The sequence below is a fragment of the Phyllostomus discolor genome, chromosome 15 (assembly GCF_004126475.2).
Source record: "Phyllostomus discolor isolate MPI-MPIP mPhyDis1 chromosome 15, mPhyDis1.pri.v3, whole genome shotgun sequence".
Classification (NCBI taxonomy): domain Eukaryota; kingdom Metazoa; phylum Chordata; class Mammalia; order Chiroptera; family Phyllostomidae; genus Phyllostomus; species Phyllostomus discolor.
In genome coordinates, this window is record NC_040917.2 from 14,871,468 (window position 1) to 14,927,386 (window position 55,919).

At 53.1% G+C, this 55,919-nt stretch overlaps 1 protein-coding gene across 2 annotated transcripts; it reads left to right on the plus strand.

The window, feature by feature from the left end:
* The first annotated feature begins 19,901 nt into the window (after positions 1-19,901).
* On the plus strand, positions 19,902-50,910 carry PARP1 (poly(ADP-ribose) polymerase 1). Of its 2 annotated transcripts, none has more exons than XM_028531210.2 (23): positions 19,902-20,213; positions 24,138-24,303; positions 25,040-25,155; positions 27,078-27,292; positions 28,830-28,929; positions 30,194-30,310; positions 30,965-31,141; positions 31,823-31,970; positions 33,016-33,156; positions 33,850-34,092; positions 34,291-34,359; positions 34,588-34,720; positions 36,785-36,980; positions 41,595-41,723; positions 43,004-43,087; positions 44,447-44,569; positions 45,177-45,305; positions 46,629-46,727; positions 47,241-47,393; positions 48,446-48,573; positions 49,318-49,379; positions 49,944-50,058; positions 50,353-50,910. In XM_028531210.2, the coding sequence occupies exons 1-23, from the start codon at positions 20,094-20,096 to the stop codon at positions 50,432-50,434; spliced, it is 3,045 nt and encodes a 1,014-aa protein (XP_028387011.1). In that variant the 5' UTR covers positions 19,902-20,093; the 3' UTR covers positions 50,435-50,910. The 2 variants fall into 2 exon arrangements, with proteins under 2 accessions (XP_028387011.1, XP_035872089.1); XM_036016196.1 differs by having other exon boundaries at positions 19,945-20,213; positions 34,288-34,359.
* The last annotated feature ends 5,009 nt before the right edge of the window (positions 50,911-55,919 follow it).

The window sequence follows — 55,919 nt, forward strand, 5'->3', positions numbered from 1 at the left end:
GCGCCAGCGGGGGCTGGTATAAAGTCCTCCTAAAAAACTTACAGTCAAAAAAAAAAAAAACCCACAGTCCACTTATGAAAATTGCTGGATTTTGGACCAGAGTGGTTCATTTACATTCACTTAGAAGAAGAATTCAAAAGCCGTTGAACCCTGGCCTGGGAACTAGGAATCAGCACAATGCGACTCAAACTCAAGGTGAAGGCCAAAGTGGTGACACGGCATTCTGAAGTCTCGCCACCTTGTCCAGTGAGGACCACCAGCGCCCCTGCAGCTGGTCGGCCAGGGTCTGCAAAGATGCCATTGCTGCCGAGGTTCTGCCCCCACCCAGGCCGTTGACCCCACTGTGCCGAAGCCGGTGGTCTCCACGAGGTGCCCACACTCACCCCACCACTCAAGTGGGCGGCTCCCGGGGTCCTGCCCATCTGCTGAGGGAAAGCTGCCTTGGAGGAGAGAGGGGATTCTTTCTGGAGAAGAGCGGGATGCGGGTTGGGAGCTGGACCGAGGTTTGCGGTGGTCCATCGTATGTGTCAACTTGGCTGGACCACGGTGCCCAGATGTGTGGTCAAACGTTATTCTGAATGTTTTTCTGAGGGTGTTTTTGGATGATACTGACTTTGAATCAGTAGCTTGGGGCAACAAGGCTTGCCCCCCGTAATGTGAGTGGGCCTCATCCAATCAGCTGACTGAGTAGAACAAAATACTAACCTTCCCTGAGCCAAAGGAAACTCAGCCAGGGGGTGGCCTGCAGACTTGAGCCGCAACGTTGGTGCTGCTTCCTGGGCCTCCAGCTGGACAGCTCGCCCCGCCAGCGCTGGACCTGCCAGCCTCCATAGTCCTTCCCACAAGCCAGCTCCTCAAAATGCATCTTTCTTGATATACACACATCCGGTTGGCTCTGTTTCTCTGAAGAACCCCATTAATGCACAGTTGGGGTTGTGAATGCGTTAAGGATTAGGGGTTACGTTAGGGCTGGGATTGGGGTTCAAACTAGAGGAAGGGCACAAGTTAGGGTTGGAACTGAGGTTTGGGTCGGTATTGATGTTGAAGTAGAGACAGCAGACAGAGCTAGGGTTTGAGTGCATTTGGAGTCTGGGAAAGAATTAGGGTTGGGTTGAAGTTCAGGTTCATGTTCCAGTTAGAGTTAGGATTAGGATTAACTTTAGAATAGGGATCAAGGAGACATAAGGTTAGGTTCAGGGTTAGTGTTAAAGCGAGGATTGGTGTTAGGGTTAGTAGTGTTAGGGAGGGGCCAGGTGCAGGGGTGTTCTGACCGTGGCCTGGGGCTGGTGGGGGGAAAACAACTTCTCAGGGGGAGTTCAGGAGCTGAAAAGCCTTACTTGCCCCTTCTCCCCCTCCCCAATTATCTCCTAGACCTAACTTTTTTGGCTTACAGCTTTAGACTTCACGATTCCTCTGTAAAATCACAGGGTTTAGCAGTGGAAACTTTACACTCCTTGAAAAACTTACCCAATTCCTTGTGGCAAGTCCCGCTACCCTAACATCCATTCTCCCCTTCTTCACGGTAACGAAACCCTGATTTTATTTTGGGGGGGTTCTGGCCATGCTCCCGGCTGAATGCTCCATCGCCAGAGCCTCTCACAGCTGGGTGTGGCCTGTAACCACATCCTGGTGCTCGACAAGTGAGGACAGTGGTGGGTGAGACTTCCAGCACACACACCCCTCAAGGGAGCCCACGCACCTCTCTCCATCCCCTTCTTTTCCCTGACGCCTTGGACCAGAGTCTAACCACTGCACGGTGCATCCTGCCCCCCTGGGCTGCCTCACCGAGGCCTGCTTTCGCAATAAGAGAAAAATAAACTCTGTTGAGCCCCTGTAATTTGGGGCATTACAGTTTTACACGGTCAAACCAGACCTCAGTTACCATGGCCCCTGATGTGGACGGTACCTGAGATCCCCACATCCAATCAAGAAAGAAAAATCTATGTGTAAGCGGACCCATGCGGTTCAAACCCACGTTGTTCAAGGGTCAGCGGTAGTTCCCTGGGTGGAGCAATCCAAAAACAAGACCAAACCACGTACTGTGTAGGACACCTATTTGGCAAAACCAAACATCCAGGAGAATGGCTACTTCTAGGGCAGGAAGGACAGAGAGGTGGTCACAGAGGAGAAGAGAACCCTCCAACAGTGTTGGGGATTATTCTGCACCGTAAGCAGGGTGGCGGGTCCTGGGCATTCCACAGCCCGGCCCTCAGGACAGTCTTAAAATTGCCATCAGCGATGATGATGTCGTTGTCATTGCCTGAAAAGTGCCTTCACCGATTTTTGCATTTAGCTTTTCCTTCCGACGCAGGCACAGAAGGACACGTGACACAGACCTAAGTCTGAAAGGCCTCTTTCGACGAGTGTAAAATAGGAAAGTCGAAGTGACAGGAAGGATACCGAAGAGAGGGCAGGAGAGGGGCGCCGAGCTGGTGGGGCGAGTGGGCGCAGGTCTGACCAGGGGTGAGGAGCTGGGTCTGGGGAGAATGCTGGGACGGAACTAGGGAGCCAAGGAGGAGGAGGCGCTAGGGGTACGGCAGGAAAGTACACATCGGATCTGCCCTTTGAGAGATTTGAGTGCAGGGTGCAACTGCTCTTCAATTATTTACTCCCTGTTTTTGTGAGTGCTTCTCCAGATGCGACCTAGCCTCAGGTCAGAGCTGTGGGGGTCGAGGCTTCTACAGGGTTGCCTTGGGTGAGTGGCTTTTATTTAGTATTAATGAATTTACGTCTGCCTTTTTGAAGAAAAAAAATAATAACCTGAGGTGAGGCAAATCCTAATCTCTCTGAATCTCATTTTCTTCCTCTGACAAATTGGGCTCCTGAGGTCAAGTGGCCAGGTGGCCAGGCGACCAGGTGAGAGGCAGGGGAGATGAAACGGGAACCCAAGTGGAGTGTCAGCACAGAGCCTGGGCCCAGCAGGGCTCCGGAACACGGGTTCCCTTCCCCCATCTACATGCGCTGTTGTTTGGTGGGGTTCTGTGACTGTTTAAGATGAGATAACAGGCAGAGAAGTGCCCTAAAAGCAAACACCCTCTGTAAATGCAAGTGATTATCACCGTCTTTATTATTACTTTGATGGGCTCTGCAGACATGTAGTTCACAAAGGAAATAACTTGTAATAACAGCTTTCCAAGAAATCTCAGGTACTTTACACCTTTTCCAAAGCTCTAATGGCTGCAGGGGGGGAAGAAAAGTGGGCAGGGAGGCATTTGGAGTCCCTGTCCCTTCAAGACATTGGCAGGGAGAGGAAGGAAGGACTCAATGTTCTCCACCTCCACCTGAGCCGCCCAGGCACGGAGGCGGGGGACCGGCTGGGTTCCCTGGCTCAGAAGTGACGAGCTGGGCCATCCATCGGCCCACATGTTGGGTTCCTGAGCGAGTGCTTTCTGCTCCGTGCAGCGTGGCCTGACAGTGAGGACACCGGAGCTGTAGCTACCAGGCTGCACTGTTAATAATAATAAAACATCCTACGGCCAGGTCTGCCGGCGTCCTGCCTCGCCACCCGCGGGGACTGCTCTGTCAAAGGGGGAACCAGAACAGAACCTGGATAGGGCTCCCGCTGACCCAGCCGTGGAGCCTTCTGGGAAACCTCCGTCCAGCTGACAGTCCCGTGGCAGCTCCTAGAGCCGGTTGCCGGAACCTCTAGAGGCCCCTGGAAAGCCACAGAGGCACACCACCCCCTAACTGCCCCGTCTCCCCTGGGTCAAAGACACATGTGAAGTGAGGTCTCAAGCTCACCTGCACCTGATTTGCATAGGACTGGCAAATTTCTGCGCAGCCTTTGAGAGTCACTTGTATTTCTCCCCACCCACCCTGGAATCTTGTTCTTCCTCCAGCCCAGGAAAAGCCTGCCTCGTCCCACGTGCCTGACAGCTCCTTTTGTGATTCCTGAGCACGAATCCCAACTGTCACCTGGGGCCGTGCAGCCTGAGTTGAACCTGTCACTATTTCCTGCTCAGTCGCCTCCCTAGCCACCTACACTCACCTGCTTCTAAAACTGGGCTGAAAGAATTCCCAGTTTATTTCCATCGATTCGCTCTACTCCTTTCAACTGAACTTATTTGACTTTTCCTTAGGAGCCTGATGGGCCCGGAGTCAGGGCCCGGCCCAGGCCTTCTTCGTGAATATTCCACTTGGCGCTCCTCTGCCCACCAGCGTCCACACGTTGCCCATGTCCACAGTAGACAGGGGTGGCCGGTGGGCAGCCCTGCCCTGACCCCTCTCTTTCCCATCAGCCGGGGATTCCCGTCCGAGACACTGGCCCAGTGGGCACCGCACAGCCATCCTCACGTGCGAACGGGCATGCCACCACCCGGAACGGATAACATCCAACGGTACAGGAGGCAGAAACCGTCCAACCCTCCCCCTGAAGGAGGTCCGGGAGTCAGAAGAAAGACGCCTCTTAGCTCATTAAGGGGCCGTCAGTCAGCCAGAAGGGTCTGCTCAGGCTGGAGATGAGAGTTCCAGGGAAGGTCCTGCCTTCTGCCAACTCCGCATCTCCCCCCCACCCCGCCCCACCCAACCCCCAGGTTCCTGGGCCTCAAAGTGCCGCAGAAATGCTGGCTCTGATCCCAGAGAGGCCCCTGAGAGGGTTACCAGGACTGGTGAAATGAGATGATGGATGGAGGCTGCCAAAAAGCAAAGCACCGGCACAGGCAAGCTGCTGGCACTGGGTTGAGACACTTATTACTGTTATTAAGGTAAAGGGCTCTGCAGGCCCAAAAGCTAACAAGGGAGAAGTAAAAACAGCCAATCCAATACGTGTGCCTTCCTCTTCCTGAAATCCTGGTACTCTGAGAAACAGAGAAGGTGAGTCTACAGAGCTGGAATCTATACATTTCCCTCTGCAATTTGCAATTCATTGTCTGTAAGGGCGTGTGAACTCAGGGCCTCTCTTGCAGGGAGGGGCTCTAATGGGCTCAGGCAACACCCTCGCCCCAGGGCCTGTGCTGAGAGCAAGACAGGGCCAAGGCCAGGAGGCTCCTTTCTGCTTTTCTGGACGGACCTTTCCTCGACTCCTGAGATCCTTCTGCAGAAGGCTGCTCGCTGCAGATGGAACTTCTCTCTCCCTGCTTGTCGGAGCCTTAGAGGGCTCAGTGCTCCCACTGAGCCACTGCCTGCAGGCCTGATGGGGGACCACGGCCCAGACCCCACCCTCAGTGCCTCCAATCTGACATGACAGCCCTTCCCCCCTCCTCTAAGACCTAGGACAGGGGTCTAAGTGCCACCAGCTCTCCTCAGCAACATCTGCAAAAAGTCATTTAAAAATCAGTTGGGTTTATAGCTTGTCCTCAGCCAGTTCTGCGGAAGCAGGTGTGGGAGTCGGAGCTCTGCCCTCAGCCCTGCAGGGAAACTGGAGGAGGTGACCCTGGTCTTCATGCCGCTGTGCCTCCTAGGAGGGGAGCAGGGGCGGGAGTGCCGCTCAAATTCAAAGATCCTCCCTTCACCCCCTCACTCAGCCAAGTGGGCATGAGGTGGGGCCCCCAATCAGTCAAAGCAGGGTGGGCCTGGTGGAGGGTCAACCGCCAGGAACTCTAGTCACCCACCTTGGTATAACTCGTGGAAACCAACCAGTGGCAGCCTTTTCAAATTACTTATCATTGCTACAAGATCATTCAACTCAGAAAAGATTATCCAGGACTAAATAATCTAAACAAACTCTTTTTATTTAAAATACATACATTCCTTTGGACTCAGAGTAAAAGGCCACTGGTGCCTCACTTAAGCTCTAGGTGGGTGTCTGGGACGGCTCCTTAGTCACCTTGCAAAACAGATATCCCCTCCTCCAGGCAGCAGCCCAAGCCAGCCTGCATGTTGGATTCAGTGTGGAGACTTTCTTAGGGACTATGGATTTTAGGCGAAATAGCAACCTCAGCTACGGTGATCCTAGATTTGATAGCCAGAGGACGTGCTGGCTCTGTCACTCTCGCCCATCTGGTGGTAGGTGCTCGGACATGCAAATGAGCCAGCCAACTATGTTAATGCACGTAGGATGAGGTGGCGTTCATTAGGATGCAGGCAGCCCTCATGGCTTGGTTTTGAGGCATAATTCATACCTTCCACACGAATGTACCTCGGTCTCCGTCAGAACAGAATCAAAATTCCAGGGGCAGTTCTGTTTCTCCCAGTCCTTCCCAAACTGCCCCTTCCCAACGAGCCCCTTAGTGAGCGGGCAGGGAAACCAGACCCTGACCAGTTTCCCCAGCCTGAGACAGAGCTTATAAATGCCGGGCGTACGGGGGCCATGTCTATCTGACCCTTGCACCCCTAGCACGACACCCCCTGCAAACAACCACACAGGGATGCCAAACGGTCCTGGACGGGAGTGGAATCCCATGTCTGCAGCCCGAATCCCATACGGTCTGGGTAAAGTGGGCCTCCTGGAACGGTCCCATCATTGTGCCTTGTCCTCCTGCCATTGGGATTTACAGAGGAACGTGTGACCGAACTGTGGCCAAACATAGGCTTCCCTGAGATTAACTGGGGTGGCCCAGGCAAGAGGGTGGGAGCCAGGGCCATCAGCAGCCCTAGGGCCTGCGTGCGAATAGCACAAGCGGGGGTGAGCGAGGCCACAGGGGCAAAGAGAGAGACCCTGAGAACCTTGTGTGAGCAGTTGGATCTGGTTTGCCTAAGGCGACAGCAACCCTGTTGTGTAAGCAAATAGGATTTGTATTTGCAAGACAGTTTGGTTTCCAGAAGCTCTGATGATATGGTCGTGTATTCGAGCTTTTATTTTCCTATCTCCTTATGGTGTTCACAGAGCCAGTGATTAATACGTGTGTGTTGACTCACTAATGAAGGATGCTATACAGTAGCTACAGTTCTAGTCTTCGTCGTCTGCAGGTTACCACAGCTCCAACCCCACCTTTGAAGTGCGTGCCCAGAAAATGTCCAGCTATCTCCTGGACAGTCTCAGTACCTGTTCACTTATCAATTGCCACCTTGACCACCCACCACGGCGTAGTCAGGTTGAAAATAAGGAAATGGTTTGTAGGATGGGTCTGCCCAGGTTGTTATCACTCTGCCGCTGTCTTCTAGAACCTAACACCAGCGGTCACAACCATGACATACTAACAGTACACATTTGTACTCCTCGAGGTATTTTACCACGTGGCCTGGTTACTTAGTCCAGCAGGTCCAAACATCCTGAACTCACCAGGGGTGATCAGGCCTTGGCCAGCTGATTTCCCTGAAATCCCAAAGAAACGACTCAAGAAACCAGAATGACTATTTATATACATTAACTTAGAATGAGAACTATGGCGCTTAACATTTAATTGACAGGAAGAACGGAGAACTTACATCGTCCGCTCTGAACATGGCCTTCCTGGTAAGAAAATCTACTTGAGAAATTGAATTGAGAAAGTCACTGGGTAGCTGCGAAGCCCAGAGAATGGTCTTAGATAGCCACATTCTTTATTTCCATTCACTTAGAGTAATCAGATGACTCACGCTTGTCCAGGGGTCAGAGGGCCATTTCCGCAGGTCAAAGCACCGGCTCCAGCAGGCAGCCACAGGCTTCTTAAGAAATCCCTGCACATTCACATACCAGTTCCCTTCTCACCTCCTTCGCGAACTGAAGTTGTTCTCATCATTCAAGGCCAATTTCAACAAAAGCCTCGGAAGTGGGTAACCAAGAATAAGCAGGGGGTGGAACCCATCTCCGGTGAACACTCCTAGCTGTCTACCCAACATCCATTTCTCCTCCCTCCTGACAGAGCTCCAGTTTAGTTCAGGTATCGTGTGCTTCAGAGGAAGTCAGGTTCCTACCAGCATTAGGAGTACGTCTGGGTAGTCTCAGGTAACTCTCACATCCTTTGAAGTGATTGGTTCCAAAAAGGGCACGTGACCTCATTTACACCAATGAGATGCATGGCTCCTGGAAATTCGCCTGACATTCTTCCTGTAAACATTCTCCTACTTGACCATGAAGCTAAATTTGGGCTTCCAACCTCTGCCAGCCCGAAGATGAAGCCAGCACCCAGAGGAGGGGCTGAGTGAGAGAAACAGCCAGAGGCTCTGGATGACGTCCACCCATCCGGGGACCTGAGTATGCAGGACCGTAGCTGTCTTTATGGTTTCAGGGAGTCGAGCTGTGTTTCTTATTCCTTGCAGCCACAGGCAGCCGGGCTGAAGTGCTCCCTCCTTTGAGGAATATTGGGAGAGACAGGCATGTTTGTTTGGTATCCGGGGGCAGAGCATAATATGTTCATCTCCTTTAGCAGAGTTATTTGATTAGACTCCGAACCAGTGCAGGTGGAACCAGGACCCTCGCTACCAAATTCTAATTATCTAACTCACACACTTCATTTCCTCCCCTTATTAAGCCAAGAGAAAGAGAAAATGGGGGGAAAGGTGAGATAATAAGGCTAGTGCCGGGGAGAGTTGGAGAGTTTTACATAAGAGAGCTTGGCCATGTGGGTGGGACTGTCACACCAGCCCACCAGCAGCTCCCCAAGTGGCAGGTTCGGAGCTGGTGGGGTGGGTGGGCGTCTCCAGGCCTGGGCTGGGCTGCTGCTGCTCCGTGTGGAGTGGGATAGGGCGGCAGGGGGAGTGGGGAGGAGAGGGAGTAAGAGTTATAGCCTTCTTAAAAACTGGCCAAAGCCGAAGCCCTGGCTGGCATAGCTTAGTGGATTGAGCACGGGCTGGGAACCAAAGTGTCCCAGGTTCAATTCCCAGCCAGGGTACATTCCCGGGTTGCAGGCCATAACCCCCAGCAACCGCACATTGGCACATTGATGTTTCTCTCTCTCTCTCTCTCTCTCTCCCTCTCTCTCTCTCTCCCTTCCCTCCCTAAAAATAAATAAATAAAATCTTTAAAAAAGAAAAAAAAAACTGGCCAAAGCCAGCCCCCAAAGCGCCAAGAGCCTCATCTCTCCGTCTCCTGGATTCCTGCCTCAGACTTCCCAGAGAAGACCGCTTCAGCCTTCCTCTCTTTGAAGCACAAAATCATAAGCTACTAATATCCCCCCAAATATCTTTAAAATGCTGTCATATAGACTAAATTGGGAAACAGGGAAAAACAAAAGTAGCTCAACCATGTACACAAGCCATTTCTGGGAAGGAACTTCTGTTTCATTTCTTACAGAATTAAATGAGACACTATCCATGAACTTCAGCCAGAGAGCTTCCCCTGATTCCACCACAGCATCTGGCCTGGAAAGGAGAAGACAGAGAGAGAGGTCACAGGTGAACGGTGGCCTTGGGGACTAGTAGTTGACTTGCCGTGCAGCCCTAGGGGGCAGGACTAAGGACTAACTCCAGGAGTTAGTCCCCCTGAGCTTTCTTCTCTCTGCCTCCTGCCATCTCCGCCCCCGGACCACCAACTAACACTCTGGCTGGAAAAACAGCATCTTTGTGACGGGCGCTCAGCAGGCAAAGTTACTGGTTCGCACGTGATGCACAGACAGCAAAGATGGCTTCCAGAGCAAGTCGGATGTGGGCCCTTACCTGTACCTCTCCACAGGGAAGGGAGAGGAGTTTGGCTGGGCAGAGAGGAGGTTCTTAGAAAAAGAGAAAGAAAGGTCATCTGGGCCAACACATGAGAGAAGGAAGCCTGGTAGACTGCCTTTGGAATCTTGGATGAGTAAGTGTCTTCTAACAAAATCCAGAAGTCATGGAAGAAAATATTGGCAAATTCAAACACACCAGTGAGGGGAAGTCATTGCAATTCCTATCTCAGACAGAGGGTTAATCTCCCTAATGTACACAGACCTCCTAGAAATCAAAAAACAAAGATACAACTCAAAAGAAAAGTAGGCAAATATTAATAGACATTTCACAGAAAAAGGCAGTACAAAAGGCTCTTAAGCAGGTGAAAGATGCCCAACATCACACATCACAAAAGAATGCAAATTCAACCCTGGCTGGTGTGGCTCAGTGGACTGAGTGCCAGCCTGAGGACCAAAGGATCGCCGGTTCGATTCCCAGTCAGGGCACATGCCTGGGTTGCGGGCTAGGCACCTAGTAGGGGGTGCTCAAGAGGCAACAACACATTGATGTTTCTCTCCCTCTCTTCCTCCTCCCCTGCCCTCTCTCTAAAAATAAATAAATAACATTTTTTAAAAAAGAATGCAAATTAAATCCTCATGGAGAAACATATAAAGAACTCTTGCCCGGCTGGCATAGCTCAGTGGATTGAGCGCAGGCTGGGAACCAAAGTGTCCCAGGTTCGATTCCCAGCCAGGGTACATTCCTGGGTTGCAGGCCATAACCCCCAGCAACCGCACATTGATGTTTCTCTTTCTCTCTCTCTCTCTCTCTCTCTCTCACTCCCTCCCTTCCCTCCCTAAAAATAAATAAATACATTCTTAAAAAAAAAAAAAAAAGAACTCTTGCAACTCAATATGAAGAAGAAAAATAACTCCATAAAAAATAGGAAACAGATTTGAAAGGACACTTTACAAAAGTTTACAAATAGCCAAACATATAAAAAGATGCTCAACATCATTAATCATCAGGGAAATGCAAATTAAATCTATATTAGATATCACTATATAGTCACTAGAATGGCTAAAACTTAAAAGACAGTCCAAAGTGTTGGCAAAAATATAAAGCCTTTAGCACTCTTACACTTTGTTGATGACGGGAGTGTGAAATGATACAGCTACTTTGGAAAGCAACTGGATAGTCTCTCATCAAGTTAAACATTCATGATTTGTGTAGCTCAGAAATTCCACTTCTTGGTATTTACTGAAGAGAAATGAAAACATATGAACACAAAGAGATTTATTTGTGTGTGAATGTTTTTTAAGATTGCACTTATTAATTTTAGAGAGAGGGAAAAGGAGGGAGAAGGAGATGGAGAGAAACACCAATGTGCAAGAGAAACATCAGTGGGTTGCGTCTCATAAGCCCCCAACCAGGAACTTGGCCCGCAACCCAGGCATGTGCCCTGACTGGGAATCGAACCAGTGACCTTTTAGTGTGCAGGACAACACCCAGTTCACTGAGCCACGCCAGTCAAGGCTGTCCATGAATGTTTATAGCTGCTTTATTCAGTGAAAATTCAATGGCACTGGGAGGGAAAGGTGTGTTCATTTAAGTCAAGGAGCTAGAACCTCCTGGAGGTCAGGAAGTCAGCTCTGGAAAAGATGAGACAGCCACCTCTGGTTCTCACAAGTCAACTGCCACAACCCCCAGCAGAGGGGTGAGCCTGGGACAGACTGGTACCCAGGGGGTGGGAGTGGGTAAGAGGCTGGGCACCGCCATCCTGCAGCTTCCTGACACCAAGGGGCACTGCCATCCTGCTGAGGCAACAGCTACCGCCATGCCCTGCCCCAATCCCCTGGGGGACACCTGCCAGATCCTAACTGTCCCCACCTCCGCCCAGACCTGTGCAGGGAAGGCTGGCAGCAGAGGTCCCGGGGCAGGGCGGGGTCTTCCAGGCTGAGACCCCGCCCTTGAGGAGAGGCAGGCACCAGACCCCACACCTGCTCCATTGTCCCTTTACTCTTCCTTATGAAAGCACAAATCCGTAAAATGACTAAGAAGGGCCCCGTCCCAGACCTCCATAATCAGAATTATGGGAGTGAGACCCAGGAACCTCTTCTTTTCCACCTCATCCTCCAGATTCTTCTAGAACCTAAAGACTGGGAACCCCTGCCATCAGGCACTGAGCGCAGAAACACGGGGCATGGTGCTGCAACCGTCCTCCCGCGCCCCCACGCTGCTGTGGACTTCCCCTGGCAGCACCCTGGCCCGTCTGTGGTCGGCTGTGGCGGCCATCCAGATCACCAAGCCAGGACCACACGGGACTGTGTCCCAGCTCCTCTCGGGACTTTCATGCCGAGCCAGTGGGGCCTGGTCCCGCAGGCCACCCCATCCTGCAATGCGGCCCAAGTCCTCAGCCCTTCAGCCGCGAGGCTCCCCTGAAGGAGTGTGAATTCCATGCTCCCCTTCCTCCCGGTCTCCTTGTCTAGAGCTGGACACGCTCACCAAATAGGGTTCTTCATGGCCTCGGGGCCCATCTCCCTCTGCTAAGTGTCCAGCCTGTCAAGGCCGCTACTGACCTCCATCTTCCTGAGGATCCGGGCAACAAGGCAAAGGGCACATCCTGACCCTCAGGCAGCCTGGGGTTAGCCCCGAGGGCGAACTGTGACTCCACCCACACTTCAGAACCCTCTGGGCAGCCAAAGGAGAGGAAGGAGGGACGAACAAGTGTGGGGACTCCCCAGAGGACACTTTTCCCCCATTAAGTTATTTTTTCCTTCTACGACGTCTCCTGGAGCTTTATGCCAGCCTGTCTACAGCTGAGGGCATAGGGCAGATCAGTCAGGAAGGCCGGCACTCACTCCCCAGGGGCTTTGCCTCGGAAAAAGGAAGAAGGGCGTGTGGGCTGCTCCCCAGGACTCCCTGGCAACTGCCCAGGAGCATGCGGTAGCATCTGATGCCGTGACAAGAGAGATGGGTGTTCCCAGCCCCTCCTCCTTTCTCAGTTCTGTCTACAAAGCCAGGGCCTGAGGCTTGGTAAGACTTCCACCAAGGAGTCTGGGCCACGTCCATCACTCTGAAGGGCCAGCCATTCCCAGCTCCCACCCTGCCCCTCGCCCCGCCCCCCACCCCATCTCCAGGAGAGTGGACAGTACAGCCCCCTGCCCAGTGCCCTCCCAGGCTCTCGGACCCCAGTGTTTCTCTCTGCTCCAAGCCCAAAAAGACAGAACCCCCTCCCCCCACCTTCTCTGATCTCAGCTCCTGTTTGTCCTTCTGGAAGGAAGACTCAGAGCCATGAGGCTCAGCTCCAGGAGTAAAACACTCTCGCATCCCCAGTGCCCCGGCCAAGAGGAACGCCTGGCCCTGCCAGAAGTAAGCCAACGAGTCCCTCCCGGGGATAACCTAATTTGACTCGCTTTCTGGTTCGGCGCTGTCTCCAGCAGGGACGGTGCCTCCATTAATATGGTGGAGTCTGGAGCCCGCCACTGCCTGCCAAGCCTCCGGCTAATTGGAAATTGATGCTGGCCTCTGGGTAAGGGATAAATAAGCTTCTCTAGCAGCCCGAGGGCCCCGGGTCCTCACCCCAGGCCATGCTCCCCGGTCCTGCAACCTGCCCTGACAGACAGCGTGTTCATCCTTCCAGCCACCCTTCCGGTGGACACGTGGGTACTCCCTTGGGGGTGCAGGTGCCCCAACAGGGAGCAGCCCAGCTCTCACCCCAGGCCCCACCGTCCCCTGCACAGTCCCAGGGTGCTCAAGGCAGCGTCAAATTCTTAACAAGGCCCCCTGCACAGCCCCTTTCCTCATTATAGGTGGATTTATGTTTTACCCATTTAAACATCGACAACAACACAAAAAACCTTTCAACTATGGTCCAATCAGAGGAGTGACTCCGTTTAACAGTGAGCCAATCCAGACTTCGGCGTGTGAGCTGTAAAACTTTAAGCGTGTCAAGCAAGGGCCATCTAACCAAGCAGTTATTCTACTAGGGGCATCACGTAGGTCCCCCCACCAAGAGGCGGTTCTGGTTCGTGTTGGGATAACCTCTGCCCTCTCAGAGCCACCCGGAACCAGAACTGGGGACCTCAAAAGGGGGCACCCCGGGGAATTAGGATGATGCTCCTGGCTTGGGGCTCTGTGTTCGTGTATCAGACTGTCTGGGAAGTGGGAACAGGCTGCCTGAGGCCCCGGCCCGGGCCCAGACGATGAACTGGAACCCTAGGCTCCATCCGTGGTGGCAGAAGAGAACGGAGCACACCCTAGGCATCGGTCCCCAGGCCTGGCTCACTGTCACCGCCCCTAACCAGCTCTTCCGCCACACTACCTGCGAGACCCCACGGACAGGATGGCCTCGTGGGAGGAGTCTGTGGTCCTATCTGCTGTCCCCACTGGCAGATCCTGGACAAAGGCCCAGATACCTGCTGATGGAGAGTTAGCTTTCAAGATGGGTCCCAATGACAGTGAACACTCCCTGCTCTCCCCTGGCCCTGCAGGGACCCCCGTTCCTCTGACATGAGCTGTGACCCCACAAGAGTCAAGACAGAAGTGTCGAGCCCCCAGCCAGGGACTGCAGCTCAGGCCCCAGGCTGAGGGGCCAAAGCCTCCCCACCAGGTCCCATCCTCCACCCAAAGCCAGGGCTACTGTTGGGGGCACACTCAGGCTGTGCACAAAAGCAGAAGGGCGGAAGGCTCCCAGGAGCCCCTGCCTGCAGAGGTCCCTGTTGTCTGTGTCCTCAAGGCTGCGATTTCTAATCCTCAGGACAGAAAATTCTAGCCCTGACTGATGTAACTCAGTTGGTTGGGCATCGTCCCACAGAGCAAAAGGGCAGAAAATTCTGCCTCAGGCCCTGAAGGGCAGACACCAGAGGGCGCACCCAAACACCCCACTTTTATCTAAGGGCACACTGCCCACCAGAGAGGTCTCTACACCCATCAGCCCAACCTCCAAGCGGTAACCTGCAGGGCCTACCTGCCTGTGGCCTCCCCACCCACCTCTAGCCTCCACACCAGGTGTCTTCTGTCCCAGCCTTCCAAGGAGGGGAAGGAGGGTGGCTCTCTTCGCTTGCTGTTGCACATGCGCCCTGTACACTTCCTTCCTCTCTTTCTCTGCCCCAGAGACGTCTCTTACAGAGCCAGCCCTTGCAAGCCTGTGCGGCCCTCTCGCTCTCTAGGTTTCTGCACCTCTCCCTCACCTCACCCTGTGCTCCCTCACTCACACCTCCCCAAACACTACCCCCATCACCCTCCACCGCCATCTTTTCTCCAGGGCCTGAGAGTCTCTGCCTCAGCTCTCGGGCGAATGATTGAACGCTCTCATTTATTTGCCAGGAGCTGTCTGTGCAGCTCTGGCCTCAGTAACTCACGCGCCAGCGGTCTACTGGGATGTGTATAATTCAGTGTTGAGAGGGCTCTGGGATGTGCTGTTTGAGATTAAAAGGAAAAAATGCCATGAAGGAGGCTTAGGGCAGATCAAAGCAGGCTGGGGGGAGGCCAGGCGAGAGGCAGGGCCCTGCCCGTGCTGCTGTGCCTTAGAACCACCAGGGGAGTCTTCAAGCCGAATGCTCCCCGAGGCCCGGCCCAACCCAATTAAACAAAGCGTCAGGACTTTTTAAAAAGCGTCCTTGATGATTCTAAAGTTCACCCAGAGATGAAGAGTTCGCCCAGGGAGCGGGGAGGGAGAGAAAAGTTGGGTACACCCTGAGCCAAAGGGGTGTCAGGCCCACCCCTCACCTCCCCTTTAAGGCCATGCAAATGTTCGGTGCCAGAGGACAAGGGGACAGTTAATGCACCTGGCTCTAAAGGTGGCCCTGCCCAGTTTGGTGGTTCTGGAGGTAGAGTGGGGGCTCCCACTGCTCAGACACCCCAGAGGGGCACCAAAGCAGCCTGGGCCTCTTGATTTTGTCTCCCTTCTTCCTGATCACCTCCCCTCCCCTGAGCCTGCACCACCATCCTCACCGTCTAAATCTTCCCAGCTCAGATGACACCTCCTACCCACTTAACAAGCGAATGCATCGCACCTGCTGTGCACCTGGCCCAGGTTTCTGGAGCAGGAAGTGGAGACACGCTTCCTGCCTGAAGCTGCTCACAACAGAGGGACCCTGGGAATCACCGACAGTGCGGGACGTGCCATGGGGTCCCAGGAGCCCCGAGGCAGGGCTGTGAAATCAACCAAGGTCTGCCCAAGGGGGCTTGCGGTTTTCTGGTGGGATGGGACACGTGAGCCAAGCTTAGTGCCCCTTAAGGGGGCACTAGGATTCCCTGGATGCTTTCTCAGTCCCTCACGGCCTCAATTAACAACCCCTTTTTCCCTGTGCCCACGGCATGCTGCCCCCTTTCTCTACCAGGTGACAGTGTGTACACGGCTGCATCTGCAAACAGAAGGGAGGCCCTTGGGTTCAAGGAGGGTGTCTCACTCACCTGGGTAACCCCAGGCCCAGCACGGCACCTGGTGCACAGTAGGTACTCAATGAATGATTGTTGAACTAAATACAATTATGGGTCTCACTTTCTCTGGGTAGGAAGCAGCAAAGCCAGGGCCTTCCACATGGCCACACACTTAGGCCTCTGTGGGCCCAGGCCCTGCATCTCCCTGCTGTCAGGACCCGTGTTCACTCCAAGCACCGGTGGGGAGAAGGCGGGGCAGCTGAGGAGGTTTCTGAAACTGGGGCCTTGAAGAAAGCCAACAGCAAGAAGGAATGAGGAGGGCTTCGAGGCTTACAGGGAGGGTGAGGGGCCATGCAGATGCCCACCCGGCAAGGAGGACCGGGAACCAGGAGCCTGCAAGGACAGACTCTCTGGAGGGCACCTAGTGGACAGGACTGCTCCCACAAGGGGACCAGGCAGACCCCACAGATGTGCTCCAGGCCTGCGCACAATTCACAGAAGGGATAAAGGAGAAGGAGAGGGACTGAGCAGGGCCTGGGGGTGTTCTTGAAGAAGAAAGGGGGTTAGAAGAAAAGACAGCTCACTGGCGTGTGACCAGTGCACATGATCAGAAGGTCAGTGTGGAAGAGAAACATGGCCGGAGGCCACGGGGAAACACTGAATGGCCAGCATGGGGCCAGGTGCCCCTCACAGGACAAGCTCACTTAGGCCTCAATGCTTATCCCACCGGGGCGGGAGGTGGTCAAGGATCTGCCTGCGTGTTTTGTTTTGTTTTGTTTTGTCTTCAGAATACAGTGGCTCAGGCCCCTCTGTCCCAGAGATTTTGATCTGGGCAGGAAGGGACCGTGAAATGTATGGTTTTGGGTGTTTTTTTTGTAGGGGGAGTTGGAAATAAAGGAAACTAATATATGTAAAGTGCTTAGAAGGGCTCACATAAGCATTCAATAAATGTTAACTCCTTATTTATTATTATCCAAAAAGTGCATATTGAATATCTACTCTGTGCAGCACTGGAATAATCAACGCTGATAAGCCAACACCACCACCCTCTCGGAGTTGACAGCTTGTAGAGGGAGAGGTTGAAACGAGTGGGTTCAAAGAGTGCTACATCCCATCCACCATCAAGGCCTGTCTTTCCTGCCCCCTAAATCCACCCACTTCTCTCCATCCTCACTGCCCGCAACCCTGGTCCACACCAGCCTCCCTTCTTACCAGGATGGTTCCCTGGTTTTCTCTGCCTGCAGTCTTGCAACAGGATTACAGGGGGGTTGTCTAAAGGCACCTCTTCCTCCTCCTCTCCTGCCAGTTCCCAAATCGCTCCTAGAGCATGCTGCCAGGGGACGAAACAAGACAACCAAATGGGATGGACCAGATCTGGTGGCTTTCTTTCACGGACATCACGCCTAGCGTGGTACGGTTCCCGCGATGCGTGTGCAGGGTGTGTGTATTGGACGCCATCTAGTGGACAGTGGGGCAACTTTTTTTCCAGGCTATGAATAAACTCCCCAAACTGGAGGCCGGCTTCCCAATATTCCAGGGTTAGTACAGAGCAAGATTTAAAAATTAAAGATTACTCTTGACCCCACAATTAGGTCGATGTGGCAAAGGAGATTTACAGCCTACAGGCACCCTGCCTATCACTGTGCTAAGTAGAGGCTTTCAACAATGAACCAGATGGCCTTTGACCTCAAGTATACCCAGGTTAAACTCATAAACCAGCTATGGGAGTAGATTATTATAATATAGGATTCGGCATACAGCTGAGGAGAGTCCATGAGGTTAAACTAGTCTCTGGGCAGCTTTGAGAGGAGGTTTCTTAGGTTATGACCCCAGGGTTCAGTCCCTGGTTGTGGAGAGGGCGCTGCCCTCCATGCCCCACCCGAGGTTAATCCAGGAGACCAAAATCTGGCTCCCTGAGTCTGAATCATCACAGACCTGCTCACCGCCACTTCCCTACACCCCTGCCCATGCCTTCATCTCCCAATGAGAGAATGCCTCTTTCCAGAACAGTAGCCCTGAACTCACATAAAGTAATTGTGCTCCTAAAGGGACAGTGTGGGGAGCACATGGACGAGGCCAGCTGCGCTCTGTCCCACTCTGCCACTCGGCAGCTGGGTGACCTTTGGAAAATCTCATTACCTCAGGCCTCAGCTGTAAACCCAGGACACGGCTCCAAGACCTCTTCCCCTTTAAAAAGTCTGGAGTTTTTGCTGCATGTTATTATATTCCAGGGAATTAAATCCAACTCCATTATTTCTCAATAAGTCAAATAACAAATCACCGCATAATAGGGTTCTACTGTCATTCAAAAAATCAAATCTGAAAATAAATCGTGTGTATTTAGTCATAACAAAATGTCCTGCCCTCTAAAATTGTAGAGAAGACAGAAGCACAGAAAGTTGATGCTATTTAAAAAAAAAAAAAAGCAAAGAATTTTTGAAAACTAAATCATAACAGTTGAAAAGTTCCTCTGTGGGAATATGGTTAGTAAATCTGCAATCTGATTAGAATTATGTAACAATTTACAAAGCCGCTCTGTGTCACTAACACCAAGATGCTCAGCTGGATCATCATGGCACTGTGGGTGGGTGATGCAATTTCCCTCTTTTTTTTTAAAGATTTTATTTATTTATTTTTACAGAGGGAAGGGAAGGAGAAAGAGAGAAACATCAATGTGCGGTTGCTGGGGGCCATGGTCTGCAACCCAGGCATATGCCCTGACTGGGAATTGAACCTGGGACACTTTGGTTCACAGCCCGCGCTCAATCCACTGAGCTATGCCAGCCAGGGCTGCAATTTCCCTCTTGAACTGGCGAGCTATCTGTAGCTTTATTTTCTTCCCTTTCTTCCTTTATATGTTGGAAAGGAAAAGGGGAGAGGGGAGGGAAGGGGAGAAAAAGGACTAAAATAAGATCAGCCAAGTCGCTAAGAGTAGTACCTGGAGCCAACACACAGTCACCGCCAGACATAGGAGCAAGTACGCTGGCCACAGATGGAGCTTGCCAATCAGCCTGTGGAACAAACAGACATGGGTTTTATCTGCAACTTTTGGACAGAGTATACAGGAGCCACAACGTTATCACCAAGAGGGCATTTAAGGATGACATAGTTGGCAACCCAGAGGCCAAATGATCATGCCTGATTTGGTTACTCTCCGAGTAAATTCTCTTATTTGTTCCATGACGTAATCCACTTATTCTCTTTACCTTCAACGTATTTAACACATACAAATTTCGGATTCTTGCCCACGTCTCATAATCTGCTTGCCTATTCAACATCCACGTCTCTTAAGTGACTAGCCTTCTTCCTCTCTGTGCTTTAGCAAGGTTTATGAGTTCCATTCACCCTAGTTACTTTTCTCGTCCTCTATAGCAGAGTTGAATATTCTCAAACACAGCATACACTGTTATAATAGTGTTTTCAACAAACAGGATAAAATGCACAGGATTGAAAAAGAAACGTTATAAAAATAGAGTTCTACATTAAATAGCAAGATCTAGTAGCAGCAGGTCTTTTAACTACTGCAACTTCCAAGTAGTGATAAGCTTGACAACAAATACTGAGTTGTCTTCCACACCTGTGAAGTTATATGAAAACATCTGGGATGACCGGCTGCCAAAGTCACAGGTCTATACATACTCCTGGGGTTTGTATTCATGCACTTAAATTCACTATTAAGGCGATGTTAGATTTCAGTATTTGGTCCCGACGGTCTGCAGACTGCAGTTAGCACCCCACCGAGGGTCAGCCGGAGTTGACCTCCCTTGGGCAGAACAACCACATTCCGGAGCAGGCCCAGCGCCTTCCAAATCTGGCGCCCTCAGGGGACAGAGGACACGCTTGTGAAAAGGGAGCGCGGGCAGAATTAATTGGGAGAGCAAGGAAACCTTCCAGGGAACAGAAAGGTTAAAGGGGTGGTGCCGAACCCTCCTCGGAGCTACAGGCTCGGAGCAAGCCCAGGCTCTGCGAGCAGCAGTAAGGACAACCCGCCTAACCCACGCAGCCGCAGGCGCCGCCGAAGCACCACCCACCGCCGCCGGCCTCCGGCGCGCGCGCCGAAGGCCCCGCCCCTTGAACGCGTGCGCCGGGGGCGTTCCCGCCGCCAGGCCTCAACAATCTATCCGGGAGCGGCGGGTGGTCGACGCTACGTGCTCGGGCTCCGGAGGGGGGCGGGCTGACGGCCGACGCACGCACGCGAGGGGCGGTGAGGCGGTGGCAGCGTGTGTTCAGGTGGTGGCGTCGGCTCGCAGAGCTGCAGCTGCTCGAGTAGGAGGATGGCGGAGTCCTCGGACAAGCTCTACCGGGTCGAGTACGCGAAGAGCGGGCGCGCCTCTTGCAAGAAATGCAGCGAGAGCATCCCCAAGGACTCGCTCCGGATGGCCATCATGGTGCAGGTGCGAGCGAGAGGGCCGCTTTGTGCGCGGCGTAGCTTCGTGTCCGGGAAGCGTGGGGGGAGGGCTCGCCCGGAGGAGCGGGACGAGCCGGCCCGGCCGAGCCCACTCGGGGCCTGTGGGCGCTGCTGCTCCGGACCTTCTGGAAGACGTTACTGATCTTGAACGGAAAGCCCAGGAAATAGAGTTGGGAGCTGGGGGTGCTTTTTGCTTTGTAAGAATGAGGAACCGTTTCTGTTAACATTCGCCCCGGGGGAGGGGGGCGCGGCGCAGCTCGGAATGTGTGCGTGGTCTTTTGAGCCTCGTCTTATTTTTGCCTACTTTGTTCTAGAAGACTTTTTTGTTCTCCATTGATGGTGACGTCTGGCATGAGAGGATTCTGTTTTAAACCTATTTTTGGTTATTATTTCAACACCCGCTCACTTTCGGCTTTTTTAATTATGCAAAACTGCGCGTCAGTGTCATTTTTGTACTGTGCATTCCCTTTTGGCCTGATTTGTGGTTTAAAATAACATTTCCCCAAACTTTTCGGGTTCCTACTCGAGTTCTCTTGATGCAATTTGCTGCTCTCGGGTTTAAGTAAGAGTGACTTTGGGGGTTCCTCACAGGGACTTGTTGACAGATTGGGGATCCCCCTTCTGCGTTCTCTTAGGCTTCGGAGAAGCCCGCGGCTGTTGGAGTGGCCTGTGGGGTGCTGTGTCTGAAGGCCCCTGCCAAGGGGGTTCCTGCCTCCTCCAGCTTCATTTTGCTCCTGTGTGCCCGTGCAGTCCGGATTCTCACCTGCCCTGTCTCCCCACCTCCAACGTAAAGCCATCTATTATCCAACCTTAGTGCTCGTGGTCAGGGTAACTTGATTTTCCCTCCGTGCAGGGAGGCAGTGATGTGTTTTAGAAATGACCGGAGAGCCCTTACTGGGGTTTCAGTAGTCCTGGGGCAGAGGGGAGTGGGTGTGAGTACTTGGGTCATCTCATTCCTGACCCAGCAGGGACTTGGGGCTGTTATCTGGGTATCCTCAGGGCTCACCTAGCTCAGTACCTGACACAGTATTTACTCATCCAGTACACACTCGTTGAGCACCTAGGCCCTGTGTTGGCTGCTAGGGGCACAAAGAGAGACTCAGCCCTTGGAAGCTGCACTTTGGTTAAAAGGCTGGTCAACATTGCTGCCTAGGGGTGGATGCCACCTGCTGGAGCTGTGCCTTAGGCACTATGTGTAGGACGGGAGCTTGGTTAGGAGTCCTTGCTCACAGAAGTGGCAGGAAGTTGAGGGTGAGGGTGGATTGGCAGATCTGCCCCCACCCCACCCCCGTCTTGGAACCTACCAGGAATGCATGGGCAGGCTGCTCTTACAAAGCTCTCTCCTCCTACAGGGGCTCTGAACCTGGGGTCTGTGGGGTATGGGTAGCAGGTCCCTGAGTGGAGGTGAGAACTAACCTCCAGATGGAAGTCACTTCCTTCCGTTGCAAGCATAAGCCCCAAAGGCGTATTAGCAGTACTTGCGGTTTTGTGTCACCATCAGTAATTATAGGTATTTTCATATCACCTTACATTTGTTGGGAATTTTCCTACATGTTCATTTACGCTCATCACTGCTTCAAGATTACTGTGGGTAGCTCATGGGTTACTATAGTCCAGTAAGCTTTTTTAAGTGTTTTGTTAACTGTCAGTGTAGTTGGTTCCCTTTGTGAGCCTTTGTTTTTTGTCCTGCACTTTTCAATGTAATGCAGACAAGGGGACGCTCTTCTGTTGAGGACAGACAGAAAAACTAAGTGTAGCCGGTGCGATGAGCAAGGACACTGAGGACAAAGAGGAAGGGGGGTCTGTCGGGGGAGTGTGGGATGGCTCCACTGAGGAACCAACTCCTGGACCTACTAAATTCTAATGTTCTGGGCCCTCTTTTGGCAGACTTGATAGTGAAGGAGATTCTTTGTTATTAAAAGTAAGTTTGGTTGTCAGTCATTGTCATTAGGGAGTGGAGTTTTAATTCAGAATATAAAGTTGGACTTGTAGACTGCTGGGGTGGAGGCTGCCAAAAAGAGGCCATTCTTCTCTCACTTGGATCTTAAAACCTCCTTTTACATTTGTTTGGGAGGCCTGTGCTGGGAGTATCAGATCCCTGAAACCTAAGCTGATCCACCCTGGAGCAGCCTTGAGGGGATGAACCGGGCGGAGGCTGTGGCTGGTGAGCCAGCGCCCTCCCGGCTTGAGAGGGTTAGGGTTAGGGCACACGGAGTCCTCAGAGAGGGTGTGATGAGGGTCCATCCCCTTCCTGGGGTGGGCGGGCAGTGGAGCAGCTGGGTGGGGACCCTGGTGTGGGGTAGGTGCTCTGCACACGAAGATTCTGCCGCTACCAGAGCCATGTGTCTGCCCAGCGATGGCCATAGTCTTTCGACCTTGGCCCAGTTCTCTTCGTGTCACATCGTCCTCGGTCCTAAGGTCCACGGCAAAGCTTTGCTTTGGTCCAAGGTTCTTCCTCTTGAGGCGGCTGGGGCCCCCAGTCCCCCATGCATGGAAGCACTGCACCCAGACCGAGGTTGAGGGCAGGTGTGAGGCCCTGATGGAGCCGAGAAGATACGACACAGCCACGAGTTGCGGTGTGGGGGCAAAGCCACTGAGCCGTGTGTCCTCCGCATGAGCGTGGCCAGCACTGGGCAGAGGAGGGCTAGACAGGCACCGAGGCGGGAAGAGCCGGGCGAAGGCCGCGGCAGGTGTTGTCCAAGATGGCCTGGTGCTTGAGGATGCGTCTGCTGCCCTGCGGAGAGCGTGAGGACCAGAACGCAAGTGGCCCCGTCCCCACAACTCCGCCCTGAAAGTTCTGTGCTGTTTATTTTTAACAGTGTTGTAATATTTTTGTTTCATGTGTGTAACATTTGACTTTCTGTTATGTAAAAGCAGGTGTTTGAGGCCTCCCTTGCTTCCGCCAGAACCATTTGTGTATTTTTAAGTAGCTCTTCCTGCCCAGCAGTGTAGTGGAAAGAACTGAGGTGTCGGTCCCTACCCCCCCCCCAGAAGCAGCCGTGGGTGCCAAGGACCAAGTAAATGTCACTGTTCATCCCACTTTGCCAGTCACTGTCACCTCCACTCTGTAAAGCCTGGGAGTGCCCGGCACTGTGACAGTGAAAGGCCTGTTACTGTCCAGTCGGTAACAACCCAGACGCAAAGGACAGAAAGGCTGCCGTGAGAGGTGACCGCTTTGCCACGTGGCCCGACTGCCCAGGACCTGCAGCAGGAAGTGGCAGGCTGGCGACTGGCTGCAGAATCCTGTCGTCTGCCCTGGCTGGCCTGCTTTCCTGACCCGTTCCCTTCCCCGCTCCCTCCCTCCCTCCCTTCCTCTCTCTCCCTCTCTCACAGAAGTAAACTCATCCCATCCGCATCCATGTGTCTGCTGCGTGCCTGCCATGTGTCTGACACACTTTCTCGGCCTTGCTCGTTATCTGGGACTAGCTCCTCATTATCCTAACTGCAGAGGCACTTCCGGGGCCGTGCAGGCCCTCTGAGTCTGGGCCTGCCTCTCCTGGGCAGACACGGTGGAATTGGGACACAGGACAGGCATCCCGTGTGCGGGTACTGTGCTCAGAGGGAAAGCCTGTCACTGAAACGAAGTGGCATGTGCTTAGAAAGGAGCACGGACAGAGTCCTGTTCAAAAATGCCACCGTCCCCAGGGTGTCCTGTGTCCTGAGAGTGTGGGCTTTAGCAGGCAGCAGCTTTCTTAGCTGTTAGGGAAGACCCTGGAGAGAAACGTGGAGCGGGGGCTGCTGTTTCCCATCCGTCTGCAGCTTGTCCCGGGCCATGTGGGCACTCGGGCGAGCCGCCCCCGTGTCACAGAGAAGAAAACCAGGGCTGTTTTGCTGTTGTGGGCTGGGCTCGAGGCTGCATTGGAGATGAACTCAGTGTTCATTTACCTCCCTCTGATCCTCATCCTTCTAGTCTCCCATGTTCGATGGCAAAGTGCCACACTGGTACCACTTCTCCTGCTTCTGGAAGGTCGGCCACACCATCTGGCAGCCTGATGTCGAGGTGGATGGCTTCTCTGAGCTCCGCTGGGATGACCAGCAGAAAGTTAAAAAGACTGCGGAGGCCGGAGGAGTGACAGGTGCGTACACACCAGGGAGGCAGCAGGTGTCACCGCCAACCCCAGAGCTTACGGGAAAGCTTTTCCGAGAGAGCAGAGAGACAGTTCTCCAGCTTGCCCGTCCCTGTTTCACACGTGTGCGTGCAGAGAAGAAAGGGTCTGTGTTACTTCAGCCCCACCTCATCGATCCAGCTCCGTCCTAGTGCAGGATATTTTATTTTTCCAGATGCCTGAAATGTGGCCTTTAAAGTTGTTTATTATTAATAGACTACTTTTTTAGAGCAGTTTTGGGTTCACAGCAAAATCACACAGAAAGTGGAGAGAAGTCCCTAATGCCCCCGGCCCCCCCAGAAGCACAGCCTTCCTCGCCATCACTGTCCTTCACCGGAGTGCAGCGTTTGTCCTACTCCTGGCGGAGGAGGGGCAGTCAGCCTTGGAGCTTATCTGAGTACTTTCTGCAGTGAGGGAGGGGCTCCGGAGGAAGAGGAGGGGGTGGAAAGGGAGACCTCCGGACATTGTGTTGTGTCAAAGAGCCCGTCTGAGAAAGGTTTTTTTATTTTATGGCCAGAAAAGAAGCTCTGTCAACCAACCACAGGGTTAGAAATGGCGTAGATAAGAGGGACCGACGGGATGGCTCAGAACACACGGTGCCCTGGCAGTAAAGGATCCCTGGGGAGGCGGAAGCGGGGGCGGACAGGGGCACTGGCGCTGCACTGACGCCGTTGAGACGAGCGTCGCGATGTGTCTGCTTCTTCAGGCAAAGGCCAAGACGGAGTTGGGAGCAAGACGGAGAAGACGCTGGGCGACTTCGCAGTGGAGTACGCCAAGTCCAACAGGAGCACGTGCAAGGGCTGCCTGGAGAAGATAGAGAAGGTGAGGGCCCGGCGCGCAGACCTGCTCTGGGTGTCTCACATCGGTGTCACCGGTATCTCGAGAGAAAGGAGGAACGGGTTTAAGTGCAAGCTCAGCACTAGTGGTCAGAAGTAAGGGGAATATCTTAGTCGAGGCGGGAGGTGACCGTGGCTTTTCTTTCAGCCAGATCTGGCCCTAATTACTCGTGGTCCAGTCCTCGTGGCTTTCAGCTGCATCTGCTGTTAGGAGACGGGGCTGGGGAGGTGGGATTGGAAAGCGATTGCATGAAGGTCTCTTCTGGGCTTGGCAGCGGCTGAGAGAAGGCTGGTGGTCTGTGTTTTACAGCCGGGTGAAGTGTAAGGGCTGAGTTTCTTCCCCGGAGGAAGCCTCCGGGTTTCTTCTCCTTCACCAGAGGAATGTCCTTAGCCACTGTTTCCTACCAGTTGTCATCCCTGAAGGGTGACGGCCAGCGGGGTGGAATGGGTGCTGTCTGAGTAGCAGGGGGACGAGGGTGGCAGGGCAGGCCTGTGTCCTCCAGCCTCGTCACTCTCCTCCGATCTCATTAGTCTGAGGTTCCTGCCTCCTTGGAGTATGGTGCCAGAAATTGGGGGTGGGGGGGCGTCAGTGGGATTTAGAAAGGAAAGTCATGACATCGCTGGATCTTCTTCCTCTGCCTTCAGCCACTGCAAATTTGAGGCAAAGGTTTAGGTTCCCAGGGGAGTGTCGGAAGCTGTGTGCTGCTGCTGGGCTGGAAACGGAGTTCTGCAGAGCGCCGGCACCCTTTGTGTGCAGTTGTCCGGATCTAGGGCTCACAGGCGTGGAGCTCTCCTGGGGAGCTCTCCTAGGGACGACTGGCCTGGAACTGTGGGCCTGGGCAGGGTGGCAGGACGGGGTTGGATAGAACAGGGTGGGGGTGGAGCAGAAAAATCCCTGCTGGGAGGAGGGGCCTCCTCTTGGCCTCTGGGCCTGCAGTGTAGCGTCCCAGTGCAGTTCAAGGGCACGGCTCTGCCCCAGCCTACTATGTTAGTGTTCTTAGGCCTGTTCCAGGTCAGCAGGACATCCTCAGGAAATCCTTATGCTAACCAGTAGTCATTGGCACCAACTCCACACCAGTAGGAATCCCAATTTGGGGTGCAGTGAAGAAGGGAACTTTATTCAGTGCAAACAGCTCAATGGTGATACAGCACGGCCGTGAAAATAGCACCACAGAGCTGGGGACATGCATTCCATCTTCAGTGGTCTCCCAGCCAGAGGGGGCTTTTATGGACAGAAATCCCTGCCCCTGCTCTGTGATTATTCCATCCTCACGCAAATAAAGACTCCATATTCTCACAGTTTGGTCCAAAAGGCACTGCCCTGATTGGTCAGAATAGAGCCACTCTGATTGGCAGAGCTATGCAGCTCTGATTGAATGGGGAAAGCCTCATTTCTGTTGGTTGAAATAGACCTGCAGGAATTCTTGTAGAAGGGCTGACTCAGGTGGCAGAAACAGTGCACCAGGCAGTTCAGTGCCACTTGTCTCTGAAGTTCCTGCGTGCGGGCACTCCACGAATTTGCATGAGAGGCCCCTCCGGAGAAACAGCTGCAAGACTCTGGGCTGTGTGTGTGTGTGTGTGTGTGTGTTGTTTTGAGTCCAGTTAGCCACCAGGAGCCTTTCTTAGTAGGCATCTTCCTTCTCAGGGTTCACAGTTACCACTTCTTTGACTTGACCAGACAGGAAGGTAGGTAGCTAGTTGAATCTGAGCCCATTTACAAGGCGGATGCTGGGCCTGGAAGGTAGCACACAGTTCTGCACACAGTTCCTGGTGACATCAAAGAGCCGAAGTCTCCCAGCAGCCCTTGCATGGCCCGTGGGGTGGACCCGAGGTCTTTCTCTAGACAGGTTGTCTTGGTCACCCCTGGGTGTTCATGTGTCACCATCCTTTCTTGTCTCTCTCCTGCAGGGCCAGGTGCGCGTCTCCAAGAAGATGCTGGACCCCGAGAAGCCCCAGCTGGGCATGATCGATCGCTGGTACCACCCACGCTGCTTTGTTGAGAACAGGGAGGAGCTGAACTTCCGGCCCGAGTACAGTGCGAGCCAGCTCAAGGGCTTCGGCCTGCTTGCTGCCGAGGATAAGGAAGACCTGAAGAAGCAGCTCCCGGCAGTCAAGAGCGAAGGGTGGGTGGAGGGCTGTGTGGGTTGCGAGGGCAGTTCAGCGAGGGGCTGGATGGAGGCCCAGAGACCTCACAGACTGCATACACCTGCTGTGCTTCCTCCTCGCCAACCTTGAGAGAGCCAGGGATGCAGACGGGGGCCAGTGCAAGCTGAGCACTCTGCCCTTTCCTGGCCGCGGTAGCAGAGGACTGCGGGATGCTCCTAGTGGTCTGACCCTGTGACCCCTGCACGACCCACCTCCCCATCCCCACGGCCTCCTCCTTTGTGGGTGCATTCCTTTGTGATTGGATATCTCTGAGAAACGGTGCTTGGGAAGATCATGACAGTTTTAAAATGGGGTAGGGGAGCAGTCGATGAGACAGCCCCTAGTTTAGAGTTCAGACTGATACGGATTTCATACGGTTCAGGACGGGAAGCCCTACCAGTGACTTATCTGGAGTCCGGGAGCCCTTCTTACTCGTTCCGGTTTTTCTTCTGGTGCAGACAGGCACATTCAGGGAGATGTGGCAGGGCCGTGCTGTGCGCCGTGCCCCTGGGACAGTGACTGCACCGTGTTAGGATCAGGGTGACCCTGACGTCCCCAAGCAGCTATCCTGCAGTGTCTTAGTTCACAGCACACGAGTTCATTGCACAGCACGTGTGGCTCGGGCCTGTGAGAAAGCTGGGAGATGGGGCCGTGGATTGAATCATCGGGGCACTGCAGCACGTGATGCAGCTGTGGGGAGCATGAGCGCACGCGTGTGCCGCAACAGCCACCAGGATCGATGGAGCGCTTTCGGCATGCGCGGCGCTGTGAGAAACACTGTCGGTGGGGTGTTGCACTTCATCGTCACCACAGTCCTGGAGCGTAGATGGCATCCTTGTCTCTGTTTTCAAGGATAAGGAAGAAATGTGAGGGTTCGGCTCAGGTCTGTGGAGCTCAGACAGCTGGAGTGGAGTCTTGACCCCTGTGGCTCTCCTGCCCTGTTCTTTTAAGGGCCGCCGGTGACCCTCGGTGCCCTCCTCGCGGCAGGGGTGACGCTGCTGAACCCGGTCGGCCGTGCTGGCTGGCCCAGCTGAGGCAGGCTGCTCCGCAGTGCCTAGACTAGCACTCCTGCGGGCTTTTCACAGCAGTGCAGTCTCGCCTCGGAACAGCCGCTTCGCCTTTGGAGCGGCCCCGTGTTTCAGCTGGAAAGGCCCAGCCCCTGACCCTTCTGCTCTGCCTTTCTGCCCCTTAGCCGCGGGCTTTCTCCCTACCAGGAGCCTTCCAGGCTGTCCCGTTAGTGTCAGGAGGTACATGGGGGTTTTGGCATCAGATGGAGCCCGAGCCTTGGATCCTGTGCCGTGTTGTTCCGAGGCCCTGGAGCAGCGCCAGGCCCCCCTCCCTGCCCCCCACAGCAGAGTGTGTTCTGGAGTGGATGGGGTCAGTGCGAACACAGCCCCAGCAGACAGCAGGCAGGGCCTGCGGAGAGGAGAGGAGATGAGATGCTGTGGCACCCAGGCCACTGCGTTTCAGCATTTTCACGGCTCTGGTTCTTTCTTCTGTGTCCGCCTCTTTCAGAAAGAGGAAAGGCGACGAGGTAGATGGCATGGACCGAGTGCCCAAGAAGAAGTCTAAAAAAGAGAAAGACAAGGATAGTAAGCTTGAAAAGGCCCTCAAGGTGAGTCCTGAGCTGTGTGTGTGTGTCCTTCCGCCGGTCCGTCTCGGCTCCCCTCCCCCACTCTGGGAAGGAGGGTCAGGAAGGTGTCTGTGTCCCACTGCCTGCGAGACCTTTAAGAATTCCCAAGGCGATAGCTGTTGTTTAAAAGCGTGGCTCTCCCCCCGGTGGTTTTCTCCCCTCCTCCAAAGAAACAGGTCTCACTTGGAGGAGAACCCACGTTAGACGCCAGGTGCCAGACCGGCAGCCGGGCCGAGGTGGGAGCCGAGAGGTCAGTCCCACCCACCAGCTTCCCACTGCGGCGGCGGGTCCCTGCTGCGGCCACACGGCGCGTCGCTGCGCACCTGGACCTGCAGGGTCGCTTGTGACCATCGGAAGTGATCAAATTTAAGGATGCTGAAGGTTCTTAGCATAGGCACAAACGCCTTGAAGAGACAAAGTTTCATATTTTCTACGTGAAGGTTTCTAGTTTAAAAAAAAAAAAAAGGAATAGAAGGCAATATAGTGAAGAAGGGAAAACTACCCATTGATCAGTTGTCACTGACCAGAGACTCATCACTCTTCATTTTACATACATCGAAACAGAGCACAAATTATTGATCAGAAAATGCTGGGTGTTTGGGGAGCTGGGGGGGAACACTTACTTTCCTTTGGGAACTTGATTTCTGTGAGCCATCCGCCCGGCGCGCTCATGCGAGCGTTCGGTTTCGCCCAGTGGTAGAAACATTCAAGGCAGCTGCTGGTGGTTCCGGTCGTTTGATAAAAATGACAAATTTGGCATGGTTGCCCTTTGTGCAAAGTGAGTCTGTTACGGTCCAAACCTGGCTGCCACAGAGCCGGGGCGCTGTTTTGAACTGAGGAAGTAGGTGCTTGGGTGCCCCCCTCCATGCTCTCAGACTGATGGGGAGTGGCCACGCCCGCCTCCCTCAGGTGCCAGACGTCAGGCCAGTAAGCTGGGTGCTTCCGAGCTCTTTCCTGTGTCCCCTGGGGAGGGGTGTCTGCGGGGTTGGTTCCTGGGACCCTTGTTCCTGGACTGCAGCCCTCCACATGTCCCTCAGGGGTCTCCTCCCCGCCTCCCACAGTGTCCCCCGAGAGACCGCGCCCGGGGTTTGCTCTGCGTCCCCCCGAGGGCGGGGCAGGGAACACACTTCCCTGTGGAGGAAGTTGGCTGGGGAGGGGGCGGGCAAGACCGCTGGGGCCTCCTCCGGTTGCTGGGTTTCTGTCTTGGAGAAGAGCTGGTCCCTCAGCAGCTGGGCCTTGTCCGTAGGCCCAGAACGACCTGATCTGGAACATCAAGGACGAGCTGAAGAAGGTGTGCTCGACGAACGACCTGAAGGAAATGCTCATCTTCAACAAGCAGCAAGTGCCCTCCGGGGAGTCGGCGGTGAGCTGCCTTTGTGTTAAGTGAGACGCGTGGGAGGCGGCCAGGTCGCCGTGGAGCGACTGTCCTCTCGGACTGTGGGAGGCCCTCCGGTCGAACGCCTGCTGGTATTGATCGGGGGGAGTGGTGACAGCTCCATAGTTGTGTTGCATGGTCATCGCCATCGCGGTCACCATTTCCCAGTGGCAGGAGGGGGCAGTTCTCCAGGCCCTTCCAGACATCTGAACACAGGTGTTTAGTGTAGCCCTCGGTGTAGAATGTTGGTGAGGGCCAAGGGCGGCCTTACATCTGCCTTGTGTGTTCACGCCACACCGGCCTGAGGAGCCCTCCCTGCCGCCCTCTGCCCACACCGCCCAAGGCTCTGAGACCGCCTAGGGAGGCCGGTTTCCCCACTGGGCGTGCCCTGCTGTTTCTCTCTGAAGGGGGGGTCAGCTCTGCTCCTTATGCAGAGGCAGTGGGTGCTCTCTCAGTCCCCGAGGGAAGCAGGAACCACAGGAACATGCGTGGAATTAGAGTACAGACATCGTGCGCCACCCGTACACCCGCTGGCCGGGGGTGTCAGTGAGGGGAGGCTGGGCAGACCCCTCATCCTACATGCTAGCGTCATCTCCTGTGGCCGCCCCTTTTCTTTCTGACGCGTCTCCTCACGGGCCTCAGATCTTAGACCGCGTGGCCGACGGCATGGTGTTCGGTGCCCTCCTTCCCTGTGCGGAGTGCTCGGGCCAGCTGGTTTTCAAGAGCGATGCTTACTACTGTACTGGGGATGTCACTGCCTGGACCAAGTGCACGGTGAAGACACAGACACCCAATCGGAAGGAGTGGGTGACCCCAAAGGTAAGTGGGGAGGACCCCGGGGTCTGTTGGCAGAAAAACATGACCCATACCCTCTAGGGCAATGTTCTCAGACTTCTTCACATCCGGTCCACACTCAATCAGAGTGTGAAGTCACATTGTTGGTTCCGTGTGTCTAAGAACCGCACACTGCCCTGTCTGGGGTGGCTCAGAAACCCCCTGGGGGAGATGAGCTGTGCTCATGATGTAATTTGTGTTGCACACGGATTGTTCTTGGCCTGGGCAGCTGTGTTTTCATCTAAGGAGGTCAGGGCATGGCCCTGATTTCCGTCTGAGTGATGATCTGTTTCCCAGTCTGTGCAGCCCTGGGGGCTTTTGGTGGTGGGACGGGCATGTGAGGGGAACGACTGGAGAACGAGGCCTGGAGGAGGTAGCCAGGTTTCCGCAGTGGCCCGTGGGCTGTAAACTGGTTTTTCTTTAAGCATGTGCTTTGTTAGAGCATCCACAGTGCCAGCTCCACCATAAACGCAGAAGCGTCAGAAATGAGTGCCATGTCTGTAATAATACTGTACTTCATGCTGGAAGCCTCGCGTTTTCTCATGTTATTCTTTATTGTGAAAGAAAAAACAGATTCTTAATTTGGACAAGAAAAATCCTCTTTGCACTATCAAGTGGTTATTTCAAGGGAGAACTGGTTTCCTAACTGAAACTTAAATTCTTTAGGAATTCCAAGAAATCTCATACCTCAAGAAACTGAAGGTCAAAAAGCAGGACCGTATATTCCCCCCGGAGACCAGCACCCCAGCGGTGGCAGCACCCCCGCCTTCTGCAGCCTCGGCGCCCGCTACTGTGAACTCCTCCGCCCCGCCAGGTAGAGCTGCAGGGGCACCAGGGGTGGGGGGTGAGCTGGGGTCCTGCTCCTTGGGGGAACGGGATGTCTTTCTGGGTTCACTGCTGCTGATCCCGTGAGGAAGCCCCGTCCCTCTGCCCCAGCGGGAGATGGAAGGTGGGAGGGAGGCTGCTAAGAAACTCCAGAGGAGGTGGCCTTACCTGGAAAGGCAGCGTGCCCGGCCTCACTGCACTACAGAGCATCTCTCGGGGTCTCGCTCGCCTGCCTCGGGCAGCCCTCACCCGTCAGTCATCCTGAGCCTGATGTGGCTCTGGGGCCTCTCGTGTACAGAGAGCTGCTGTGTGTGTTGGCAGCAGAGGAAGGTGCTGACCCATTGTTGTTCTCCACGCCGACAAAGACAGACCAGTCTGGGGCTTTGTCAGGAGAAGGGACCCACTGCCTTCCTTACTCGGGGACAGGTGGAGGACTTGCGGGACTTCTTGTTCTCGGGGTGTGGTGCCAACACTGCATCCCATCGGCCATAACCACGGCGCACCCCTGGCCTGGGGCCTTCTGGCCTGGGTGTACTGCTGGACATGTGGAATGCTAGGGTTTTCTCTTTGCCTGGAATGGGTCATCTCGGGTCATTGTGATCAAAGCTTTCAGTGACCATCAAGTGTAATTTCGTTTACTAAGCATGGCATAAGAAATGGCCCTTTGTCTTTAGGTGAGGAGTGGGGGGAGAAGAAGAAAAGTAATTGGGAGTTCACGTGACCCACCTCTCTGCTTCCCATCCACTGCCAGCCTCCTGGTCCCTGACCCCTGGTCCCCAAATACAGCCTTTCTGTGCCCAGGGACGAGTGCAGGTTCTCAGGCGACACTTTGCTACCCTGGCCTCTGCTTTCCCACCAGCCCTTTACTTCTGCTGTCATACACTTCCCTCTGGAGAAGCTAGTGACAGAGGGGTGCTGAGGCTGGCCAGGAGCCCTGCGGGCTGTCCTGGCTTTCCCCCGGGAGCTTGCTGCCCCTGCCCGCCACCCTTCCTGGAGCAGCCCGGCTTCACTGTTCTGTTCCCCCTCAACCCCAGATAAGCCGTTGTCCAACATGAAGATCCTGACGCTGGGCAAACTCTCGCGGAACAAGGATGAAGTGAAGGCCACAGTTGAGAAACTCGGGGGGAAGTTGACGGGGACCGCCAACAAGGCCTCCCTGTGCATTAGCACCAAAAGTGAGTTTCCTCTTACCGGCGAGCCTGAGGTGACGCTCTCTGCCTCTTGCAGCTGGGATGAGCGTTAGATGAGGCCGAGTGCTTGCCTACCACGGTGTCTCCCGGCAGCGCCGCAGCTCTGGGTCTGCGGGGGAGGGGGGCGGCCGGCGTGTGTGCCTCGTGCTGCCGCTCAGACTGCAACACAGCCGTGGGCCTCTGTTCCCCACTCAAGGCTGCGGGCTCCTGTTCTCGGCCCTGGCGCTCTGCCACAAGGCATTGGTAGGTTTCCTGCCAAAACAAAAGTTCGCAATTTAAGTATATTTGGGAAGTGCCGTTAAACAAAGGTAAGTAGGTTTCTTTGCAACATTACTGTACTAGCAATCATTACAATAAGTCTCCAAGACCAGAGAAATAATAGACAGCGTTTTCTGCATGTATTTGACCTCAGTGTCCTCCTTCTGTGGAATGGTTATTAACGTCTCATTCTGTGGAATGGTCTGGAGAAGGTGGTATTAACTTACCACATCTCGGAGAAAGGGGGATGTGGCTGGTGAGAGACAGCTGCGAAAATACCCCGGGAGCACTGGATTCGGAAGGAAAGGAGAGCTGCGGGTGGTGGGGGTTTGGAAGTAATCAATAAATAGGACTCTAGTAATTAGAGATTAGCTTTAACCTTACTTGTTTAGCTTTTTTTTTTTCTTCTGATTCGAACAGAGGAGGTGGAAAAGATGAATAAAAAGATGGAGGAAGTGAAAGAGGGCAACATTCGAGTTGTGTCTGAGGATTTCCTCCAGGACATCGCCGCCTCGACCAAGAGCCTCCAGGAGCTGGTCTCCGCCCACGTGCTGTCCCCCTGGGGCGCCGAGGTGAAGGCCGAGCCCGTTGCAGCCATGGCTCCAAGTGGGAAGTCGGGGGCTGCGGCCTCGAAGAAGAGCAAGGGCCCCGTCAAGGAGGAAGGTGAGGCCCTGAGCTGCCATCCCCGAGGCCCCGTCCTGCTGCGGGTCATGGCCTGTCCCGTGTCTGGGTGGGGAGCAGCACGCAGATGCCATGTTGGCACATGATGCAAGTGAAAATGACCCACTTGCTTCGCCTTCCAGCTTCCCCTTTAAAATTTGTTTTTAATATAATGTTCGCATTTCTCTGTCCCCTTCCAAGCAGTCAACAAGTCTGAAAAGACAATGAAATTAACCCTTAAAGGAGGAGCTGCTGTTGATCCTGATTCTGGTGAGCAAATGGGAGCGGAGTGGGGCCCACCTTTGCTCTCGTGCCTCCTGGGGTCCTCCCCCCACCCCCGTTCTGCCCTGGGAACACTCCCACGTCTCCTGGGAAACCCGAAGGGGGCGGTGGAGTACCCAGGCTGGTGCGGACCCTCCCTCTGCATGCAGACCCCGCTCCCTGCGCATGCCAGCCCCCGTCGGGGTGGAAGCTGCAGGAGCCCTGCCTCCCTGACAGGTCTGGAGCACTCTGCGCACGTCCTGGAGAAAGGCGGGAAGGTCTTCAGCGCCACCCTCGGCCTGGTGGACATCGTGAAGGGGACCAACTCCTACTACAAGCTGCAGCTCCTGGAGGACGACAAAGGCAGCAGGTGTGTTCCAGGGGTGGGGGCGCATTGAGCCGGCGGTGCTCCGTGACCGGCGTGGGCCTGTCCTGCTGGGCTGTCAGCCTCATGGGACCCACAGTTTCTCAGTACCGGGGGGACTCAGCCTCCTCCCAAAGAAGGTGGCGAATAATGAGGCTTTTAGTGAGGGCGGGGGGCGGGGGGGGCGGGACAAGCCACCGCTGCCAGACAGCCTTGCTCTTCCGTCCCGTCGGGCCCTCTTCCTGGGGTGCAGTGTCACACGATCTCCCAGCTCTTTCCTCGCAGCCGCTTGAAGATTCTAGATTTTCTGACACCTTTCCATGTGCTCTTACTGAACTTACTCTTTAATGTTACTTCAAGCTCTTAAACATGTTTTGGGTTTGCCTTTTTTGTTTTTGTTTTTTTAATCTGGTGGAGCTAGGCAGGGCCTGCTCTAGGGTGTCGAGGGGCTGGGCCGGCTCCCACCGTCCACACCCCCACTGGTCGATCGTCCCTCACTGCGGCCAGCGTGAGGTGGGAGCTGGGTGCAGGTCGGAGGTGTGTGAAAGGAACTCTTGCTGAATTCTGACGGTGAAAAGACATTTTTAAAAGTCACTTTCATATGTTACACTTGACCTTTTCTTCTTAGCACTGGAAAACCATTTACTTACTGGAACTCCAGGAGATCCAGAAAGGTTTACTGGTGGAAAGGCGTTAAACCCCTGTGGTAACGGTAGCCCAAGGAGTGACAGGTCAGCCCCTGCCAGCCCCTGCCAGCCTGGCTTGTAAGCTCCGTCAAGGCCGAAGTCCTTCCCATCCCCTCAGCTGTTCGTCAGACCCCTCCTTTCGAAAGCGAGCATCCAAGGTGACCACAAAGAGGACAGAGCATTTGGTTTAGCTACTAGGAATTTCTAAAGAAATAACCCTTGCCTGTCATTTAGTTTATTACCTACTCTTGTCAGAGATTTGAAAGTCAGAAATGGTTACTTGCTTGTAAAATGGACCTTCCAAAAGTTAGATAGATAGATAGATAGATAGATATCATACTTCAGGAGAAGGAGTAGGGTGTTTGTAGAAAAGCTCACAGTGTCGTGGTCTGGTAAGTGACAGGCAGCGAGAATGCACTTTTCCCCACTAGCGAGGAATTCTGGTGCTGACTGGCCGTGTGCATGTTCCTGGTGGCCTAGACTTACGGGTCTTCAGGGTGAAAGAGCAGTGTGGGCTATAGGGTCAGAAGCTGTGTTTCAGGATAGGTCGGTGTGCGGTTTTACAAACGTTTCCACGGAAACAACCCAACAGAATAAGTTCATGTGCCTTTGAGTGGGAGCCCAAGAAAACAGGAGGAAACCCCAAATTTTCTTTGAACTCTGGTTTTGCCTTAAAAATGCACCAAGTCTGGTATTTGGGTTTCTAATATTACACCGGTGGTGATATAAAATTTAACTTACTCAGTAGATCCACTGAGAAAAATTAAATTAGCCAAAGCTAGGCAGCACAGGAGCCGCAGGCCACCCGTGAAGTGTGCCCTGTGGCGACGGCGACGCAGGGCTGGCCTGGGTCCCAGAGTGGCCGACCCGGTGTGCGGCTGTCCCACCCCTCCCCGCTTCCTCGCGTCTCGGCTTCTGGTCGGAACCTAAAGTTCTTCAGTGTTTTTTAGGGTGTGTTGTTAATGGTTGCCTCTCTCTAAATGCACGTGACTTCCAGGCGATACTTTCTTGGGGGAGCGGAGTTGGGTGTTTTTACCGAAAGGTCTGCAGGCCCCCGGGGTTTGGTCCTCGAGCTTGGCTGCCAGCTCCAAACGTAAGCCGTTCTGGGGCACTTGATACAGTCCATTTGAAAGGACAGTCTTTAAGTACTTTAAACTTATTATAGTCCTTACCTCAGTCAAAGTAAAACAAAGGTCTTTTGTTACAACGCCAGTTCCGTTGTTCCTCTGTGTCAGTCATCGTGGCTTTGGGGTGTTGGCCGTCTTTCTCACCCGAGTGGAATGGCGGGGAAGGGAAGCCCCTCCTGAAACGGGGCCAGCTAACCCGCAGGCACGCGTCTGATGCTCCTCCTTTCCCTCCCCGCCCCCTCCCACCCCCCCACCAGGTACTGGATATTCAGGTCCTGGGGCCGCGTGGGCACGATGATCGGTAGTAACAAGCTGGAGCAGATGCCGTCCAAGGAGGATGCCATTGAGCACTTTACAAAATTATATGAAGAAAAAACTGGGAATGCCTGGCACTCCGAAAACTTCACAAAATATCCCAAAAAGTTCTACCCCCTGGAGATTGACTACGGCCAGGTAATCACTTAATGCTCTGACACCACCTAGTTATAGTAAAAGGGGTACCATATTCTTTTCAAAACGTGCCATAGGTCAGATGGCATCAGTGGCGAATGCTACCAGATATTTAGAGAATTAATACAAGTCCTTCACAAACTCTTCAAAAAGAAGAGAAGAGGAAGAGACACTCCCAGCTCATTATATGAGGCCAGTGTCACCCTAATACCAGAGCAGATAAAGACATCACAGGAAAGCCCTAACCTGCTTGACTCGGTTGAAGTGTTGCCCTGTACACTGAAAAGGTCATGAGTTCAATTCCCGGTCAGGGCACATAACCCAGGTTGTGGGTTCGATCCCTGGTTGGAGAGCACGTATGAAAAGGCATCTCTCTCCTCCTGTCCTCTGCACTGCCCTCCGCCCTCGCCTTCTCCCCCTCTTCCTCTCCTCTGTCCTCTGCACTGCCCCCCCCCTCCCTTCCCCCCTCCCTTCCCTTCTTTCTTTTTCTCTCTGCTTTCCTCTCTAAAAGCAATGAAAAATTGTCCTTGGGTGAGGATTAAAAAACAAAACAAAACTAAAGACCAATAACCCTTTGAAGATAGATGCAAAACCCTCAACAAAGTACTAACAAACTGAATATAGCAGCACATAAGGGTTACACACCGTGGCTGCGTGGAATTCATCCCAGCAACACAAGGGTGGTTCAATGTATGACAGTCAATCCGTGTAATGTGACATGAGTAGAATGAAGGACGGAAGCCACACGATCATCCTAATAGGCAAGGAAACAGCATTTAATAAAATCCAGGGCCCTTCGTTCATAAGATCATCCCCACCATGAAGTATGAGATGGAAACTTGGTGTGTTGGCAGCTTTAAGACCCTCAAAGAGGAGGTCTCTGAAGTGTTTCCTTAAACACAACAGGAAGCCGTTGAGATTCCAGGTGAGGTTTTTTTAACTGAACCCATGTTCATGCTGAAACATGTGACTGGGTTTATCATCCGAGTAGAATTCTAGTGATATTCTCCGCTAGGTCACGGTTTTCTTGTTTGATTTTATTGTGATATAATTGGTGTATGACATTTCAGCTGTACCATGTCATGATTCATATTTGTAAGTATTGCGGTGATCAGCACATTAAGTCTAGTTAACATCCGTCATCTGACATGTAGTTATAGAAAGGTTTTCTCTTGGGGTGAGAATTTTTAAGATCCATTCTCAACAGCTTTCAGATTTACAATACTGTATTACCAACTGGAGTGACCGTAATGTACATTACACCCCATGGCTTACTTATTTTATAACTAGAAGCTTGCATCTTTTGAACTGTTTCATCCAGTTTGTCCATCCCACCCCCTGCTTCCTGCCTCTGGCAACTGCCAGTCTCTTCTCTGTGTCTGTGGGCTTGTTTGAGGGTTTGGGGTTTTTTTCCCTTGGTACTTTTTGTTTCTGGTTTGGGGTTTTGTTTTTGTGTTTTTTTAGATTCCACGTATAAGTGAGATTATACAGTATTAGTCTTTCCCTGAGTTTGTTTCACTTAGTGTAATACCCTTAACGTTGTTGAAAATGGCAAGACTTTTTATGGCTGAGTAATATTCCATTGTGTATATAAACCATATTGTCTTCATTCATCTGTCAGTGGACATTTAGGTTGTCTCCATGTAAATAATGCTTCAGTGCATGTGGTGGCGGGGGTTATCTTTTTGAATGCGTGCTTTCATTTTCTTCAAATAAATAGCCAGAAGTAGAATTGCTGGGTCATAAGATAGTTCTATCTTTTAATTTTTTGAGGCAACTTCGTACTGTGCACTACAGTGGCTGCACCAATGCACAGTGCACCAGGGTTCCCTTGCCTCCACTCCTCGCCAGTAAACAGGTGTGCGGTGATACCTCACTGTGGCTTTGATCGGCATGTCCCTGGTGATGAGTCCTGTTGAGCATCTTTTCATGTCACTGTTGGCCATCTGCGTGTCTTTGGGAAGTGGCTAGTCAAGTCCTCTGCCCGTTTTTTAATCAGATTGTTTAGTTTAGGTGTTTGTTTGTTTTTGCTATTTAGTTATAGGAATTCTTTATACATTTTGGCTATTAGCCCCTTATCAGCTATATATTTGGCAGTATTTCCTCCCATTTGCTGTTTGACCTTTCGTTTTGTTGTTAGTTTCCTTTGCTGTGCAGGCAGGTCACAAAGTCGGGGCTGTGCACAGTCCCAAATTATGTCCTAATAATTTCCTGAAATCTGTATTATTCATACCTGAAGCTTGGCCATCTCCCTCGGTGTGTTGCCAGGCAGCATTTTGGCTGATAGTTTTATAGCCATTTGTTTTGACAAAAACACCTTTGTTGACCACCTTTTTATTTTTATTTATTTATTTATTTATTTATTGCATAATTTTCCCATTATCGTTTATCCCCCTTATACCACTTCCACCTCCCCCTCCCACCACCCCACAATCACCACACTGAAAATCTATTACTTTTGTTTGTTTGTTTTTAAGATTGTTAGTTTTATTTTAGAGACGAGGAAGGGAAGGAGAAAGAAAGGGAGAGAAACATCAATGTGAGAAACACAAATAATGGGTTGCCTCTTGTACGTGCCCCAACCAGGAACTGAACCTGCAACCCAGGCATGTGCCCTGACTGGGATTTGAGCCGGCGCCCTTCCACTTTCCAGGACAGTGCTCAACCAACTGAGCTACACCAGGCACAGCAGAAAAGCTATTGATTTTATAATGAAGGTGGTACATGTTTGTTTTGCAAAAGGAAAGAAATTTGTAGATAGGTACAGATTTTAATTCCAAATCTTTGAGGGCTAGAATGTCTCAAAGGGAGAATTCCCTGGTTTACAGTTTCATGAGCTCTCACCATTAAACACAGAATGTAACACTTGTATAACATCAACGTTGAGACCTTGGACTTTTAGGTGTGACAGACATGGTCTGGCTCAACAGCACCCCCTACTGAGTTCCCATTGCAAAAAAGCTTTGAAATGTTTTCAGGAAAACTGAGGGTCAAAAAATGAAAATTGCTCAGAATTAACCACAATTAAAAAGACTCAGTATATGTCTTTTCAGTCATCTTTTACTTCACAGATACTTTCCACGCCATAAAATTGGAGTTTTTTCTCACATACTGTGTTGTGACCACTTAAGCAGTGTAAAATATTTTAGTGGCCACATTTTAAAAAGCAAAGGAAGCAGTGAGGCCAATACTAATAATTTCTTTAACCTAGTATATCCAAAATGCTATTTCAACATGTGGTTGATAACAACAAAATTATTTTATTTTTTTCTTTGAAATCTAGTATATTTTTAACCCTTACAGTACATCTCAATTTAGACTGGCCATATTTCAAAACCAGTGGCTACTGTAATTAATTGATCTAGATAATCATTTCTTAAGGCTGTATAGAATTCCATCCTGTGGGTAGTCATAATTCGTAATTTACCAAACAATGCTACGTGGATTTCCCTCCAATTAGGGATTTAGATTAGGTTCAGGTGTTTGATATAACAATACTGATACACACATACATGCCTATACCTCTGTGGTGGTTTGCATTATAGGTGGAGTTCCTGGCTCGCAGAGTATGTGCATTTAAATAAGTTTTTGACACATTAGCAGTCTGTCCTTGGAGACACATTAGTAGTTTTGACACGGAAGTAGTTTGGCGCATTAGTAGAACCAAAGATCGGTGCATTTAGGGCTCAGTGTTCCGGTGTTCGGATCCCCTGTGACGCTGGCAGCAGCTGCCGTGGGCACTAACACAGCGCAGATTTCTCTCTGCAGTTTGGTTCAGCCCAGCAGATCCCAGGTAACTGGCCAGCTTCTTTCCAGCGCCAGTTACCTTCACTGGAAGCAAACACCAAATACTATTCGTTGCTAAGGACGCTGATGGTCAGCATAGTCCCTGTCCTCACGTGGTTCAAAAGTGAGAAGAATTAAAGCATTTCCAATACAGTGTGGTCTTGACTTAGCCTGGATTGTCCAGACAACGGGGGTCAAGTCTCATGCTGTTAAGGTTAGGATGTGCGGTCCCAGGGAGGAAGGGCTGATGTTAGGATGCACTTGAACACTGTCAAGCCACATGGCAGGAATGGGGACTGGTTGCTCGATCCTTTGGGGCTGCAGGAAAGGCTATATGAACTCAGCCGGCCCTGGGATGAGGCAGTGCAAGAGAAGTGGGGGAGAATTTGTCCAGTGTCCCCTTCATCCGAGGTTTGCCCCCGTAGCTAGCCAGCACTTCCAAGGTGGGCACGAGTGGGCACTGGGCAGATCCCCACGCAGGGCACCAGCAACCCGAGGGCGGGGGACGATGCGCAGGAAGTGGTGCGGGCCTGAGGGGAGTGCAGGTTCCTTCAGAGCAGCCTGCACAGGGCTGGGCGCTGCTGCAGTGGCGGCTGAAGTAAGAATCCGGGGCAGCAAAGAGGGCTGGGGGGGGGTGCGCCGGAAGTATCTGGTCCTTCTGTCAACCCACATTCCTCCTGGCACCTGCTGCCCAAGTCCTGTTGATTGACACATGACCCTTCGGCTGGTGACACTCCATCTGCAGCCCAAACACCGCCACCACCTTGGATTGCTTAATTGGGTCTCTTACTGGTTTTCTTTTCCTTCGCAACCTACCTTTTCCCCCCCAAGGATGAAGAAGCCGTGAAGAAGCTGACGGTGAACCCTGGCACCAAGTCCAAGCTCCCCAAGCCGGTGCAGAACCTCATTAAGATGATCTTTGATGTGGAAAGTATGAAGAAAGCCATGGTGGAGTATGAGGTTAGTGCACTTTAGTGTTTTATCCGCGAACATCTGCTGGGGTCCACGGTTAGAGTGCTGAGTGGGTGACGAGCCCAGTGGCTGTTCTTGTTGGATTGGGCCACTCCACCCGTCCTTCAGCCTGAGTCACATGCGGGTTGCTGAGGCTGGGGGGCCTGCGAAGCATTGTTGCACTTGCTGTGAGATGTAGGGCGTGTTGTGGAGAGCCGTCTCCTGGGTTCCCGGTTCCCCTTGCACTCTCTCCCCTTGTTTCCGTGGTAGGGTGTGTGGCCAGCTCCTTTGCGGCCAAACCAGACGGGCCATCTGGAGTTATTCTGGCAAGTCCAGGGCGTAGCCCACTTCCGGTAAAAGAACTGCTGTGACCCCCACTGGCAGAAACGCAGGGAACTTCCGATGCTCGCTGCATCAGATAGAGCTCACACCAGCTGTTCTTAGGAAGGAGTTGGTTCCCAGGCTGGGTGGGATGGGGTTGCTGGGCAGGTGGGGGTTCGTCCCCCTCTCCTACCCAGGGCAGAATATCCTACATGTCATTTCCAGCTTCCTGTGTTCTGGTTTTTCTTCTACAACTCAGAAGTTCTCGACTCTTATCAGACCCAAGTCTCTGTAAAACGACATCTTAATGCTGTTTTCCACTTGGACAAGTAACCAGTGTCCCAGGAAGAGAAGGGCTGGAGCCCTGCTGCTGGGACAGGCAGGAGGCAGAGTGGGGCGCCCGTTCCCAGCCTAATGGGCTGGTTCCACGTGGGATCGGGGCGACCAGGTGGAGAGTAAAGGCCGTAACCCTGGGAGTTTCATCCCCAGCCGGAGGGCCTGGCACTCCCTGTGAGGGGGTGAATCCTGAGCCCAGAGCCAAGTGCTGCCGGGGAGGGGGGCGGGTGCACTACGCCCAGAGCCCGGCCTGCCGCTCTCGGGGCCTCCCTGTGCTGCAGGTGTGGCTCCTGGACCCTGTGGCATCTCACTTCAAAGTTAGTTGGGAATTAACGCTGTTACCTCCCAGCAGTGCTGGGCTGCTTCACATCATAATGCAGGGGTAGGGGAGCCCTGGCTGGCTTGTCCATGCCGTACATGAGGTGGCAAGAATCCTCCCAGAGACTCCCGGGGTCTATGCAGTGCAGATCAGGCTGCAAAGGCTGTGAAGTCTGCATCTTCCAGGAAGACCGGGCAGCGCTCTGACTGCTTCTAGCAGGGCCCCAGAGGCCTGAGAAGGCGAATGCCCGCCTCTCCCGTCACCGCACCGCACAGTGCTTGGCTTTCAGAGGGGAAATGCCCTGTCTCCTCAGATTGACCTCCAGAAGATGCCCCTGGGGAAGCTGAGCAAAAGGCAGATCCAGGCCGCCTACTCCATCCTCAGTGAGGTCCAGCAGGTAAGCGAGGGGCCCGCCCCTGCCCCGTCTCAGCTGCCCGGTGGGTCTCCTGGGCCACCCTCTCTCGGCTGACCCCTCATCTGGGGGGTGCAGCAGTACATTTACTCAAGGTTAATGGACATAAACTCACGATGGTTTAGATTTTTGTCAGCTCGAGTATGACAAGTGTTGCCACTTGTGAAAGAGGATCACAAAACTTATAAGTTATCGCTGTTTTCAGTGATCAGATACATGATAAACTTCCTGTAAACTCGACGAGGAATTTGATTCTCCTACCTCATACAAAATCTTATTTTATTTTGTGTGCCCTTGAGAGTTAGGCTGAATTTATTTTGCAGTTACTAAGAAGTCATCAGTTAGAAAGCTAGGTAATGTCTTAATCTCATTCGTGTTCCCCCCATCCACAGAACATTTGAGCTGTGCCCTGGGGGACTCCACTTGCATTTGGGGGGGGGGCAGGTGAGAGAAGAAAAACACCCAGGAAGCTGAGGTCGGGCCGGGGAAGAGTGGAGGGGCTGGCCCCCAGATGGCCTTTCTGGCTGGAGCTGGAATAAGGGCCCTGAAGTGTAGGAGCTCCATCCACATCGAGCTGGTCTGGAGCACTGGCCTCGTGCTGCCACCCACCGTCTGAGATGTGAAAGGCTCTCCTCAGCCTAGGCTCTTTCCTGTCCCAGAATCCCTGGGTGGAGGGGCTGGGACAGTGACCTTCCCCATCACACAGCGGACTGCAGCAGACAGAAGCCCCGTGACCCGTAGGGGCCGGTGTCCCTGGGAGAAGCAGATGTGCAGCTTCAAGCTTGCAGGGGCCGGCACGCTGCCTCTGCCACCCTGGGCCCACCCAGCGTGTCTGCCAAGTGTGCAGTGTTCTGGGGGCAGCCCTTCGGTGCCTGGCCACCTGGGCCTCCTGAAAATAAATTCCCTGCCTTAGGGATGAGGTTCAGCGGATGAAGGGGGCCAGACTGCATTGTATAGCAGTGAGTTTTTTCCCCCTTTAACATTCTATCATGAAAAGTTTTCAAACGTGCAAAAAGTTGAGAGAATTTTACAGCACTTTCTACGAGCCCACCACCCGGATGCTGCAGCTAACATTTTGCATAGCGGGTCTGTAACTGCACAGCTCTTTGTACAAATGAGATTTTACAGGAAGGCGATTGTGTGCCGAATCTCACAGTTTGAGGATGGCGGTCCTGCCACTGCAGGGTGGTGTGACAGCAACAGGAAGGTGGCCGTCTTGGAAATTTCCCTGCGACCTTGGGACTCCACAGCAGCACCCACTTTGTAGAGGAGAGAGCCCAGCCACATGCTGGGGGCCCAGAGCACCTGCCTCAGCCCATGTTCCCTCTGTCCCCTCCCTTAAAGGCACTGTCCCAGGGCAACAGCGACTCCCAGATCCTGGACCTTTCCAATCGCTTCTACACCTTGATCCCCCATGACTTCGGGATGAAGAAGCCTCCGCTCCTGAACAACGCAGACAGTGTGCAGGTCAGCACAGGGCTCCAGGAGGGACCCTCGGGTCCGCCGGGCTGGGGTGCTGCTCAGAGTGCTGCCCCCTGCGGCTCCCTCTTCACGTCCTGGCCTCGGAGGGCAGGAGTCCGTTCCGGGAGGGCCGCTTCCGTGCCGTCATTTTGCAGTGGGGTTTCCACCCGCATGGGTGGAGGCCAGACCACAGGCAGAACAGACGGGTTTTCCTGCCTGGCTCCCCTCGTCAGTCTGGGGGGAAGAGCCGTGGGAGTGGGAGAGCCTCTCGTATCCTTCTCCCTGGTTTCCCTCCCTGCCTCGCCAGGGGGCCCGAGATAAGTGGCCCCTGTCACCAGTGTGTGCAAGAGGGGAGACTGGTCCTGCCGTAGGCTCATGGCTCTCCCTCCCCCCTCCCACAAGGACCCCTCCTGAGCCTTCCAAGAGAGTCTCAGTGGTGTTCACTGTGAACGGGTGGCGGGCTGTTCCCGACCAGCCGGAAGCTCCCCCCTTCGCTGCCCATCTGAGCCGCTGTCTGCGTGTAGATCTTCTGTCCCCAAACTGGGCGGATCTTCCCCCCCCCCCCCCCCCCCCACTTTGGTACCCAACTCGAGGTCTTTGCTTGTTCTTCTAGGCCAAAGTGGAAATGCTGGACAACCTGCTGGACATCGAGGTGGCCTACAGTCTGCTCAAGGGCGGGTCTGATGACAGCAGCAAGGACCCCATCGATGTCAACTACGAGAAGCTCAAAACTGACATTAAGGTACGAGGGCCCACCCTTTCTGAAGCATCCTGGCCGCTCATGCCCAGAGCCGTGTCCCCAGACTTAAATGTGCATCAGAATCTCCCGGAGAGCTTCCCAAAACAGACCGCTGGGGTCCAAGAGCCAGCCTTTCTATCGAGTCCCAGTTGCTGTTGGTGCCCTTCGAGAACCTGAGAGTATCTCTCTCACCTACAGATCAGGACCTTGTCTGCACGGTGGGCCGCATCTCGGTGTGGGTTCTGGGGGGCCTTACAGAAAGGTCTTTTTTCCTTCATCTAGAGAGGATCGCTGTTTTTGAAAACTGTTGTGGCAGGAACCCTAGGAGGTTTGTGGCAGGTGTCCCATTTCAGAAGTGGCAGTGCCTGGTGGCAGCTGTCATAAAGATGCAAAGCCCGCGTTCACGTTCTCCAGTGGAAGTGGCTGTGTTGACGCACGGAGTCCCTGGACTTCCGCGTTGGAGACTCAGGCAGAAACCCCCCTGCCCGGGCTGACCAGAGGGAACTTTTTGCCTCAGCTCCTAGCTTGGGCCACTGTGGTCTCGTCGCCCACGTGCTTCTCCTCGGGCCTGTGTCCTTCCCTGCAGTGCCGCAGGGTTTGCGTTCACCAGCGTCTGGTGCGCCTGCAGGGCCCGTTCCCGTCACCAAAAAGAGCCCTCGTCCCTCGCTTAGCACAAAGCGTAGATCTGCGGGTCCGAGCGGGCTGAGACACTAAATGGCATTTGTTTCGCCCCGTGGGCACCCGTGTGACGGGAATGCCCTGGGATCAGTCATTTGTGGAGGGGTTGTTATTGTCCTCAGTTATAGTTCTGAAGCCTTAAATTAGGAGCAGAATTCCTAGATTTTTCCGAACCTTGGATAAAAATATGAACACAGGACACACAGCCTTTCCCATGACACACTTCTGGCTGGTTGAGCACAGACCACGTTAACTGGCGGACAGGTCGGTGGTGGGCCGGCGCTCCGAGCCACAGCGCGTGTGGCCCCGAGGAGTCGAGGCGGAGCCTCCATCCCCGGTCTCAAGATCTGCAGTTAGCTGAGTGCTCGCTGCTTTTGATTGCACGTCTTGGCTGTGGGGCGTCTCCTAGCCCACGTGTCTGACCGTTACCTGGGAGCTGATGCCAGTTCTGAAGGCTCTCTGTGGGACCACTGGCCTGGGATCTCCCGGCCGTGGGGCCTCGGACATGGACACTCAGTCCCATTGGGCTTTTCTAAGGGCCGTGGTGTGGTCTGTGCATAGCTCAGCTGAGCTCGGGACTATTCTTCCCACCTCTGGGTGGCTCTCATGGGGCCTTCTTGCTCCGATTCCAAGACACCTTTCCCCTAGGTGGTGGACAAAGATTCCGAGGAAGCCAAGATCATCAGGAAGTATGTTAAGAACACTCACGCGACCACACACAATGCATACGACTTGAAAGTCCTCGAGGTAGGAACCTCTCCCTCCTCCCCCCTCCCCGCTCCCCCCACCCCCCCTCCTCCGGCTCTTCCCGCTCCTTCCTCCAGCCTGGACCTGGGTGGGAAAGAGCGGGTTACTTTGTTTGGAATAACCAGAGGAAGTGACGCATTTATTTGCTGAGCCGAAAAATAAGTAGTCTCATGGTTTGGGGGTGGCTTTATTCTCTTTTGAAGGGCATTTGTATCCTAAAACCTGGTCTTAGAATTGTAAATTATTATTATTAGAGATCCAAAATGAAGTGTCTCAGGTCCACACCTGCTGCACCTGTTACTTATTCTCGTAGCTTGTCTCTGCTAGATGGGACCTTGACCGGTCAGGCTGCTCCATCCAGCCTGACTGGACCACCTTGCACGCCCCGAGGTCTGTGAGGTGTCCTAGTTCTAGGGATAACTGCTCGGTTCTCCTGTATCTGGTCGGGTTCTTGGGTTGACCCCACTAACAAATGGCTTCTTTCACCTCTGCTTTACCCGATTCCCCGACCAGATCTTCAAGATTGAGCGTGAAGGGGAGAGCCAGCGCTACAAGCCGTTCAAGGAGCTGCACAACCGGAGGTTGCTGTGGCACGGGTCCAGAACTACCAACTTCGCGGGGATACTGTCGCAGGGTCTCCGGATAGCGCCCCCAGAGGCACCTGTGGTACGTGCCTGCCCTGGAGAGCGTGGGCAGTCCCTGTCCCTGCAGCTGGTTCCGTGAAGAGCTTTGTAGATACTCAGGTGGTACCTCACCCGCCCCAGTGCGTCAGGGGCCTTGTTTGAAGAGGTGGGTGTTGGCTCGGCCATGGCTGACGGGTGGCCGGTGCCAGGCATCCCTCTCCAGGTCCCGAGCGCAGCCCCGGGGAGCGCCTTCACCACGTTCTCCCGGCTCAGACTCCGGCGAGGGCAACCACACGAGTGTCAGGCCGAGTTTCTGGAACAGAAGGAGTGAGGCGTTCAGGCCCTGCTGTGCGTGCTCACTGGGGCGCTGGCACGCAAAGGACAGACTTGGGCCGCGGGCCAGGCTGAGTTTCCACCTGCCTGTACCACTTCCCGGCCAGGTGACCTCCGCGAGCTCCACTGTCTTCCTCAAGAGAACATGATAGTAAATGAATAAGGTCCTGCCGGGCTCCCCAGACACAGGGGATTGTTAGGTCACCCGCTGGGCTGCAGCAGTGACCAGCTGGACAGTTGTTATTGGACATTACTTGGAGGAGGTCTTCCAAGCCTCTCGTCTTGGGGTTGTACAAAGTGGGGAGCCGGGAGGTTCAATGCCTTGCTGGTGCTGTGCAGGAGCTCGTGATTTGGTCAGATGACCCGACCTCTCTGCATCTCCCGTTTCCCTTACGGAAGGGACTAAAAATAATAGCCAGCATTTATTGGGTGTTCACATGTGCCAGGTTCCAGTTTAACTAGCATGTATTAACTCATTTAGTTTTCACAACAGCCCCATGAGGTTCTTTTCCCCGGTTCAGAGAGAGAGAAAGTGGGGTTCAGGAGATTAAGTACTTCTTGTGGCCCCTCAGTGCCTGGCAGACCCGGGTCCTGGACAGGCTGTCCTGGGGTTCAGAAGGTGCCCTGCTGGGGGCGCTGAGAGGGTTGGAAGTGGCTGTTGCAGCGCTCAGCTCGGCGCCGGGCCCACTGGCACTCGGGAGTGGGTGGTGCTGCTCACCTCCCTTTGGAGGGTTCTCAGCCGTCCCTTTTCCAACCTTCCAGACAGGCTACATGTTTGGCAAAGGGATCTATTTTGCCGACATGGTCTCCAAGAGTGCCAACTACTGCCACACGTCTCAGGGAGACCCAATAGGCTTGGTCCTGTTGGGAGAAGTTGCCCTTGGAAACATGTGAGTACACCTGGCTGTGGGGCCGGTGGCCCCTGCTGGGGCAGAAAGGGTGGCTCGGGGAGAGCTCCCCTTGGCTGGGAGGTGACCCTGGAAATTCTCCTCCACAACGACAGGACCCACCAGTTAGGTGGTACGTAGCGGAAAACCGTTTAAGTGAAATGAATGAGGGAGATAGAGGCAGGCCTCACCAAACTGAAAGACCAGGGTACAGCCAGGCCTCGGGAACTGGTGGTGTCCTTTGTATTCTTCTGGGGACTGGGAAGCAGAGAGGTTGACTTGCACAGAGGGTGGTCACCCCACAGCCCCCTCCCCTTGCTGATGTTTAGAGACCAACTCAGACTGAACTGGAGTCAATCCCAGTTCTAAATACCCTGATAGAGAAAATCTGATTGGTCCAGCTCGGATTGGGTCCATTTTGGTTCCATCAGCTGTAACCCACAAAAGCAGGGTGTGTGATAGGCCAGGGGTCCGGGGATCATGGACTGGATAAAACCCTCCAGAGTGGCTGGCCACAGCGCTGAACAGAACCTTCCCTAAGAGTGCCCCCAGAGCGGTGATCGTCGGCACAGACTGTTAGGAAAGAACCACACCTTCAGTTTCTGAAGCCAGCGGGGAGGGAGCTCCCAGCAGTGAAGCTGGATTCGGTTCTCTGGAGGTTCCCTTTCTCTCACTCGACCTTGTTCTGCAAATCAGAAGAGCCCCGTGTCCCTGGGGGCTCTCCTGAGACCGTCCTCTCTTTAATAGGTACGAACTGAAGCATGCCTTGCACATCAACAAGTTACCCAAGGGCAAGCACAGCGTCAAAGGTAACGTGTTTCCAAAGCTGCTGGCATACCCCCAGACACCCTGGACGGCACAGGAGGGAGCGTTCTTTCCCCCAGAAGACTGCATTCCTGTGGCTGGCTGTTAAACAGCTGGGGATTCATTTAAAGAGTTTCACTCTCTGTACACTCTCTGTGGCTGCAGCCAGCATGGCAAATGCCATGGGAGAGTCTTGGTTTGAGCACCAGTAACCAGGTACGCTGGCATTGTGTTTTAACCTGACCCGCAGCTCCAGCACTGAGGGACCTCTCAGGACCCGGGGCACCTGGAGCATCTTGGATTGTGGAGCCCATAGCACCTGATGAGTTAGGAGCCCCAGCTGCCTGGCTAAAGCGACGGCTTTGGAATTCTGTTCAGCAGAAATAATCACTTAAGGCTGGTGCCTTGGGAACTTGATTTATAACGCAGTTTTTTATCTGGAAGAAAGAGTGTAGAATTTGTACATCTTGGAAGTGAACACGCAAACCCAAAATAAATGGATCTCATCTCCCTGGAACATTCCCAACACCTGTTCTCACGGTTCCTCTCTCTCTGCCTTCTGTTTGCAGGCTTGGGCAAGACCGCCCCTGACCCTTCGGCTAGTGTTGCTCTGGATGGGGTAGAGGTTCCTCTGGGGACCGGGATTTCATCCGGTGTCAGCGACACCTGTCTGCTGTATAACGAGTATCCTTTCCCGAGTGGTCTCTGTGAGCCTGAGGGGTGTTCTGGGAAGTCAGGTCGCTTGTGCAGCCACTTGCCCTGGGCAGACTGGTGAGACTCTGTCCTTCAGTGGACCCCACTGTGAGTAGTGCCCCCCACCGGTCTCTCCCTTTACCGGGTGAGACCCTGGTGCCCGCCTCTGTGGTACGAGCCCAGTGTACAGGGTGTGAGCGGCCCAGTGTTCTGCCAGGTTCGGGGGCACATGCACCCCACCCCCCACCATGAAACCATTTGCTCCTTGACACACTTCCCCTCCAGGTACATTGTCTATGATACTGCTCAGGTGAATCTGAAGTATCTGCTGAAGCTGAAGTTTAACTTCAAGACGTCCCTGTGGTGAACTGACGCGTGGCCGAGTCGCAGCCCCGTGGCTCTGGCGTGAGTGTGCCCGGTGTGCTCCGCACCGGCCCACGGGGCGGAGGTCTCGGCCGGGTTGCCGAGGGCACGCCTTCACTGCACCTCCTTCGAGAGACTCGAACACTTGGTCACGTGTTACACAGTGTTTCCCGGCTTTTCAAATCCGTTGTTCAGGTTGGCCTTGGGTGGGTTATTTGGGGATTTTTTTTTTTCCCTGCCAGCCGTAACCCTGGTAGGTACAGCTAACATTAGAGAAGGAATCGGGGAGAGACGGGGGTTTTGTCTAGACTAGTCCTAATGAAAGAGTTAAGCCACGTAGACCTTCTGATTTACTGGTTTCCCCAGGGAAGGAAAAAAATAATCCTCCACCCTTCTAAGTTTTCGTCCTTAGCTTTGGTTTTGGAAAAATGTTAAGCATTTATTTTAAAGTAAAAATAAAAACTAATTTCATAATATTTAGATTTTTTTTTTCTTTTGATTTATTGTCACCTGTTTCACTTTTGGGGGGCGGTGACCAAAAGGAGGAACATCAGCAGTTCCTCTTACTTAGAGATAAAAGGTGCTTCCTTCTGTAGAGACACTTGAATGTGGAAATTCTCAGAATATGTAGTATAGCAAATTAAAAGTTGCATTTGAACTTCTCTGCTTCCCTATGAGCAGTTTTGTCTTCCAAATTAAAACTATATTGCTGATATATTTAAGGGCTAATAATAATGCTGAATTAATATGAAAACGACTTCCTGTGTTTGTGTAGTATGTGTTTGGTCTCGCTCCGACTAGGGACCTAGTTAGTCTTCACGGTGCGAGGTCCACAAAGACCACGGGGAGATTGTGCCCAGGTTTGTGAAAAGCCAAGACGTGCCAAGCGGCAGACAGGGCATTGCCCAGCTGAGGGGCGGAAAACGAAACCCCAGAGCCCAGAACGCACTCCGCTTCCGTGGGTTAGACACATTACGGGGGTAAGCCCACGTCAGCCTGTTGTTCTCTTCTGTGGGGTGGTGTCTTGCATACATACACCACATTACCTCAACTACTGTTTTGTTGGCACTGATGCTTAAGTGTTTATATTAAGTTCCTTGAAAGCTGAGGCATAGTATCTTATGACATTTTTGACCTTTTACAGAAAGAGAATAGGGCCCTGGCCAGTGTGGCTCAGTTGGTTAGAGCATCATCCTATGGACCGTAGGCCTGTGGGTTCAATTCCCAATCAGGGTAACCCGGATTCCAGGTTCCGTCCCCAGTAGGGGTGCGTACAAGAAGGCGACCAGTTGATTGATGTTTCTCTGACAGTGATGTCTCTCTCTCTTTCTCTCCCCTTCTCTCTTTTTCCCCCTCCCTCTCTCTGTCTCTGAAAGCAATGAAAGAAGTCTTTTTAGGTGAGAATAATTTTTTTAATTTTTTTATTGTTTAAGAAAGAGAATCGGAATTGTGGGCCTGAAGGCAGAGTCACGGGCAAGAGAGAGCCTTTGTCTCAAGCCCAAAGCTGCACTGGATTTTTTGGCAAGGGAGACAGGACATACCGTTCAAGACGGGAAAGAAGAAAAACGCGTTTTCTCTGAATCGAGCTACATATGAGTGACTATGACAACACATGCCATTTCTGAACTATGGTTTTGTTCTAGAGAAGCCGTGTTTCTGACTTCATGCAGTTAATATGAGGGCTGTGCAAACCTGAGTTAAGGTGTTAGATTTCAGACACGGAAACACAGCAAGTCTGCTGGGTGACAAGGGAGTTCCAGCTATTTCAGTGTCCTTAATTTCTATATGAAAATCCTTAGCACCTTTGACCTTAGACCCCACCCCCTGACCTGTCCTGATTAGCCATCCATTCAGTAAGGTTGTCGGGCTCCCTGGATCCCGAATATTCTGTATTCCGTTTTTTATCAGCACAGAGAGAAGCAATTACCCTCACAGTACCTGATTAAACAAAGTATTTTTAGGCTGGAGTGATTGCTTAGTGGGTCCTCTGTAATCATAACTGATTTCTTAAAGAGAGATTAGCATTTCTTCAAAATTTCTCTTCTGAAAGAGGGTACCCACCACATATAATGTCTCAGTGTGCACGTTTTGGTTTTCTTCCACTTTAAAAATTCGAGTCCTATCTGGGCGCAGCAGAAATGTGCGCACCCTGAGATCAAAATTTTATTTAAAAAAAAAAAAAAAACTTAAAAAATAAGCCCCGCCCCCAGATACAGTGCTGAGATGAGAGGCAGGCACTGCACTCTGCCTCCGGGTGAGCTGCCTCCCTCCCACCTGTGCCTGGAGTGCCCTTAGCCGGCAGCGGCTGCCCAGGGCCAGGTGGCTCACATTTCAGCCTAAACACTGTTCCTTGCAGTGACCATATGCATGGTTTTAAATATTCTAAGCGTGATGTTAACCAATGGGCTTTGCATTGGCTGTTCTCTCGCTGCACACCCAGTGTGGCCCTCCTTTGGAGGTGGAGAGTAGCTTTTTCAGCCTTCCAGGTCATGTCTGTGAAGCTGCTGGGGAGAGGTCGCTCCAGAACCCCACCTTGGGTGGCCCCTGGCACTGTGCCTGCAGGCAGTCCCCTGAATGAAGTCCAGGAGTAGCCTGGCCCCGATGGTATGCACAGTGCACCCTCTGTTAAGTGTTCCCACTGAAAGCCTGCAAGGTGCATTGGCCTTTGGCCTCCCGAAGCCTTGTCTCCTTACCGTGGGAACCTGAATATCGGGAATGGTTTATCCTCAACCTGTTGGGCTGGTTTTGTAACCCCGCAGTGTTACCCAGGTACTTTCAGGATTTCCTATTTCCCAAGGTAGTGTCACTTCCTTTCCCTTAAGTTTTGTGTTCCATCTCCCAAAAGATTGGGATTTACCTGTTCTTTCATTTGTTTTACTTTAAGGAATGATGTTTCTTTACCATTTCTTCAGGTAGGGCCTTTCACACTGAGACTCATTTGGGGCTGGTTTTTGAGGTCTGGTACAGCAGTAGCGTGCCACTGCCTCCTGACTTCTGTCATTTAATCTCTGCCTGGAATATTACATGGCAGCTTCTGTTTGTCCCTTTTTCTTGTTTGTTTATTTGTCTTTAAGAACTTATTTATTTTTAGACAGGAAAGGAGAGGGAGAGAAACATCAGTGAGTGGTTGTCTCTTTCACGCCCCCTGCTGGGGACCTGGCCCACAATCCAGGCATGTGTTCTGCCTGGGAATTGAACCAGCAGCCCTGTGGTTCACAGGCTGGCGCTTAATCCACTGAGCCACAGCAGCCAGTGTTTGCCCCTTTTGCTTGTTTAATAGAGCGGTGCTAGCTTTCTCATTGTTTGCTAGTCTCTAAAGTAGGTAACCTAGGTTATAAGAAGAGACTATTGTATGAGGGATACTGTTGCGTGCTCCTACCCCACCCCCAAGTACAAGTGATAGGTGAAGCGCAGAGGTCAGGCCCCAAAGGAGAGAACCCCTGTATTCCAGGGGTCATCTGAGCCGAGGCTCCCAATGTCTCATCTTTTCTACCAAGCTTCCGACGGCATCAAACCTTTCTGAACCCCTGAAATCTTTTGGTGCCTACATCTCAGTTGTTTTGAGAGTAAATGCTAATCCCTCTGGTTCCTGACCTTGATGTGCCTTCAGTGATTTTCAGCTGTTACTGCTCAAGTCCCAGGGGATGGTTTTGCTAGTGTCTGAGTGTCCAGGTAAACATGGAGAAACCAGGAACCAGAACAAAGAAACAATCCTGTGTTTAGTGGGGAGCTGTTGGGCGGTCTTGAGAGAAAGCGCGTAGTGCTGGCCATCTGGGGGATCTTAACGCCCAGCTTCCCAGCTTCCTTCAGAACCTCACTATGAAACTGGTTTTCCCTCGCAGTGTGACTTCATCCCCCCAGTCCTCCCCGTCATCCACCTTGACTGAAGGGACCGAATTCTCCGGCACTGTCCCCCGGGCCCAGCCCCGCTTCCCAGGAAGGCCTTCTGGGGCTCAGAATAGCCCGGCTGCTGTCTCAGCAGATGGCCAGGCTAATTTTAGCCACGTGGCGCTCACCCAGGGACCAGGCTGGACTTTTTAGATTTGAATAAGCCAGTGTGCAACTTTGGTTTGGAGCCAATAATACAGCTAGTTGTTGTGATCTGTGTGTCTGCCTAGAACTTGACAGACATTCCAGAAATGTAACTTTTAGAGAATTTTGCTTCTCTGAACCAACAAGAACCAAAACTACGGAGCCAGCAGGCAGTGGAGGCTGTGCGGTTCCGAGGACGAGCCAGGAGGACCACGAGAAGCAGGCGGTGACCCCAGCCCCTGCCTTGCTCTCACTGACGCAGGCAGGTGGCAGGTCCTCATTGTCCGGGGCACTCTGACCTCATTGCTCTCTTTGTCAACACGAAAGAAGAAAGCCAGCCCATTAACTTACCAGTCCAGCCTGTAAACTTTCACTGCTAGAGGGCGGGCTGCCTTTCGATGCTGCAGGAGAACTGTGATCAGGAAGAAGCAGACTAGAGAAGCCATCAGAACCTCAAGACGACCTCATCGGAGGTAGGCAGATGTGGAAACTAGGGTCAGAGAAGGAGACCATTCAGGGGCCCGGTACAGGCTGGAATGGAGCGGCTTGAGTACCTGTATTTCCCAGAATGCTGTTCCCTGCTCATCACCACCACCCACCCAGAGAAGACGTCAGTAGAGTGAGGAAACCGGACTCAAGTTCAAAGCTTCCTAAGCTGGGTCTGTGAACTCACAGAAGATGCTTGGCAGTCATCAGGAAATCTTTCCGCTACAAGAAGAGTAAGGTCCAACTAACAACAGCTCAGCCTTACAGTTGAGCCTTATGGTGGTGAGGACACATTGATCTCTTGTCAAGAAGTAGACAGTGACAGGATTGGCTCATTCAGTTCAGTGTTTCTCTTGGTCTTCCCTTCATGGTTGCAAGATGACAGCTGGACTTGCAGCATCAACATCCAAAGGCAGAAAAAGAGGAGAGAGTTAGCCTCTTGTCCTTCTCTTGGTTCCAGAGAGAAAAGCTGTCTCTACCGCCCCCAGTAGACCCGTCTCGTCGGCGAGCGTTGGGACACAGTGCCAGAGAGGCAGCTGCAAGGGAGCTGGGACAAGGAATACCTCCCTGATACTTTCAGCCTGTGTAGGGGAGGGCGGGCTCTGTCTACCATTAAGGACCAAAGAGTCAGCGATGGCTGAGTGCATGTCGCCCCCTGGAAGTTCAGGCACCAGCACACTTCCGGGCTCAGGGTCCGCAGGCGCCGTCAATTTCTCTGGCCCACGAGCGCAAAGACTTTTGGGAACGCAGCTATAGCGTGTCATTCAGACTCCCTCAGTTGCTCTAACATTCTGTGCTTTTTGTGGAGAAAGGCCTAAGTCATGCCAGAAAGAAACAGTTGCCCAGAATAGTTTCAACGGCAATGCCTAGTGCTAATCTCACAGGCTTCGATGACACTGCTGAGGCCATCATCAGGCGCCCCTGCGACAACCAAATCAGCTTTTTCTCAGGCTGGTTTTTTGCTGTGAGCC

What these genes read in the sequence shown, in the direction of transcription:
- PARP1 (XM_036016196.1), top strand. Translation starts at nt 20,094, where the DNA reads ATGGCGGAGTCCTCGGACAAGCTCTACCGGGTCGAGTACGCGAAGAGC. An exon ending in GGAGGCCGGAGGAGTGACAG is followed by an intron (nt 24,304 to 25,039) that starts GTGCGTACACAC and finishes CTGCTTCTTCAG; the next exon opens with GCAAAGGCCAAGACGGAGTT. An exon ending in TGGAGATTGACTACGGCCAG is followed by an intron (nt 36,981 to 41,594) that starts GTAATCACTTAA and finishes TTCCCCCCCAAG; the next exon opens with GATGAAGAAGCCGTGAAGAA.